At 37.3% G+C, this 71603-nt stretch overlaps 4 protein-coding genes, 2 long non-coding RNA genes and 1 other non-coding gene across 11 annotated transcripts in view; 2 read left to right on the forward strand and 5 right to left on the reverse strand.

Moving 5' to 3' along the window:
• Nucleotides 1-14832: 14832 nt before the first annotated feature.
• Nucleotides 14833-16595, reverse strand: LOC148923172 (uncharacterized). The gene is made up of 3 exons (XR_016132616.1): nt 15340-16595; nt 15162-15229; nt 14833-15085 (listed from the first exon to the last, which is right to left on the reverse strand). It is a non-coding gene; the product is annotated as an uncharacterized LOC148923172 (long non-coding RNA).
• An 8339-nt stretch (nt 16596-24934) lies between these two features.
• On the reverse strand, nt 24935-26697 carry LOC148923173 (uncharacterized). Its single transcript, XR_016132617.1, has 3 exons — nt 25442-26697; nt 25264-25331; nt 24935-25187 (listed from the first exon to the last, which is right to left on the reverse strand). It is a non-coding gene; the product is annotated as an uncharacterized LOC148923173 (long non-coding RNA).
• Nucleotides 26698-45278: 18581 nt separating this feature from the next.
• On the reverse strand, nt 45279-53493 carry LOC125205328 (ubiquitin carboxyl-terminal hydrolase 8-like). Of its 4 annotated transcripts, none has more exons than XM_048104191.2 (14): nt 53107-53493; nt 52780-53016; nt 51662-51791; nt 51504-51560; nt 51341-51430; nt 50754-51209; nt 50160-50300; nt 49899-50069; nt 49487-49744; nt 47936-48084; nt 47018-47554; nt 46652-46925; nt 46338-46465; nt 45279-45429 (listed from the first exon to the last, which is right to left on the reverse strand). In XM_048104191.2, the coding sequence occupies exons 1-13, from the start codon at nt 53367-53369 to the stop codon at nt 46358-46360; spliced, it is 2871 nt and encodes a 956-aa protein (XP_047960148.1). In that variant the 5' UTR covers nt 53370-53493; the 3' UTR covers nt 45279-45429; nt 46338-46357. The 4 variants fall into 4 exon arrangements, with proteins under 4 accessions (XP_047960148.1, XP_047960150.1, XP_047960146.1 ...); XM_048104193.2 differs by lacking the exon at nt 45279-45429 and adding an exon at nt 45651-46024 and having other exon boundaries at nt 50754-51171; nt 51341-51408; XM_048104189.2 differs by lacking the exon at nt 45279-45429 and adding an exon at nt 45651-46024.
• A 4168-nt stretch (nt 53494-57661) lies between these two features.
• LOC125204194 (Sterile alpha motif (SAM) domain-containing protein) lies at nt 57662-60162 on the forward strand. Its single transcript, XM_048102768.2, has 2 exons — nt 57662-57813; nt 59136-60162. The coding sequence occupies exon 2, from the start codon at nt 59147-59149 to the stop codon at nt 59945-59947; it is 801 nt and encodes a 266-aa protein (XP_047958725.1). The 5' UTR covers nt 57662-57813; nt 59136-59146; the 3' UTR covers nt 59948-60162.
• Nucleotides 60163-60805: 643 nt separating this feature from the next.
• Nucleotides 60806-60878, reverse strand: TRNAR-CCU (transfer RNA arginine (anticodon CCU)). The gene has a single exon. It is a non-coding gene; the product is annotated as a tRNA-Arg (tRNA).
• An 83-nt stretch (nt 60879-60961) lies between these two features.
• Nucleotides 60962-63195, forward strand: LOC125204669 (uncharacterized). Its single transcript, XM_048103377.2, has 8 exons — nt 60962-61124; nt 61204-61410; nt 61494-61587; nt 61679-61749; nt 61832-61876; nt 61983-62095; nt 62552-62642; nt 62733-63195. The coding sequence occupies exons 1-8, from the start codon at nt 61013-61015 to the stop codon at nt 62825-62827; spliced, it is 828 nt and encodes a 275-aa protein (XP_047959334.1). The 5' UTR covers nt 60962-61012; the 3' UTR covers nt 62828-63195.
• Nucleotides 63196-66314: 3119 nt separating this feature from the next.
• Nucleotides 66315-71603, reverse strand: part of LOC125207385 (ubiquitin C-terminal hydrolase 12-like) — a 10144-nt gene continuing 4855 nt past the window's right edge. Inside the window, exons 12-33 of one of the 2 annotated variants that reach the window (XM_048106698.2) lie at nt 71570-71603; nt 71351-71497; nt 71186-71266; nt 71001-71120; nt 70610-70732; nt 70206-70283; nt 70022-70110; nt 69842-69950; nt 69688-69756; nt 69479-69589; nt 69176-69231; nt 68878-69055; nt 68639-68740; nt 68478-68549; nt 68277-68342; nt 67935-68000; nt 67585-67671; nt 67377-67493; nt 67201-67275; nt 67021-67110; nt 66671-66800; nt 66315-66596 (exon numbers count right to left, since the gene is read on the reverse strand). The exon at nt 71570-71603 is cut by the window's right edge and continues 45 nt beyond it. In XM_048106698.2, the coding sequence (XP_047962655.1) occupies nt 66756-66800; nt 67021-67110; nt 67201-67275; nt 67377-67493; nt 67585-67671; nt 67935-68000; nt 68277-68342; nt 68478-68549; nt 68639-68740; nt 68878-69055; nt 69176-69231; nt 69479-69589; nt 69688-69756; nt 69842-69950; nt 70022-70110; nt 70206-70283; nt 70610-70732; nt 71001-71120; nt 71186-71266; nt 71351-71497; nt 71570-71603 (1915 nt within the window). In that variant the 3' untranslated portion in view covers nt 66315-66596; nt 66671-66755. Of the gene's footprint in view, nt 66597-66670; nt 66801-67020; nt 67111-67194; nt 67276-67376; nt 67494-67584; nt 67672-67934; nt 68001-68276; nt 68343-68477; nt 68550-68638; nt 68741-68877; nt 69056-69175; nt 69232-69478; nt 69590-69687; nt 69757-69841; nt 69951-70021; nt 70111-70205; nt 70284-70609; nt 70733-71000; nt 71121-71185; nt 71267-71350; nt 71498-71569 lie in introns of both variants that reach the window. The other variant, XM_048106697.2, reaches the window with a different exon arrangement.

Below are 71603 nucleotides of genomic sequence, written 5' to 3' on the forward strand. Positions count from 1 at the left end.
ATTAAGTTGCGAATGAGAAATTTAAATTAAGAACTACCAGATCTACGCTACTTGGTCAACCAGACGACGAACGAACAGAAGCAAACCATGATCATGCAGATCTACAAAATCAAAACATAAGCTAGCATGGATCTACAAAATCAAACATTAACAAGCTAGATCTTAGCATCCTAACTAACAACTACCAATTGCGAAAAGCATCCAACAAAACATAAATAAAGCTCAATATAACCAAATCTAACAAGAACTCAAAACATAAACTTCCATAACTTCAGAAATAAAAGCAGATCCAAATTTTAAAACGATAATATCCAAACCAACATCAAAATGACTACGAAATTCTTAAACTAAGATGTTCAAGGTACCAAACACTTGCGAAATGAAAATAAAAATGTTGCAAGACAGAAATAAGATTGTATCTTCGCTCCTCGGAGCGGTGGAACCACGATTACAAACTAAGAACACCCGGAACTAGGATTTCCCCCCTCCAAGTGTGGAGGTAGAGAGCTTGAAACAGGGGTTAGAGTGGATCTTGTGAGCTACGAGAGCTCAAAAGAGGCTGGAATTGGGAGGGCTTGTAAACTCCAAAGAAGGCTGCTTCATTCTTCAATATTGATCCCTTTATATAGGGAGGCTTGAGGCCCAATTCCTAGGGTATGTCTCCCATGATTTGACAATTGTGCCCTTAAAGTAAGAATGTCTTCGAGTTCTGCTCTTTTTTTCCTACTCCTTGCTTCTGCTTTCTTTCTGTTTTCTTCTACTTTTATTCTCCTAGGTCAGTTTGGAGGCTTTCTATTTTTACTCCAATTCTGCTCACTCTGGAACTACTTGGCTAGCTAGCACGATCTACTGGACCTAGCAGTTGTCTGCACACCTAAACTCAAATTTTGCACGTTAACTACCCGAAAATATATAAATGTATACAATAACCATCGCATGAAACGAGCATTATCAAGCATCAACAGTGCGGGCATTGATCGGTCCCCGTGCGACCTGTGGCCTCCCCCAAAAGCGCCCAACTCATAACCGCGGTGATTTTCGATGGGCGATGATTTCGGTGGATGGACGATTATTATCAATGTGGATAGCGGTGGATGGAGGTGGGGTTGGCCGGCCCCACCGCTGTCCACGGAGAACAGCCAAAAGACTCCTCCCAACTACGCCATAACCCCACTGCTTCTGGAACTCTGCCCCATGATTCACCCTCAAGCAGCTTGCGTAGCTTTCCCGACAACCTCCATTGTTATTTCTTTTCCTCTACTTTTTCATTTGATAAGAGAAAAAAATGCTCAAACTGCTCTATGATCGGTGAGCAAATGAACCAAAGTTCAGAACATACAAAATAGTCCAAGAAAAACAAGAAAAAACACCTCAAACCAAAACAAGCAAGCTAAAGAAAGGGTAACCAAGAGAGGACTAAGAAATGCATCCTCCAAGCAAAACAAGGAAACCAAAAACTAAACAAACATAACCCAAATCCACCAAGCAAAAACTGACCAGGAAGTAGGGCGAGCTACATTGCGCCTTTATGTTTACCAGAGTTGCTTTTGTGATTATGCTCCGTCCATCCTCTATCTTTAAGTAAGTCCTCACACATTTGGCGCGGTGAAAAGAAAATTCTGGCCACGACCCTTTAGTCCATGCTCCAAGCCCATCAATACAGTTTCCCATCAAAATCACATTATTCAACATTGTAAATATTGATATACAATTTTTAAAAAATAGATAATATTTGAAACGACACAAATTTTAATGCACAATTAGTAAAGTAAGAGAAATATAGAAAGAAAAAGTGATTGAAGTATTGTTAGTGAAGAATTAGATCCGCCTCATTAGAGAGAAAAAGTTCATTTAATAGAGTTAGTCTGTTTTTAAGAGATATCCGAAAATGATAAATATGGTCTATTTTTAAAAGACGGATAGATTATAATATAAATAGTACTCCAATATAGATACAATCTAACATAATTAAACATCAATATTAACGTATCTATGACAATATAAAAATGAGTAAAGGCCAAAACTGGTCCTGAACATATGTTCATTTTACGATTTTGGTCCTAGACATTATATTTGAATTTTTGGATCCCTAACATTTCAACTTGGATCACAATCGGTTCAAAGTTAACTGTTCCATCAAATTTTAACGATCAACGTTTTTAATCCCTATTTTGATCAAATTAAGTTGTTAAATAAGACAACAAAATTTAGCGACGGAACAAATCCGTCACTAATTGGGAGATCGGGAGATTCCTGGCTGTGGCGGCCGGGGATTCCCTCACTATCCCCGTCGTGGACCTGTCCCAAACCGGAACAAAAGCTCTCTCCACCTCTCTACCAAGATGCCTCTATTTCCACCGCCACTTTCGCTTCTCCCTCCCAGTACACGTTCACCGCCCTCCTCTCCACAAATTCCGCCCCCTTTACACCGCTGCCGTTGAAGAGGCCAAATCACTACAGCCTTTGAAGCATTCCATTTTCCTTGAAAGAATTAGGCAACACCACCTCAGGACTCCCCCAGCCTCCTAAACCCTCACCGCAGAAATTGAGGCATGTTGTTGTCGAAATTGAGAGTTCGAGGAGGAAAAAGGGCATTGCGCCGGAGACGGCATCGACTTTTCAAGAGCTCGGTTTGAGCGACGAAATTGAGGGTTCGAGGAGGAAGAAGGGCGTTGCGCCGGAGACGGCATCGACTTTTCAAGAGCTCGGTTTGAGCGAGGAAGTGATGGGGGCGTTGGGGGAAATGGGGATTACAGACCCTACAGAGATTCAGCGTATTAGGATTCCGTCGGTAAATTTTGTGGTGTTATTTAACAGCTTAATTTGGTCAAAATCGGGATTAAAAACATTGACCGCTAAAATTTGACGGAACAGTTAACTTTGAACCGATTGAGATTCGAGTTGAAATGTTTGGGATCTAAAAATTCAAAAGCTAGGACCAAAATCGTAAAATGGGCATATGTTCAGGACCAGTTTTGGTCTTTGCTCTATAAAAATATAGTGCCTGCAAACCTGTGGGCCCTATTTGTTTGTCAGGATTCTAATAGGGAAAGTAATCTGATTCCTGGAATTCTAGAATCCTTTGTTTGTTTCAATAATAAGAAAATAAGGAAAGTAATCTGATTCCTAAAATTGGGGGAAGTTAGTGAAAATTCTGGGATTCTGATTTCTAAGCTTAAACGTTATTCTTTTTTCCTGATTTGAGAATTTTTAATGATACGATAAAAATATGTTATCTCTATCTTCTACATATTTAATTGGGGTAACTGCTTTTAAAGTCACCAACTTTCCATGAATTCCGGTTTTTCCCACGAACTTTAAAAAGTTCGTGTAATGTCACGAACTTTATTGTTGGTTGCCATTTTCCCATGTCAGATTTTCCGATCCGATTCAAACTGTTCGTTTCCTATTAAGACAATGTCCAAATTCTTTTATCTTACTATCGTTATCTTCGTCTTTGAAATAGCTACGCGTGGATGCCTTGTACGCCTCAATCGGAACTCGGATGAAGAAGTTATGGTCATTTGATGAAGGCTGCGAACTTTGTGCGACCTTGTACTATCATAATGGTCATAACTTCTTCATCCAAGTGCGAATTGAGGCGTACAAGGTACCCACGCGAAGCTATTTCAAAGGCGAAGATAACAATAGTAAGATAAAAGAATTTGGACATTGTCTTAATAGGAAACGAATAGTTTGAATCAGATCGGGAGACCTGACATGGGAAAATGGCAACCGACAATAAAGTTCGTGACATTACACGAACTTTTTAAAGTTCGTGGGAAAAACCTGAATTCATGGAAAGTTGGTGACTTTAAAAACAGTTACCCCTATTTAATTCTACCGATTTCTCTCCTCCAAATCTCTTCTGGCGATTATTTTCCTTCATATTTTTGCTTAATTCACTTCATATATCTCATCTTTGTTTCTTTTCTCATATCCCACTATCTAGTTCTCTTCCTTTCTATCTTTCATTTTCATTATTATCTCCATGTACGAGTAAGATGATTGATTCAAATCAACAAATTTATGATTTGTTTATTAATGAAGTTTATGTTATCTTTCTTCAACAAAAGTATTTCATGTATTTTTTTTTTTCTATTTTTCAATTCATAAACAAGTTTATAAAATTATGCAGTTTTGTATTTGAAGTAATTTTTTTGCTTTCTAACTTTGATGTATGTGATCTGTTTGTGTAATTGTCAATAGTTCTTGTAATTGATATGTTTGTGTAATTCTAATAAAACAGAGGCAGCAAAATCAATTAGAAAAAATGATGTGTAATTCTCCAATGAAAAGTAGGAGAAATTCAGATGGTTTGAAATCAAATTTGGAGCGCACGCCTAATCGAATTAATAGGATGAAATTAGTTCTTTTTTTCCTGCAATTCTTAACTTTTAAGAATCACTAGTATCACCCACGTGCGTTGCACGACTTATTTTATTTTTTTCATGGTAACTAAAATGAGAAACAATACAATTATATGCAATTTAAGATGAATAAATAAATAAATTATTAAAATAAAATTGCTATATTGGAAAATAAAAAAGAAAATACTAAAATAAAATTAAACTTAACAGTAAATAAATTAAAAGAAAAAGAGGGGGGATGGAGAGAGCAAAACAGACTCAGTAGATTAATTACAATATTAATTTTAGAAGCATAAATAATTATACAAAATATGGCCCTATAATCACTCAATTTTAACCCTATTCTGAACAATACAATAAAAATTGAAAATGGGGTTCATACTTCATACTCTGCGGCGGCTCATGTTCAAGTCTCATCATATCTCTCTTCTCCTTCCAATTTGAAAACAGATGTATTGTGATGCTCCTTCACTTCTCACTCTTGGCCCTTGGAAAAAATCTCGTTAGTTGTCGTTAAATTGTCGCCCAATCTTCGCCTCCGTACCTCGTCTGCTCTCTGAAGCCTAACCAAAAGCAGATTAAGTTTGAATAAAGCATTTATGTTTCATAGTATAGAAACTAATCAGATATCAATAACGCATAAAAGATACGGTATTTGCCTCAATCCTTGGCAGCTGCAATTACACCGGGAGTTATAAACTTGTTTCTGTTAAGAACACCCTCATTGTTCTAAATCGGAATTCAAATATATGAGATTAGAAATGGAAATTTATTAAATGTAGAAGCAGAGAAAGGATATTGCTTCAGCCTCAGGAAGATTCGGGACATCAAACACCTTGCAGACATGTTGCTCGCCTTTGCCTTTCCTGATCATCAATCTTATGGTGGCTTCATGAGCCAAAACATGGCCACCTGTGGGCTTCTTCGGATTTGAGTAGTAAGTATACATAAATTATTATAGATAATAATGATGAATATAACCACCCATTAACTCCATATTAACTTTAAATAACTTCCCACTAACTAATAAAAATTTTAATCAATAAATAGCTTTTAATTAAAATGGCATTTATGTGAATATCTCAAAACTCCCCTTTTATATATTTATAGATTCATTGCTTGGTTTTATATCTATTCTAAATCAATACAATCAGTAGGTTTTTTTAATAATATTTGATATTATATTTTATATGTTTATTAATTTATTAGATTTTATAAATTCACATTAATAAAATATATTGAAGTGTTCATGATAAAAATGGCAATAATACTCCTTTTTTAGCAAATACTTATAATAACTTGATTATTACATTTCTTAATTGAATATTTAAACTAAATATAAAATCTCAAATCTTGACACGTTCGAAAGTAAAATTATTAGGAATCATATTCCTATTGATCATTTTCCCAATAATTATTTTCCATGTCTAACTTTATTTTTTCTAGCAAGCGGCAAAGAACAGGGCATGGGGTTGAATGGTGTTGTTTGCCGTCAATTTATCTGTATAGTTATACTGATTTCAGTGTATGCACAAATCTCATATTGATGCCACAACTTAAACAACAAATATCAATACATTTCATGATTAAATATCAAATATAGTATTTCAATTCAGTTCGAGTACGTAACCATGTCAATGCAATTCAAGAGAGTAAACCAAGAACACATAATTACAGAATCAAATACCAATATCTCGACCTATTCTTGCAATTACATGAACAAAACAAGCATGTTTCTAGTAGAATTTATCAAACCAGAATTAGAAAATTTCTTTATATATCTTCCAATGATTCCATGTTAACTACTTCATCCGTCCGCCATTAGGAGTCTCATTTATGACTGACACGAGTTTTAAAAAATGTTAAGAAAAAGTGAGTGAAAAAAGTTAGTGGAATAGTGGTCTCACTTGTATATATTAGTTTTAAATGAAATGTGAGTGGAATGAGTTAGTGGAAGGTGGAACCCTATTACCATTTATGGTAAAACTGAACCGAGACTCCTATTCACGGACGGACTAAAATGGAATAACGGGACTCCTATTCGCGGACAGAGTGAGTATCATTTTCTTCCTCTTCCCGGTCGACATTTCCACGGCAAAGATGCGAAAATCAAATTGACAAAGAAAATGGAAGTCAAGAGTTCACGGGTTTGAATGAAAGCTAAATCGCAGAAAATGGGGAAGAGAAGAAGATCATACAATACAAATCAAGAATTCCTAAAAACATGCACGCGGCGTAGCGCAGTTGACAAGGGAGGGGAAGATCTTGCTGCAATGAGCATGAGTTCAAATCTCACTGTTGTCGTGTAGTTGCTTCCATCTCTCAGGCACAAGTGTGAGGCCTTGGGAGATGGGCTTCTGGCAGTCAGTGGGTGAAGGTCTCCCCCTTAACGGGCTACCGCGTACCTAATTTAACCTCCTCACATGATATCGGACTTGAGTGTGGGGGCCGCCAAGGCAACGGAATCACCTTTTTTTTGCTGCAAGAATTCCTAAAAACCTGAATATTTTTTTATGTTTGCCCAAATTGCCCTATATTAACCGCATTGATGCAGAGGGATTAAATTTGGAACGTCTATTTTCGGATCGGATGGTTATTATATGGTAGACATATAGCTGATAGGATATGATCAAATAATAACTTCATATTGATGTAAATAATCATTTATGGATTATTGGATTTCCAATTTTAAAGGGTGTAATTAATCTATGTGGAAATTATTAATTATATAAATTTGAAAAAGAAAAAAAAAATTATTCATTTCATGCGGTTTATAGCTAGGTCCCTATTTTTTTGCCCACATAATGATTCATTAATTATACCCAAATCATAATTTTGTCTTATTAATTTGAATTAGTCAAACATTATACTTACCTTAATTATGTTATTCACGGAATTATAATTTCTCCATTATAACTATAACACTATTTAATTGCATAATAGCCAATGTTACATTATAAACATGTATCGTCATATCGTATTTACTCAATTTAAAATCATTATATTACCTTTATTAAAAGGATTTTGACAATTACATGTTGACAAATTAGTCCTTTTTGGATTCTATATTTACTCATCTATTCTTTTTTCTTCATCCATTAAATTGATTTATCATTTATCAATATCTTGTTCGAGATATCACTCTTGTTCATAATTGAATGTATAATTAATCCATTAAAATTAAAGCATTGTTTATTTATGTTAGTTATAATTCTCTAATATAGTTATAACAAAATGTTTCATAATGTAATGGCCAGATCTCTATTATGTAGTTCACATTTTATTCACGAATAATGTGTAGTGATAACAATGTTTCGCGAATGATTTTATTCACGAATATAGTTATAACAATGTTTCATAATGTAGTGATATATGTTTATAAATATACATAGTAATTTTTAAATTACAACCATATCGCTATTTTATTACTATATAGGAAAAGACCATAACGAGATGATGAGGGAAAATGTCTAATTTGTTTGCTTTGGATTACAATAAAAACAAAGCAAAAAATCTGCACAATGTTTAATAGTTGAAAAAATACATACAATTAAAGCTTGAAGCAAATCCTTCTCGAAACTAATTATTGGACAACAATAACATGTTACATGTAAATCAAAACTCAAATCTGCAAAATACTACTAATATATGCAAATTCTTCATTGTCACTATTATACATTAAAATGTTTAACGATGGCATATTTTAGACTTGTTACAATTGAGTCAGAAAACGCAGTCGCTGAAGTTGGAGGGTTGAACCAGGAATTATTGTTAGGTTTTGCTTAGTGGATGCACCATTTTTAATGAGAATAACGAGCTCTGCACAAATGATTTGTAAGAAAGTGAATCGACGCATAAAATGGTATCCCTATTCAGTGACTAAAATCTCGTGAATCGATTTTCAAATGGAATTTCATCTGAGAAGGAACACAAAAATACCTGTATGATGGAGATTCGATAGTTGAGTAATGGAACGCGCAGTGGCAGATACAGAAATTTTACTCTGGGGGTACAAAATTGTACGGTAAATAATCACATCACCTATTAAAAATAAAATACTAGTATACTTACTATAAAACAATTTGCCCATCCAATTTAGTTGAGTCGTGTTCCTTTTTGAGATGTCCCGACTTAGTAAAGTCGTTTTTTAGTAATAAAAAAATAAAATATCTAGTCACCCTTACTTTATTATATATCATACTATAATATCTCTTAACTCTCTAACTTTATTCTCCTTTTATTTTATTTTATCTTCATTTATTTTGTATAACACAAATTTTTAATTTATATGCCCAAAAGAGACACTTTAATTAAGTTGGGACGGAGAGAGTAGTAGCGTCTAGTGGAGTGCCTAACCACTGGGCCACTAATACAGTAATACTTTTTTTTATTCCTACTACAATTATATAGTAAGACAACAAAATTTTGGGGTACAGTCGTACCCCCTTGCTCCCATGTGGCTCCGCCACTGGGAACGCGTGATATTTGATCTTGACCATTCAAACAATATTAATTAGTGTTGTATTAGTAGAGGTGTTTGATTTGCAAGATTGTATCCCGAGATTAAATATGTAGTGTGTATGGTTCATGAGATTCAATCTCATAACACAATCCTAGATGAATAAGTATGGGGTAATTAGTCATAGTTAACCCCCTATAACTAAAATAATCTCACAACTCAATTTTAAATTAAATTTTACCATTATTTTATCTAGGAAACCAAATATTAAAAGGGTGATTGTGAAGGGACTGAAAGCGTAAGCGCACACATAAATCAATTACATAATAATTCAGATCTATTTAGCAGATTATTTAGACAAATTCTATTCGCGTAATTATCACATGTATCATGCTCATAACTCAAATAAAACATGCTTTAAATTAATTGAAACCTAAACATGTTTTTTTATGGTTTAGCCATTATACCTTGATGATTCTCCAAAGAATCGAAGATAGCTAGCGCCTTCTCCATGTGAAGATCTTTAGTACAAAACCATGATTGTAAACTGATATCAGGGTGGGCTGATCTCACCAGTGTACTAGGACTTAAATAAAGAAGACAGAAAACCAATCCCTCGAAGAAGAGGAAAAATCGTCCCTTATCTAAGTAGAGAGGGGTTTGAAATTTTGGAAGAAAATAATGTCTATTTTCTATCTCTTTTATTCTCCTATTTATAATAAGTCACATATTGGGCCCATACAGGGATCTATGGAAGGCTTTAGATATGAGCTCCTCCAATTAGCTTTTTACTAATTAAATTAAACACAATTTAATATAAGCTTATAATTGGAATATTACGAGCAGCCACTACAGAAGTAATATTGCACTTCCCATCCAAATATGAAATTATAAGTACTTCGGGTTTCCATTTCTTGATATTTATTTTCCGCGCTTAAGATAGAAACATCCATTAATTAATTATTGTCTGCTATGGACTTAATTAATTAATATCTTATTTATTCCAAGAGAGGACTCGGCAAGAAAATCTTATTTATTATTCATAGAGTTATTAAACTCCAACTAGCTAGGTTCCGAATTATAAAATCTTATTTCAAGCTTCTCTTGAGGATGTTATCAAACGAGACTCACCTCGCGCACGATTCAACATAATAGCAATCCTAGCTCCGCTAGATATTAATCACCACTACCCAATATACCAGGCTTATTGGGTTGCGAAAAACCCGCACCATTTGGTAAGTCAAAGTAGTGCATAATCAATACCGTATGCTCAATGCTAACGTACATTGATTAAGAAATAATAATTTACGAGACCTCGTCTTTCAGTACATAGCATAAAGACTGTCTCGCTGTTAGATCCATTCAGTGTTATACCACACCAACGTCATCTTATTTCAGTAAGGCTTAGAAATAATCGGACTGACATTGCAACCTTTCACGATAGGTAGTCTAAGCCTATCTAGGTTGTGAAATTCTTCTTTTTCTTTGTTCAGAACTGACCGTGTTACCTTAAAGTGAACGACGTCCACAACCGGTCTACTAAAACAAAGACTTAGACTTTGTTAAGTTACTTATACATTTAAACATGTAATAAACATCCATTAAATGTAAAACATAACAACATTATGACAAAAATAATCTGTTTATTCCTTTGGAAAATGAAATAAGAGTTTCAACAGTATTCAATCACTCGAAAAGTGATTTCTAGTATACAAACTCTAACAATCTCCCACTTATACTCAAAACAGCTTTCGAGTATACAAAAAAAATGTGCACTACGTCTAATTCTCACACTTATACTGAAAGCGAGTTGGGGTCTCGAGCGAGTCGAACTCTTATTCCTTCCACATAGCGCTCGAACGATTTGACCGCCAATGCTTTTGTAAAAGGATCTGCCAGGTTGTTCTCTGACGCAATCTTGACCACTTGTATGTCTCCTCTCTGCACTATATCTCTAATGATATGATACTTCATCTCTATGTGTTTGCTCGCTTTGTGAGCTCTTGGTTCGTTCGAATTTGCCACAGCACCAGAATTGTCACAATAAATGGTGATGCTCTTGGGCAGATTCCTAAGTCCATAAGAAAGTTCTTGAGCCATACAGCCTCTTTTGCAGCCTCCGAAGCGGCCACATATTCGGCTTCCATGGTAGAGTATGCAATAAATTTCTGCTTTACACTCTTCCAAATTACGGCTCCACCTCCTATGGTAAACACATAACCAGAAGTAGATTTCCTCGAGTCTTGATCAGCTTGAAAGTCTGAATCAGTATATCCCAGAGGACAGAGCTCGCCTTCTTTGTAAACTAGAACATAGTCCTTAGTCCGTTTAAGGTACTTGAGTATGTTCTTTACTGCAGTCCAATGTCCTTGGCCCAAATTTGATTGATATCTTGCTACCATGCCAACAGCAAAGCAAATATCAGGCCTTGTACAAAGCATAGCATACATGAGACTACCAACTGCCGAAGCGTATGGTATCCTTCTCATCTCTGCTATCTCAGATACTGTCTTAGGACACATCTCTTTGTTAGAGTTTGTATACTAGAAATCACGTTTCGAGTGATTGAATACTGTAAAACTCTTATTTTATTTTCCAATGAATAAAACAGATTATTTTTGTCATAATGTTGTTATGTTTTACATTTAATGGATGTTAATGCATGTTTAAATGTATAAGTTAACTTAACGAAGTCTAAGTCTTTGTTTCAGTAGACCGGTTGTGGGCGTCGTCCACTTTAAGGTAATACGGTCAGTTCTAAACAAAGAAAAATATGAATTTCACAACCTAGATGGAATTGGACTATCCATCGAGAAAGGTTGCAATGTCAGTCCGCATATTTCTAAGCCTTACTGAAATAAGATGACATTGGTGTGGTATAGCACTGAACGGATCTAACAGCAAGACTTGCCTTAGGCTATCTACTGAAAGGTGAGGTCTTGATAAATATTTGTTTCTTAATCAATGTAGGTTAGCATTGAGCATACGGTATTGATTATGCACTACTTTGACTTATCAAATGGTGCGGGTTTTTCGTAACCCAATTATCCTGATATATTGGGTAGTGGTGATCGATACCTAGCGGTGCTAGGATTGCTATTATATTGAATCGTGCACGAGCTGAGTCTCGTTTGATAATGTCCTCAAGAGGAGCGCAAAACAAGGTTTTATTATTCGGAACCTAGCTAGTTGGAGTGTGATTACTCTATGAATAATAAATAAGCGTTTCATGCTAAGTCCACTCTTGGAATTAATAAGAAGTTAATTAATTAAGTCAATAGCAGACATTAATTAATTAATGGACATTTTAATCTTAAGCACGGGAAATGAAAGTTAAACGGAAACCCGGATTACTTATAATTTCGGATTTGGATGGGGAGAGTTCAATATTACTTCTGTAGTGGCTGCTCGTAATATTCCAATTATAACTTATATTAAATTGTGGGTTCAATTTAATTAGTGAAAAGTAAATTGGATGAGCCCATATCCAAAGCCTTCCATAGATCCCTGTCTGGGCCCAAAAGGAACTTAATATAAATAGGAGAATAAAGGAGACAGAAATAACACAATTTAGATTAGTGTAATTCCTCTCCTAAGCTGAGGAGATTTTCGAAATCTTCTCCTATTCCAAAAAGGATTTCTTCTGTCTTCTTTATTTAAGTCCTAGTATTCTAGTAAGATCAGCCCACACTGATATTGGGATACAGTTCGGGAACCAGAGAGAAGATTTGTGGTTTAGTACTCAAAGCATCACGTGGAGAAGAAGCTAGCCATCTTCAATTCTTTGGAGAATTAATTAGGTATTTTTCTGCTCCGTAGAAAAGCATGTTTTAGGTTTCAATATTCTTAAAGCATGATTAATTCAAGTTATGAGCATGATACATGTGATAATTACGCGAATAGGTTTTGTCTAAATAATCTGCTAAATAGATCTGATTATTATGTGATTTATTTTGCATGCGCTTCCGCTGCCAGCACCTGCAATTGGTATCAGAGCCAGTCTTTGGCTCTGATTATTTGGATTTAAATTTCGCGAAATTCATGTATGCATGTATTAATTGATTACGAAGCATGTTCTTGCGTTTTTGTTATTTTTGTTTATGCATGTTGAACTCAAGAACATTCGAATCATAGAACTTGAATTATTCGAACGAACGAGACGTGCGATTCGTCGGCGCTTGCGCCGAGACGAATCGCACTACGTGCGATCGGAGTGGGTTATCGAACTAAATGATGAGCCGAGGGCGACGGGCATGAGGCGACGCGCCGGCGAGGAAGGTCTCGCGCGCGCCACCAGCCAAGCCCGATGAAACCCTAACCGGCCCAGACGGAGTTCGACGTTTCGCCGGCGTCAGACAAGGTTGCGAGGGCCGTCGATCACGCGGCGTCGCGCTGGCGAGCATGGGCTCGTGCGCGCCGCCGGTGGAGACCGTGGCCCTTCGCCGGAATCTGCTGTCGCGCGAACAACCGGCGCGGTGGCTCGTCCGAGAGTTGCCGAGGCGCCACCTAACCCTAACCCTAACCCTAGAACCCTAGTCGCCAAGCCCTGACGTCGCCGGACCAAGAGCAGCCATGCCTCTCGAGGCGGCTGCTGGTTCTCGCGAGGATCGCCGGAGCAGTGGGAGATCGCCGGAAAAGCCGCGGCATCGGCCGCGTTTCTTGATGACAAGCGACGGAGGGATATCGCGGCGAACTCGCCGCGGAGGGAGGAGGAAGCAAGACGCGCAATCGCGTGACTTTCCGGCGGCTGTCGGGCGGCATTTTCGCCGCTCCGGCGAGAGTCTCCGGAGGATGCGTTCAAATCTTCGTCGTGTAGATTCGTGCCAACCTCGAATCGCAAGATATTGACGAAAGATTATTTTAATGATTATTTAATTCTTTAATTAATAGATATCATTAAAAATAATATTATTTAATGAAATAAAATATTTTGGGAAGATTTCCCTAGATTTTAGGAATATTTGGATTATTTTCTATATCTATGAATATTTTATATCCTAGATGATATAGATGAGAATAATTTAATAGTTTCCTAAATATAATATATCTAGAATCTATAATAAGATAGATATATATATATAAGATTACATTAAATAATATAATTAATATTCTTCCTAATCTTGAACTTGGAAATTATATGAATTTAATTTTTCATGTCTAATTAAGATTATAAATAATGTACTTTATTTTAGAAACATCTTATAGTATGACATGAATAAGAATTAAATCCTAGATTAATAATTTCTATACTAAGACTTTAAAGATTATAAAAGATTTAATTATCCAGTCAATTAAATACCAACAAAATTTAATTAGTCTTAATCTGCCTTAAGGCTAAAGGATAATTAATGAAAAACCATAACTAAAATGTCTAAGCGATAATTATGAACTTAAGGTTTATATATGGTCTCCATCGGTTGGACTGCCAAATTTTGTGAAGCTGATTTTCTAATATTATCGCCACCTACAAAGTAGGGACAATAATCCTACGAAAACGGTAAGTTCATAAGGGCGGACTTCTCACATAATAAATAGAATGGACTAGAAAGTGGTTCCCAATATTATTGCCACCTGCAAAGTGGGGACAATAATCCTAAGGAACTGCAATTTTCAGGGTTCAATCAGAATTTATGAGATAGTTTGGTTTTGTTATCAGCGCACGAACATTGTTATGGGAGTGTGTTGTAGAAATAAAATTCTGTAATGCTAAATCTGATGGTCATGCTTAGGCAGCATTTGGCGTGTTGACCTCCAAAGGAGGAAGATATTGATGCGTCGGTGTTGTGACCAGTAAAATTGTAAAGTTTTGATGCGTACTAACCTCCAAAGGAGGATACAATATGTAATACCCGCTCTTTGTTACCTTTTCTTTAAGACTAATGTCAACCTAGAGAAATGTTTGTTGTTTTCAAATCAGAAATATTAGTCGATGGTCTTGCTTGGTTGCTAATTTGAAGAGTGTCGATCAAACTAAAACAGATTTTCGTATATACGTGTGAAATACAATAAACGTCAAGAAATAAAAATGATTTACACATGTGTTGACAAAAAAAAAAAAAAAGAATTTAAGAATACAAATATACAAAGAGTTGGGCCTCGACTCTCGAACACGAGATTTCTTTCGGCCCAAAGACTTAGAGGGCAGCCCGAAGGCCCGTGCAGCCAGCCCGACTGCCTCGTCTCGATCCCAGGCCACATCCCCAATTTTTTTTTAAAAAAACCCTTTTCCTTTATCTGCCATTAAACCTGCAAGAACCTACAAAACTAATAAATATTTTAGATTACTTTTCCCAACATCAAACCAAACAAGGAAGGAGGCATCCTTTCTTTACCAAAGGAGGTCTAAATGATCCCAAAATGGGAGGTACACTCCTACACAGCCAATGCACCAAACCGAGAGCTGTATGTGAAAACAAAAATTCTTAAAACTTAGGAGTACAAGGCTGCAAACCTGTGTACTAAGTAATAAATGAATGAAGGGACAACTGAGATAAAACATTTAGAATTTACCTCTCATTGCTGCCAAGAATTTGAGACTTGCCTCTTTTGGAGTGGCAACCTATCCTTTGACCGATACCTTGCTGATCAGCTAGCCCAAAACGTGTCCCTCCAGCTGCGCCAAATCAGCCCAAACCGAACAGCCACCTGCTTCCCCTGCACATCAAACAAAGTAACCTAATGAAGGTAGTACTTATGTTTCAAGAAAGAGACAAAGGAAGTAAACTAAAGGTGCCATCTGCAGCATGAAAACAAAGAGCTTTGACAGCCATTTAAGGCCTCACGAGTACACCACACTTCGCCTATATAAACCACCATAAACCGCCCCTGACTCCCTCCCCAGAAACCACAAATTCACTCACAATCAAGGAGTGCAGCAAGGAATCGGGAGGAGCAAGAAGGCGAGGAGGGGCAGCGGCAACACGGAGAAGCAGCCGTAAAACGAGAATCGCAAAGGAGAGGTATTCCATAGCCCACCCTCACCAATGCATCATGATAGCCAATCATAGATAATCAAGAACTTAGAACTATAGGTGCTCAAAAATCCAATGTGAACTTAGCAATATCGACTGATAGAACCCATACTTTGAGTAAGAATACAAACCAACACAGTAGGCCTCATGTACAAGTTTTGATATCAAAGTTTTCCCCAATTAAATTACTACCCAAGATGGTTTCAACATCACACAGTAAGATACACTAAGACTTCATCTTTGAAACATAGTATTGTTACAAGGAAATAAATGAGAGGAAAAAAAACTTAGCTTTGGAGCAAGGAGTGATGGGAGAGCTGCCGGACGGCGAGCTGCGATGACGGCGGTAGAGAATTCGCCGGAGGGAGCCAGGAGAACGCCGGAGGCAGGGAGAAAGAGAGGCGATGCCTCCTTCCTGTCGGCGACTCCGCTAATAAAGATGAGGCGACGGCGGGCTGGTCTTCAAGGCGGGCCAAGCCGCGTCTACCTCAGCCGGAGACGTCGGCGACGGCGCTGAATCGCCGAGAACGAGCAAAGGATGAGCGGAGAGGGGAATTTCAGAGGCGCGGCGTAGCAGCCGAAGGAGGGAGAGATTAGAAGGGAAGAAGGAGAGAGAGAGTTGGAGCAGCGGCGACGGCGGAGCTCGCCGCGCGATAACGGCGACACAGGCGCGCCGTCGATCCAGAGCTGGAGCCGGCGACGAAGGGGGGGGAGATGCGCCGTCGTTCCTCTCCAAAGCAAGGATTAGGAATTGGGGTTTTTGATTTTGATTTTGGGGATTTTGTGTTTTGAGAGAGAGAGGCCGATAGTTTTGAGGGAGGAAGAAATTGGGCCTCTTTCATTTGGGCCTCTCCTTTTCTTCTTTTGGGCCTCTATAAATTAAATGCATGGGCTAAGGTTTTGTTAATTAATGGACCAATTCTTTAAATAATCTAAGGAGTTGGGCTAATAATTAAAATAAAATGGGAGTTTGCTCTAGCCTAATTAAATCATGAGCCCACCTATGTTGCTAAATCAAATAATTGAGGTTAAGTAATGGTCCGCTAAATTTTTTTCACGATGATAAATTTAATTCCCAGACTTTAGTATTAGCGCTCGAGTAATTTATGGTGCGAAATGATGAAAAGACCTCGAGTCTATTTTAGTACTCAGGGACTCTTTTTTATGAATTAAGGAAAAGGAATAAAATGATCACGCACTTAGGATGCATCCACGTTTAAGCTTAATTGATTTATCAAAGTCTAATTAAATATTATGCTATTTCCTAAAGGGGCGTCTACGAACGTCATCTAAGGCCAAGTTAAGGAAATTACGGAAAGAGCTTTAGCTTTTGAGGTGGGCATTTCTTTCAAAATGTGATTTCAGTATGAAAATGTGAATCTTTGCTCAAGTATGTTGTCATGCCATGTTTTGTTTTATGATTACCTATCTGCTTGGCTATGCCAAATCAAGTTAAATCGAATTCGGGTCCCAGTAGGGCCGCAAACCCTACTCGGACTAGTGTACACATAAGGGGACCGTGAGCTAACAAAAGGGGTTGGCCGGTCCAGTGACCGTCGTGGAATGTGGCCACATTCCCGGTTCACATCAGTTTCAGATATGGTATATCTATGTTATGTGATTGCGCAATCAAATCTTTACTAAAGGAAAAGTATTTTAGTGACTCGGGTCTTTTTAAGTAAAACCCCGTGATCACTCAACTCTGGCATTGACAATTAAAGATAAAACCATTTTTGGCAATGTGCCCACTGAGTATATCAAATACTCAGCCCTGCATGTTTTTTTTTTTTTAATGTGCAGGTTGAACGTGTACGAGGAGGCGAAGGTGTTGGGACAAGACTTTTAAATAAGTAGTTAGGTAACCCAAAGTAGCATGTCTTCATACGTGCTATTTTGTCTTGGACTCTTCCGCTGCAAATCTAGAATTATGTGCTAGAAAGCTATGAACTTAGTCTTGATACTCTGAACACGTTTTGACTATGAACCCATATGCCTTTGATACTATTGATTTAAGTGATTTCATCCTTTTATTGTTGTCCCTTGATTATTGAGAATTTTTAGTCGCGAAATAGCTACGCTCACTAGCACTAGGGAGTTGTGGTCGTGACAGAGTGGTATCAGAGCACCGTTCTTTCGCTCTGGACCCAAGAACCTTCTTTTCAAGCCTTAGTCGAGAATGATAGTACTAGACTAGGATAGTACTAAAATGGAAAGCTTAAAAGGACCCAACACCTCGACTCGTCACGTTCAACTGCAGCAATGAGGTAAGAAAGAAGTTTTTACCAGAAAAATTTTCAGTTATTCATGAAAGAACTTGAAAAAAAAAAAAAAAATGATTTCTTTTTGAAGATATTGTGAAAATATTCAGGGTTTTCAAGGAAAAGCATGTAAATTCCATTTTTCCTATGAATCATGGAATTTCAAGTTTAAATTGTTAAGCATAAGGATGTCTTTGAGACAAATGCTAAAGTATTATCAGTTACACATGCTCGATTATGTGAAGTATGATGATAGATTAAGGAACTTTTTAGGAAGTTACGGAATGACTAACGCATGCGAACATAGAATGCCTAAGAAGTACGTTAGACTAAACGCTCTTGAACAGAGTTGTAAGTTGATGACTTCCTTACCGCTTTTCTAAGCGATAAAATGAACGAGTATATGCAAGTTAGGGCAAACCCCTAATTTTGTTTTAAGAATGAGGAAATATAGATGAATGTGTCTAAAAGTGGACCCCACACCTTTTCCTCTACCCTATCTCTTGACGAGACCACGATCCATGATGTTGTAATTGGAACAATTCCAAATGTACAAGAATGAACCTAACAATTTATAAATAACCCATCTATTCTTAGATGGTAACGATCAGACGAGATACGAGAAACTACCTACGGCACATGGGCGTCTGTTGAACGTTTTAAATGATGGGAACAACATGAAGTTCCCTTTGTCTTCATGAACTCAATCATAATCAAAATGAGCGTACCCTTGATCTAGTAAAGGAGGTGTATCCTTACACGAAAAGATATCGTACTTACGATCAAATTAAGTGATCCAGTCTTGCGTAGCAAGTCAAGGAGGCTACGTGATCTAGAAACAATGCTTATAGCACGCTGTGAAGCACGATGGAGAGTGCAATGTTTTACGAGAATGAACGTCCTGACTTATCGAGATCATTATGAAAATATGACCTTCAACGACAGCTATTAGTTGTAACACCAGGAATCCTAGCTTGGAATCTATGGTTTCCTGGAACGCTCTGATCATGTACAAGCTCCGAAAGAACAAACAAGAAAGTGTCACATAAGTGGAACAGATGATTATGATCAACAGTACTTACTTGGATTCCCATCGATTTCTTTCTATGAACCTCCTTAATGAAAATGCCCTCGTCTACTTTAGACCTTAGATTGACTTGGATTTATGCAACTAATGCCTCATTTTTTTTTTCTCCTACGAAAGTTGTGACTCTCTTTCAATTTGTTGGCTATAGTAGTTGAGCTCATTGTTCAGAAAATGTAAGGTGTTGACTTCATAAGCTCCGGTCATAAACCTTCGACTCTAAAGTTGCTTACGGCCATGCCCTCCAGAATAATCTCATTTTGAACATCCTGAACAAGGGTGTCCTGCCGTCTTTTTAAGACTTTTGATTGACTCACGTTTTTGCAAGTAATAAGTCACTATCATTTTATTTATTTATTTTTTTTTTACGAAAATGGTGACTTACTTTCAAATCTTAAATTCGAAAGACTTATATGTTCTCAAGCATCTTTGTTGTTTGTTGTCCCCCGTATGACCCACCATTGATAAAATCAATATCCCAGATTCTTTAACTCTCACGGTATAACTTCACCCTTAAGTTGCTGATTTTTTCAGACATTTCTTCTCAGAGAATGGCACAATAAGTGGAACTTTTGTTCACCTCCTTATTTGGCAACCATATTGTGACTATTTCGTTCTTATATGAGTGAATTTTTCTTGTCCAGTTCCACTACATGCATTATTTCTAGCTCAAGATTTCTTTCTGAAACACTAAGTTAAGGCTAATGTATTGCATTTTCCTTGATGGTAGTTGACTTTTCCAAAAATATTTCTTTCACTTTGGTCGCTACCTGTGAATCCATTGATGTATTTCCATGATTTCCACATTATAATGTTGGTGAACCATGATCAACGTTAATCAATGGCAATTGTTTACATTTCTAAACCCTCTTGCGACTAATCATCTGAGATCTTGACATGTTGAAATCATCATCCTTGATGTCCGGATCTAGTCAATTTGAACGGACAATTTAACCATCTTATTTGACAAGCCTACTATGGAAATTGAGAGTTCATACAGTATCATCTTATTCTCATGACCTACCTCATGTTCTTTCAAGTTCCCATAAGAATTGAATTCACAAATTCGATGGGTTTAAGTATTTGAAACCATTTGAACCTTGAAGTTCTTTGAATGGATACGATAAGTTCAATTGAACTTAGTACTTGCCTTCAAAATCAATTGTCACGATTTGAGGTCGAAAATTCACAACAGTCGAGCAAGAGATGTTATTCTTATCCCTTTGGATATTCTATAGTCCTTTCAATAAAAGAAATTTGCAGTCATGCTTCTTCTAGGTGACATCAGTACCTATCCAAGTTAAGACTGTTTGATTAATCATCGAGTTCTTAGTACAAGGCAATCACGAAGGGCATAGTTGTTTGGACTTTTCGCACTTGTGTGCCGCCGGTCACGAGCTGCTATGGGATGGATCGTTACGCTATATACATAGAATGTAGGCCACAAAAAGAGAAATGTAAAGGAATCTTATATACGTACAGACCTAATGACTTTTCGTTGTGCAAGACTTATTTATCTAAGTGATTAATCGTTTGGGGCACAAATAACAAAGTGAACTAGGAGAGCCACGAGGAAATGGAGATCAAGATCATCGTTAGGTAACGAAATCTAGTGAAAATATGAACACTCTCATAGATTACGTTTTAATGAACGGATGTCTTCGACAAGAGGAAAATCATCTGAGATATGGCGCAATAAAACCAACGAATGAAGGAACGATCGGGAAAACGAAAACGTACTTCAAATGAGAATAAGAAGCAACAACTTGCCCCAAAACCATCGCAGAATGGCGGTAGAGAAGCCGATCTCAATAAGAAGGTTGAGTACCGACCTAAGGCCCATCCCCGCGCTAAGTGGTCAAGAAACCACCGTGGAAAGTGCATAGTTAGGACACATAGGTGCCTTAATTGTGGCAGAAGCGGACATTTCTCCAGGGAATGCTGTACAAGAATACTAGGACAGGAGGGAGGCAGGACTATTAAGGGCAGCGTCCGTAGTTGCGGGCACTTCAAGCTGAGCCAAGAAGAAAGACAGTCCTAATCACCATATCACCAGCGGCAGCTACGCCAGAGGTTTCCCACTCAGACTATAGTTACTGCACCGAGGCAGAAACAGCCTAAGATTGAGCAGGGAACCAAGAGCAAGACAATTTAGCAAGTATGGGAACTCTCCTCAACATACCTATTGTCATTCTTTCATGTCAGCACCTTGCGTGGATACTTTAGAATTGCCTACTGATGAAATCGAACATAAGATGAGGGTGTTCTCACCCATAGGAGGCCTTAAAGATACCTCACGAACTTGCTCGAACGTAGAATTCACTATGGGAAACCTTAAGTTAGTGGCTCACAATTTACATGTAACGTTGATGTGGAACGTCGACATCATATTGGGAATGGATTGGTTAGCCGAGAACTACGCTACCATTCTTTGTAAGGAAAGGCAGATCTCTGTGCAATACCCAGGGAAAGAACCCACAATCTTTCACGGAATATCCGTGAGGCGACGAAAGTCCATAGATTCTGCGCTACAAGCGGCCACTATGATAAGGAAAGGATGCTCTGCATACCTCGTTTATCTGAATGGAGAAGAGAAAGAGGACCGTAAGATTGAGGATGTAGAAGTGGTACGAGAATTCCCAGATGTCTTTTCGGACGCACTACCAGGATTGCCGCCAGACAGGCAATTAGAATTCACAATCGATCTCGAACCAGGATCGGCCTCGGTATCGAAGGCACCATACAGAATGGCGCCTAAAGAGTTAGAAGAACTCAAGATACAGCTACAGGAATTACTAGACCTCGGTTTCATCCGACCCAGTGTGTCACCATGGGGCGCACCAGTGCTCTTCGTGAAGAAGAAGGACGGAACACTGAGAATGTGTATCGACTACCGAGAGTTGAACAAGCTGACGCTCAAGAACAAGTATCCTCTACCAAGGATTGATGACCTTTTGACCAACTTCGAGGGGCGGGTGTATTCTCGAAGATGGACTTGAGATCAGGCTATTACCAACTGAAAGTCCGACATGATGATGTACCCAAGACGGCGTTCCGCACTAGATGCGGCCATTACGAATTCACTGTAATGCCTTTTGGACTTACAAATGCCCTGGCAGTGTTCATGGACTTAATGAACCGCGTGTTCCATCCATACTTGGACAAGTTCGTCCTAGTCCTTATAGATGATGTACTAGTCTATTCGAAGAACGAGAAGGAACACGAGAAACGTCTGAGAACCACCTTAGAGACGTTGAGAGCCGAGAAACTCTATGCTAAGTTTGGAAAATGTGAGTTCTGGCTTAACAAGGTGAACTTCCTTGGACACATAGTAACGGCAGAAAGGACCCGAGTGGACCCTGCAAAGGTGGAAACAGTACAACGTTGGCAGTCACCAACAACGCCTAATGAGATTCGAAGTTCTTAGGTTTGGCTGGATATTATCGAAGGTTTATTGAAGGATTTTCTAAAATAGCCAGACCACTGACTCAACAGCTCAAGAAAGGAGCTAAGGTCAATTGGACGCCGGAGTGCGAAGCAAGCTTCCAACTATTAAAAGAAAAGTTGACCACCGCACCAGTCCTAGCCGTGCCAGCACCAGGAGCAGGCTATGTAGCGTACACCGATGCATCAAAGATTGGACTTGGATGCGTACTGATGCAGAATGGCAAGGTGATTGCGTACGCGTCACGCCAACTCAGGCCACATGAGCTAAATTACCCCACTCATGACCTTGAACTAGCAGCAGTGGTACATGCCTTAAAGATTTGGAGACATCACCTCTACGGAGTTCGATGTGAGATCTTCACGGACCACAAGGGCCTTAAGTACTTCTTCGAGCAGAAGGATTTAAACATGCGACAACGCAGATGGCTCGAATTAGTCAAGGATTATGACTGTGGTATAAATTACCACCCAGGCAAGGCCAATGTAGTGGCAGATGCCTTGAGCAGGAAGACTATGCCCCAAGTGGCCACCTTCCTCACACAGAATGAGGAGCTCATACGGGAATTTGCTAAGATGCGGCTGGAGGTAGTAAGAGCACCAGAGACGGTGGAAGGTAGGATCGCCCCTTTAGTGATTGAACCAGACTTAAGGGCCATAATTGTTGAGGCTCAAAGGAGTGATGAAGCATTAGAGAAAGTTCGTCTTAAAGTGAGGTCGGGAAAAGAGGTGAGTTATCATGAAGAAGCGGATGACGCCCTCACTTTTGAAGGGAGATTATGTGTACCCGATGACGAGGTTCTCAGAAATGAGATCATGAGCGAAGCGCATGAAACACCCTATACTGCCCACCCAGGAAGTACGAAAATGTATCAAGATATGAAGAAGCAGTTTCGGTGGGATGGCATGAAGAGGAGCATAGCGTCGTTTGTAGAAAGGTGCCTAGTATGTCAACAAGTGAAGGCTCTACATCAACGACCCTATGGGAAATTGCAACCCCTAGAAATCCCCGAGTGGGAATGGGAACACATTGCTATGGACTTCATGACAGGGTTGCCAAGGTCACAAAAGCGCGCACTTCGTGACAGGATTGTTATTTGGGTGATTATAGATCGCCTCACCAAAAGCGCGCACTTCGTGACAGGATTGTTATTTGGGTGATTATAGATCGCCTCACCAAAAGCGCGCACTTCGTACCAGTTCGTATTACTTACGAATCGAACAAGTTAGCTCAAATCTACGTGCAAGAGATCATACGATTACATGGAATACCGGTGACGATCACATCAGACCGTGATACGAAATTTACTTCTAGATTTGGATAAGCCTGCAGCAAGAGCTAGGCACCAGATTGAATTCAGTACGGCATTCCATCCACAGACTGATGGGCAGTCTGAGAGGACAATCCAGACCTTGGAAGATATGCTGAGAGCCGTAGTGCTCAACCGTGGAGGAAACTTGGAGCTAGTACTACCATTTATAGAGTTTGCTTACAACAACAGTTGTCAGCATCTATAAACATGGCCCCAAATGAAGCATTGTATGGAAAGAAATGTAGACCACCGCTTTACAGGAATGAAGTCGGAGAGAGAAAGATACTCGGACCGGATTCTGTAAAGGAAATGATAGAGATTGTCCGTCAGATCCGTGAGAGAATCAAGGAAGCTCAAGATAGGCAGAAGTCTTACGCGGATGCTCGCCGAACCAATCTGCAGTTCAAGGCGGGAGACAAAGTTTTTCTGAAAGTATCTCCGTCTAAAGGGATTACGAGATTCGGCGTCAAGGGCAAGCTAAGGCCACGTTTCATCGGACCCTACGAGATTCTAGAAGAAGTGGGTCCTGTGGCGTACGGATTGGCACTCCCACCGAGTTTCGGGAATGTACACAATGTCTTTCACGTATCACAATTGAGGAAATACGTGTTCGACCCGAAACACATAGTCCACCAAGAGGAAATGGTTTTGGAACCAGACTTAAGCTATGAAGAGAAGCCAGAGGAAATATTGGATAGGAAGGTCAAGGAACTGAGGAACAAATCTATTGTAACGGTGAAAGTTTTATGGAAACACCATGGTCACGAGGAAGCTACGTGGGAATTTGAAGACAAGATGAAGGAAAGGTACCCAGAGCTGTTTGAGTAACATAAGCAAAATTTCGGGACGAAATTTTTGCTAAGGTGGGTAGAATGTAATACCCGCTCTTTGTTACCTTTTCTTTAAGACTAATGTCAACCTAGAGAAATGTTTGTTGTTTTCAAATCAGAAATATTAGTCGATGGTCTTGCTTGGTTGCTAATTTGAAGAGTGTCGATCAAACTAAAACAGATTTTCGTATATACGTGTGAAATACAATAAACGTCAAGAAATAAAAATGATTTACACATGTGTTGACAAAAAAAAAAAAAAAGAATTTAAGAATACAAATATACAAAGAGTTGGGCCTCGACTCTCGAACACGAGATTTCTTTCGGCCCAAAGACTTAGAGGGCAGCCCGAAGGCCCGTGCAGCCAGCCCGACTGCCTCGTCTCGATCCCAGGCCACATCCCCAATTTTTTTTTAAAAAAACCCTTTTCCTTTATCTGCCATTAAACCTGCAAGAACCTACAAAACTAATAAATATTTTAGATTACTTTTCCCAACATCAAACCAAACAAGGAAGGAGGCATCCTTTCTTTACCAAAGGAGGTCTAAATGATCCCAAAATGGGAGGTACACTCCTACACAGCCAATGCACCAAACCGAGAGCTGTATGTGAAAACAAAAATTCTTAAAACTTAGGAGTACAAGGCTGCAAACCTGTGTACTAAGTAATAAATGAATGAAGGGACAACTGAGATAAAACATTTAGAATTTACCTCTCATTGCTGCCAAGAATTTGAGACTTGCCTCTTTTGGAGTGGCAACCTATCCTTTGACCGATACCTTGCTGATCAGCTAGCCCAAAACGTGTCCCTCCAGCTGCGCCAAATCAGCCCAAACCGAACAGCCACCTGCTTCCCCTGCACATCAAACAAAGTAACCTAATGAAGGTAGTACTTATGTTTCAAGAAAGAGACAAAGGAAGTAAACTAAAGGTGCCATCTGCAGCATGAAAACAAAGAGCTTTGACAGCCATTTAAGGCCTCACGAGTACACCACACTTCGCCTATATAAACCACCATAAACCGCCCCTGACTCCCTCCCCAGAAACCACAAATTCACTCACAATCAAGGAGTGCAGCAAGGAATCGGGAGGAGCAAGAAGGCGAGGAGGGGCAGCGGCAACACGGAGAAGCAGCCGTAAAACGAGAATCGCAAAGGAGAGGTATTCCATAGCCCACCCTCACCAATGCATCATGATAGCCAATCATAGATAATCAAGAACTTAGAACTATAGGTGCTCAAAAATCCAATGTGAACTTAGCAATATCGACTGATAGAACCCATACTTTGAGTAAGAATACAAACCAACACAGTAGGCCTCATGTACAAGTTTTGATATCAAAGTTTTCCCCAATTAAATTACTACCCAAGATGGTTTCAACATCACACAGTAAGATACACTAAGACTTCATCTTTGAAACATAGTATTGTTACAAGGAAATAAATGAGAGGAAAAAAAACTTAGCTTTGGAGCAAGGAGTGATGGGAGAGCTGCCGGACGGCGAGCTGCGATGACGGCGGTAGAGAATTCGCCGGAGGGAGCCAGGAGAACGCCGGAGGCAGGGAGAAAGAGAGGCGATGCCTCCTTCCTGTCGGCGACTCCGCTAATAAAGATGAGGCGACGGCGGGCTGGTCTTCAAGGCGGGCCAAGCCGCGTCTACCTCAGCCGGAGACGTCGGCGACGGCGCTGAATCGCCGAGAACGAGCAAAGGATGAGCGGAGAGGGGAATTTCAGAGGCGCGGCGTAGCAGCCGAAGGAGGGAGAGATTAGAAGGGAAGAAGGAGAGAGAGAGTTGGAGCAGCGGCGACGGCGGAGCTCGCCGCGCGATAACGGCGACACAGGCGCGCCGTCGATCCAGAGCTGGAGCCGGCGACGAAGGGGGGGGAGATGCGCCGTCGTTCCTCTCCAAAGCAAGGATTAGGAATTGGGGTTTTTGATTTTGATTTTGGGGATTTTGTGTTTTGAGAGAGAGAGGCCGATAGTTTTGAGGGAGGAAGAAATTGGGCCTCTTTCATTTGGGCCTCTCCTTTTCTTCTTTTGGGCCTCTATAAATTAAATGCATGGGCTAAGGTTTTGTTAATTAATGGACCAATTCTTTAAATAATCTAAGGAGTTGGGCTAATAATTAAAATAAAATGGGAGTTTGCTCTAGCCTAATTAAATCATGAGCCCACCTATGTTGCTAAATCAAATAATTGAGGTTAAGTAATGGTCCGCTAAATTTTTTTCACGATGATAAATTTAATTCCCAGACTTTAGTATTAGCGCTCGAGTAATTTATGGTGCGAAATGATGAAAAGACCTCGAGTCTATTTTAGTACTCAGGGACTCTTTTTTATGAATTAAGGAAAAGGAATAAAATGATCACGCACTTAGGATGCATCCACGTTTAAGCTTAATTGATTTATCAAAGTCTAATTAAATATTATGCTATTTCCTAAAGGGGCGTCTACGAACGTCATCTAAGGCCAAGTTAAGGAAATTACGGAAAGAGCTTTAGCTTTTGAGGTGGGCATTTCTTTCAAAATGTGATTTCAGTATGAAAATGTGAATCTTTGCTCAAGTATGTTGTCATGCCATGTTTTGTTTTATGATTACCTATCTGCTTGGCTATGCCAAATCAAGTTAAATCGAATTCGGGTCCCAGTAGGGCCGCAAACCCTACTCGGACTAGTGTACACATAAGGGGACCGTGAGCTAACAAAAGGGGTTGGCCGGTCCAGTGACCGTCGTGGAATGTGGCCACATTCCCGGTTCACATCAGTTTCAGATATGGTATATCTATGTTATGTGATTGCGCAATCAAATCTTTACTAAAGGAAAAGTATTTTAGTGACTCGGGTCTTTTTAAGTAAAACCCCGTGATCACTCAACTCTGGCATTGACAATTAAAGATAAAACCATTTTTGGCAATGTGCCCACTGAGTATATCAAATACTCAGCCCTGCATGTTTTTTTTTTTTTAATGTGCAGGTTGAACGTGTACGAGGAGGCGAAGGTGTTGGGACAAGACTTTTAAATAAGTAGTTAGGTAACCCAAAGTAGCATGTCTTCATACGTGCTATTTTGTCTTGGACTCTTCCGCTGCAAATCTAGAATTATGTGCTAGAAAGCTATGAACTTAGTCTTGATACTCTGAACACGTTTTGACTATGAACCCATATGCCTTTGATACTATTGATTTAAGTGATTTCATCCTTTTATTGTTGTCCCTTGATTATTGAGAATTTTTAGTCGCGAAATAGCTACGCTCACTAGCACTAGGGAGTTGTGGTCGTGACACAATTTATTAATTTTGCTGTTGTAAGATTTTGAAAAGTTTTATGGTTAATCTACTCAATTTCCTTACATAAGTTTATGACAAATAGTAAAATCTTCTGTTTGCAGTGCAATAAAATCCGTCAAGATGTCTTTTAATCCTCTTTCTGCCATTCTCAAAGAAAACAAACTCGAAGGCCAAAATTACATCGAATGGAAACAAAACTTGGATATCGTTCTCACAGCCGAAGAGTACAAGTTCGTGCTCACTACTCCACGCCCAGCTGTGCCGGCTGCTAATGCCAGCCAAGCATTGCGAGATGCGCATAGACGGTGGCATAAGGCGAATGAGATGGCTAAGTGCTATATGTTGGCTTCTATGTCATTAGTACTCAAGCATCAGCATTCTGCCATGGAAACTGCCGCCGAGATCATGACAAATCTCGCAAATCTTTTTGGTACTCAGAATCGAACGGCTAAGTCTCAAGCTTTTCGGAGTATCATGACGAAGTCTATGAAGGAAGGCTCGTCTGTGAGGCAACACGTCCTCGAGATGATGAGTCACCTCAACCAAATTGAGGTATTGGGAGGGACGATCGATCCCGAGTCCCAGGTTACTATTATCCTTCAGAGTCTTCCCCCTAGCTTCCAACAGTTCAAGCTCAACTTCGAGATGAACAAGCGGAATTACACTTTGGCAGAGCTGCTGACTGAACTTCAGTCGGCGGAGGACCTCATGGTTCAAGCTAAGGTAGCTATGATGAGTTTGGCACCTAATTCCTCTGGCTCTAAGCCTAGAAAAGGAAAGAAAAAGGCACCGAACCCAGTGGCAGCTAAGAATGCTAAGGGAAAGAAGAAACAGCGGGGTGACAAGAAGCAAACAGGAAAGTGCTTCAAATGTGGAGAGAAAGGTCATTGGAAGCCAGATTGTCCTAAAAAGGGCAAGGCTACAGGTATGCACCATGCTCTAGTAGTCGAGTCATGTTTGGCTTCGACATCTACTCATACTTGGGTTATTGATACTGGAGCAACTGATCATATATGTTTTGATCCTGACTTAATGCAGGTGACAAGACGGCTACATGATCGTGAGATCGAAGTCCAGCTGGGCGACGCTACGAAAGTGGCGGTCGTTGCAGTGGGAGACGTTTATTTACGTTTTTCTAGTGATAGATTTTTTATTTTGAAGAATGTTTTGTTGATACCCTCTTTTAGAAGAAATTTAATTTCAGTTTCTAAATTGTCTTTTGATGGATATTCGATTTCTTTTAATGACAATTGCGTTATTAAGAAAGATGGTTCTTATATCTGTCGTGGTATCATGGAAAATAATCTGTACACGATCACTTCTACACAATTTAATCAACGCAAATCTGAACTCAATGCTACATCGAAAATTTCTAAGAAAAGAAAAGAACCTTCAAGTTCAATGAATGATACGTACTTATGGCACCTACGACTTGGTCATGCCAACGAAAGAAGGATTCATACGATGGTTGATCAAGATCTTATTAAAGGTCTTGAGAAGGAACCGTTTTCGAAGTGTGAATCCTGTCTCGAAGGCAAGATGACTAAGAGACCTTTTAGGTCAAAGGGGAATAGGGCCAAGGAAGTACTTGAGCTCATTCATACTGATGTGTGTGGACCAATGTCAACCGAGGCAAGGGGCGGCTATCGATACTTTGTCACCTTTATAGATGACTTCTCGAAAGTTGGATATGTCTATTTGATGCGCTACAAGTCTGAAACTTTTGACAAGTTCAAGGAGTTTAAGGCTAAAGTAGAGACGCGTCATGGCAAGACTATCAAATGCCTGCGATCTGATCGCGGAGGCGCGTACCTAAGTGCCGAGTTTTTGGAGTACTTATCAGTGGCGGGAATTCAATCCCAAACGACTGCGCCGGGCACACCCCAGCAGAATGGCGTAGCTGAAAGAAGGAATAGGACCTTATTAAATATGGTCCGCTCGATGATGAGTTATGCACGGTTACCTGTTTCGTTTTGGGGGCATGCGTTGCTTTCCGCAACTGATCTCTTAGACCACTTACCTTCTAAATCAGTTCCTACTACCCCATATGAGTTGTGGAATGGGCGAAAACCCAATCTAGAACATCTCAGAGTATGGGGGTGTCCGGCTCATGTATTGGAAAAGGATCCAACTAAGCTGGAGTCTAGGACTGAGGTTTGTGTGTTTATAGGATACCCTAGAGGAACGAAAGCTTATGAATTCTATAGTCTCAGAGATCAGAAAGTGATTGTGAGCACTCATGCCACATTCTTAGAGGAAGACTATGTAATGAATCATAAGTCCAGCAGTGAGATGGCTCTTGAAGAGCTAACTCAAGTCACAACTTCCATTAACCAAGAACAATCACCTAGTGTAACAACAATTCCAGAAATTTCAACTAATACTCCAGATATTGTAGTGCCGCGCCGCAGTGGGAGGGTCTCTCATGAGCCCGATAGATACATTGGTTTGGGTGAGTGCATGGATCACTCCTCGGACAGCAATGTACTTGATCCCTGGAATTTTGCAGAGGCGCAGGCAGATGTCGATCATTGCGAATGGGTGAAAGCAATGGATTCGGAACTACAATCAATGGTAGACAAAGACGTCTACGATTTATCTGTCCTACCCGAAGGCTGTACTGCCATTGGGAGCAAGTGGATATATAAACGTAAACGTGGACCCGATGGACGAGTTAAAGTCTTCAAGGCAAGACTAGTGGCTAAGGGGTATACCCAAAAGGAAGGCATCGATTACGATGAGACCTTCTCCCCAGTGGCCATGCTCAAATCGATCCGTATACTTTTGTCTATAGCAGCTTACATGGATTGGGAAGTATGGCAGATGGACGTTAAGACTGCGTTTTTAAACGGGAGTCTTGAGGAGACCATCTACATGGAACAACCCGAAGGCTATGTGATAAAGGGCAAGGAACATATGGTTTGGAAGCTTAAGAAGGCCATTTATGGCCTCAAGCAAGCGTCTAGATCATGGAACCAGTGTTTCGATCAAACCGTTCAAAAGTTTGGATTCGAAAAATGCCCTAATGAAAGCTGTGTGTATAAGAAGATTGAAAAAGGAAATGTTGTGTTCTTAGTTTTGTATGTAGATGACATTCTTCTAATTGGAAACAATAAAAAGATGTTGTCATCAGTGCGAACTTGGTTGTCCCGCCAGTTCGAGATGAAAGATATGGGAGATGCGGGACACATTCTCGGTATCAAGGTTCTTAGGAACCGAGGTAAGAGAATGTTGTTCTTGGTTCGTTCGAATTTGCCACAGCACCAGAATTGTCACAATAAATGGTGATGCTCTTGGGCAGATTCCTAAGTCCATAAGAAAGTTCTTGAGCCATACAGCCTCTTTTGCAGCCTCCGAAGCGGCCACATATTCGGCTTCCATGGTAGAGTATGCAATAAATTTCTGCTTTACACTCTTCCAAATTACGGCTCCACCTCCTATGGTAAACACATAACCAGAAGTAGATTTCCTCGAGTCTTGATCAGCTTGAAAGTCTGAATCAGTATATCCCAGATGACAGAGCTCGCCTTCTTTGTAAACTAGAACATAGTCCTTAGTCCGTTTAAGGTACTTGAGTATGTTCTTTACTGCAGTCCAATGTCCTTGGCCCAAATTTGATTGATATCTTGCTACCATGCCAACAGCAAAGCAAATATCAGGCCTTGTACAAAGCATAGCATACATGAGACTACCAACTGCCGAAGCGTATGGTATCCTTCTCATCTCTGCTATCTCAGATACTGTCTTAGGACACATCTCTTTGTTAGAGTTTGTATACTAGAAATCACGTTTCGAGTGATTGAATACTGTAAAACTCTTATTTTATTTTCCAATGAATAAAACAGATTATTTTTGTCATAATGTTGTTATGTTTTACATTTAATGGATGTTAATGCATGTTTAAATGTATAAGTTAACTTAACGAAGTCTAAGTCTTTGTTTCAGTAGACCGGTTGTGGGCGTCGTCCACTTTAAGGTAATACGGTCAGTTCTAAACAAAGAAAAATATGAATTTCACAACCTAGATGGAATTGGACTATCCATCGAGAAAGGTTGCAATGTCAGTCCGCATATTTCTAAGCCTTACTGAAATAAGATGACATTGGTGTGGTATAGCACTGAACGGATCTAACAGCAAGACTTGCCTTAGGCTATCTACTGAAAGGTGAGGTCTTGATAAATATTTGTTTCTTAATCAATGTAGGTTAGCATTGAGCATACGGTATTGATTATGCACTACTTTGACTTATCAAATGGTGCGGGTTTTTCGTAACCCAATTATCCTGATATATTGGGTAGTGGTGATCGATACCTAGCGGTGCTAGGATTGCTATTATATTGAATCGTGCACGAGCTGAGTCTCGTTTGATAATGTCCTCAAGAGGAGCGCAAAACAAGGTTTTATTATTCGGAACCTAGCTAGTTGGAGTGTGATTACTCTATGAATAATAAATAAGCGTTTCATGCTAAGTCCACTCTTGGAATTAATAAGAAGTTAATTAATTAAGTCAATAGCAGACATTAATTAATTAATGGACATTTTAATCTTAAGCACGGGAAATGAAAGTTAAACGGAAACCCGGATTACTTATAATTTCGGATTTGGATGGGGAGAGTTCAATATTACTTCTGTAGTGGCTGCTCGTAATATTCCAATTATAACTTATATTAAATTGTGGGTTCAATTTAATTAGTGAAAAGTAAATTGGATGAGCCCATATCCAAAGCCTTCCATAGATCCCTGTCTGGGCCCAAAAGGAACTTAATATAAATAGGAGAATAAAGGAGACAGAAATAACACAATTCAGATTAGTGTAATTTTCGAAATTCCTCTCCTAAGCTGAGGAGATTTTCGAAATCTTCTCCTATTCCAAAAAGGATTTCTTCTGTCTTCTTTATTTAAGTCCTAGTATTGTAGTAAGATCAGCCCACACTGATATTGGGATACAGTTCGGGAACCAGAGAGAAGATTTGTGGTTTAGTACTCAAAGCATCACGTGGAGAAGAAGCTAGCCATCTTCAATTCTTTGGAGAATTAATTAGGTATTTTTCTGCTCCGTAGAAAAGCATGTTTTAGGTTTCAATATTCTTAAAGCATGATTAATTCAAGTTATGAGCATGATACATGTGATAATTACGCGAATAGGTTTTGTCTAAATAATCTGCTAAATAGATCTGATTATTATGTGATTTATATTGCATGCGCTTCCACTGCCAGCACCTGCATCTCTTGAGATAAATGGATGCCATGTCTAAAAGGTAAGAAACCTTTCTTGGCATCTTGCATGCTAAAACGACTAAGTACAATGTCGATGTAAGGCTCTTGAGATAAGCACAACATCCTTTTCTCACGGTCCCGTAGGACCTTGATACCTAGAATGTGTCCCGCGTCTCCCATATCCTTCATCTCGAACTGGTTTGACAACCACGTTCGTACTGATGACAACATCTTTTTATTGTTTCCAATTAGAAGAATGTCATCTACATATAAAACTAAGAATGCCACATTCCCCTTCTCAACCTTCTTGTACACGCAGTTCTCGTTAGGGCATTTTTCGAATCCAAACTTGTGAACAGTCTGATCGAAACACTGATTCCATGATCTAGATGCTTGCTTGAGGCCATAAATGGCCTTCTTAAGCTTCCAAACCATGTGCTCTTTGCCCTTGACGGCATAACCCTCGGGTTGTTCCATGTAGATGGTCTCCTCAAGACTACCGTTCAAGAACGCGGTCTTAACGTCCATCTGCCACACATCCCAATCCATGTAAGTTGCTATAGACAATAGTATCCGGATCGGTTTGAGCATGGCCACTGGGGAGAATGTCTCGTCGTAATCGACACCTTCCTTTTGGGTGTACCCCTTAGCCACTACTCTTGCTTTAAAGACTTTAATTCGTCCATCGGGTCCACGTTTACGTTTGTATATCCACTTGCTCCCAATGACAGTACAGCCTTCGGGTAGGACAGATAAATCATAGACATCTTTGTCTATCATAGATTGTAGTTCTGAATCCATTGCACTTACCCATTGGCAATGATCGACATCCGCCTGCGCCTCTGCAAAAATTTCAGCGATCTAGTACATTGTTGTCCGAGGAGTGATCCATGGATTCTCCCAAACCAATGTACCTTTCGGGTTCATGAGAGACCCTCCCACTGCGGCGCGGCACTACACAATTAGGTGTAGAAGTTGAAGGTTCAGGAATTGGTTGTACAATAGGTACTTGTTCTTGGTTAATGGAACTTGTGACTGAAGTGAGCTCATCAAGAGCCACCTCACTGCTGGGTTTATGATTCATAACAAAGTCTTCCTCTAAGAATGTCGCGTGAGTACTCACAATGATTTTCTTGTCTCGGAGACTATAGAATTCATAAGCTTTCGATCCTTTTGGGTATCCTATAAACAAACATACCTCTGTCCTTGAGTCCAGCTTAGTTGGATCATTTTCCAAAACATGAGTTGGACACTCCCATATCTTGAGATGCTCTAGATTGGGCTTGCGCCCATTCCACAACTCATATGGAGTGGCAGGAACAGATTTTGACGGTAAATTGTCTAAAATATGGCTCGCGGAAAGCAAGGCATGTCCCCAAAACGAAATAGGCAGTCGTGCATAACTCATCATCGATCGGACCATGTTTAACAAGGTCATGTTCCTTCTTTCAGCTACGCCATTCTGCTGCCCAGCGCAGTCAGTTAGGATTCAATTCCCTCTACCAATAAGTAGTCCAAAACTCGGCACTGAGGTATTCGCCTCCGCGATCAGATTGCAGGCTTTTGATACGTTTTCCATGATGCGTCTCAGCATAAGCCTTAAACTCCTTGAACTTGTCAAAAGCTTCAGACTTAAAGCGAATCAAATAAACATATCCAACTTTCGAGTAATCATCAATAAAGGTGATGAAGTAGCGAAAGCCGCCTCTTGCCTCGGTTGACATTGGTCCACACACATCAGTATGAACGAGTTCTAGTACTTCCTTGCCCTATTACCTTTCGCCCTAAAAGGTCTCTTAGTCATCTTGCCTTCCAAGCAGGATTCACACATGGAAAATGATTCAGTATCTAGTCCTTTAAGAAGGTCTTGATCCACGAGAGTTTGAATCCTCCTTTGGTTGGCATGACCAAGTCTAAGGTGCTATAAGTACGTTTCGTTCATTGAAATTGAAGGTTCTTTTCTTTTCTTTGAAATTTCCGATGCATTATTGAGTTCTAATTTGCGATTATTAAATTGTGTAGATATGATTGTGTACAGATTGTTTTCCATGATACCACGACAGATATAAGAACCATCTTTCTTAATAACACAACTGTCATTAAAAGAAATCGAATATCCATCAAAAACCAATTTAGAAACTGAAATTAAATTACTTCTAAAAGAAGGTATCAACAAAATATTCTTCATAACCAAAAATCTATCACTACTAAAACGCAAATATACGTCTCCCACTGCTACGGCCACCACTTTAGTAGCGTCGCCCAGCTGGATTTCGATCTCTCCATCATATAGCCGTCTTATCACCTGCATTAAGTCAGGATCAAAACAAATATGATCAATCGCTCCAGTGTCTATAACCCAAGTATGAGATGAAGTTAAAGCCAAACATGACTCGACAACTAGAGCTTGGTGCATACCTGAAGCCTTACCCTTTTTAGGGCAGTCTGGCTTCCAATGCCCCTTTTCTCCACACCTGAAACACTTTCCTATTTGCTTCTTTTCCGGCCTCCTCTTTTTCTTTCCCTTAGCTTCCTTAGGTGCGACCTGGTTCGTCACTTTCCTCTTTCCTGCGCCAGGCCTAGGGCCAGAGGAACGATGTGACGAACTAACCATCGCAGCCTTAGCTTGGTTCATGAGATCCTCTGTCGACTGAAGTTCAATCAACAACTCAGCCAAGGTGTAATTTCTCTTGTTCATCTCAAAGTTGAGCTTGAACTGCTGAAAGCTAGGGGCAGACTTTGAAGGATGATAGTAACTTGGGACTCAGCATCAATGACGCCCCCCAAAACCTCAATTTGATTGGGGTGGCTCATCATCTCGAGGACATGGTCCCGCACAGACGAGCCTTCCTTCATAATCTTGCAAATGACACTCCGAAAGGCTTGAGACTTAGTCGTTTGATTCCGAGTACCAAAGAGATTTGTGAGATTTTGCATGATATCGGCGGCAGTCGCCATGGTGGCACGCTGATGTCTAAGCACTGTTGACACGGAGGCCAACATATAACACTTAGCCATCTCATTCGCCTTGTGCCACTGTCTATAGCATCTTGCACTGCCTGTGCGGCGTTAGCCGCCGGAACTGGGGGCCGTGGAGTAGTGAGCACAAATTTATACTCATCAGCCGTGAGAACAATGTCCAAATTTTGTTTCCATTCTATGTAATTTTGGCCCTCGAGTTTGTTTTCTTTAAGAATTGCAGAAAGAGGATTGAGTGACATGTTGACAATTTAGTTTGCACTGCAAAACAGAATATTTACTATTTGTCATAAACTTATGTGATGAAATTGAGGAGATTAACCATAAAACTTTTCAAATTCTCACAACTGTAAAATTAAAATTTTGTACCCTCAAGCAGAGGTCAATACGCATTAAAATTTTAACATTTTTACTGGACACAACACCGACGAATAGTCCAGAGACCGCAGCATGACATGGCCGCCAAATGTTGCCTAAGCACGACCATCAGATTTAGCATTACAGAATCTCGTTTCTACAACACACTCCCATAACAATGCTCATGCGTTGATAACAAGAACAAGCTATCTCGTAAATTCTGTTTGAACTTCTGAAACTTGTAATTTCTTAGGATTATTGTCCCCACAACATGGGTGGCGATAATATTGGAAACTACCTTCTAGTCCATACTATTTACATTTGAGAAGTCCACTTATATGAACTCGCTATTTCTTAGGATTATCGTCCCCATAGCATGGGTAGCGATAAGATTCAGAAATTAGCTTCATAAGTTGTGGACCAATCGATGGAGACCATATACAAACTTAGTTCGTAATTATCGCTTAGATATTTAAGTTATGGTTTTTCATTAATTATCCTTAGCCTTAGTGCAGATTAAAGGCTTAACTAAATTTTGTTGGTATTTAATTGACTGGATAATTAAATCTTTTATAATCTTTTAAACATCTTATTAAAGGATAATATATTAATTACTAAAGTTTAATCCATATTCACGTCTTCTATAAGATTTATCTAAAATAATTAATTATTTATATCTTTGACAGACATGAATAAATAAACTTTAAATTAATTCCTTATTAAGATTGGGAAGAGAATAAGATATTTTTATTATTTAATGAAATCCTACATATCTATCCTTATAAGGATTCTAGATATATAATATAATTAGGAAACTATTAAATTATTCTTGTCCATATCATCTAAGAATAAAATATATCCATAGATATGGTCAATAATCTAAATATTCCTAAAATCTAGGGAAATCTTCCCAAAATATTTTATTTCTATTAAATAGTAATATTTTAATGATATCTTTTAATTATGGAATCAAATAATCATTAAAATAATATTTTATCGTGATCGAGGTTCGCACGATCAACGACGATGAGATTTCCGACGAAGGTCTAGCCGGAACGGCGGTTGGCCGTCCAGCCCTCGCCGGAAAACGCTTCCGCCCTACTTCTCCGGCATGAATACGCCATGCATCGCGACGGTGCAAGCTGCATCGTCGCGCTCCCTCCGTCGACGTCAGCCAGCGCGCGGCTGTTGCCACGATTCTCCGGCGAACTTCATCTGCTGCCGTTCGTCTTCCAGCGACGATCGGCCAAGGCTCGACTAGGGTTAGGGTTCGGTTAGGGTTAGGGTTTCTTGGCGGTGGAACCGCCGCTGCTCTCGGACGAGCAGCAGTTTCCGGCGACCACCACCATTGTCATTCGTCGTCGAGTCCGGGGAGTGCAGGGCCCGCGGTCTTGCCGGCGACGTGGACGAGCCCTCGCTCGTTTTCACGTCGCCGCATGATCACTCCTTGCTCCCACTCGATTGGCGTGATTTCCGAGGCCTCTCCGGATCCGGCGGTCTCGCCGGCGGCGTGCACGAGTCCATCCTCGTCTGCGCGTCGCCGGTTGATCACCTCCGAAGCTCCCACTCGCTCGACAACCCTAATTGGATCGCATGTCGCGCGATTCGTCTCAGCGCAAGCGCCGACGAATCGCACTTCTCGTGCGTTCCAAATATTTGAGTTCTTTGTTTCGATTGTTCTTAAGTTCATCATGCATAAAATTATAACAATTAAAAACAAGAACATGCTTCGAAAAAAAATAGGCATGCATACATGAATCTCGCGAAATTTAGATCCAAATAATTAGAGCCAAAGACTGGCTCTGATACCAATTGAAGGGACTGGCAGCGGAAGCGCACACATAAATCAATTACATAATAATTCAGATCTATTTAGCAGATTATTTAGACAAATTCTATTCGCGTAATTATCACATGTATCATGCTCATAACTCAAATAAAACATGCTTTAAATTAATTGAAACCTAAACATGTTTTTTTATGGTTTAGCCATTATACCTTGATGATTCTCCAAAGAATCAAAGATAGCTAGCGCCTTCTCCACGTGAAGATCTATAGTACAAAACCATGGATCTTCTGTCAGGTTCCCGGACTGTAAACTGATATCAGGGTGGGCTGATCTCACCAGTGTACTAGGACTTAAATAAAGAAGGCAGAAAACCAATCCCTCAAAGAAGAGGAAAAAATCGTCCCTTATCTAAGTAGAGAGGGGTTTGAGATTTTGGAAGAAAATAATGTCTATTTTCTATCTCCTTTATTCTCCTATTTATAATAAGTCACATATTGGGCCCATACAGGGATCTATGGAAGGCTTTGGATATGAGCTCCTCCAATTAGCTTTTTACTAATTAAACTAAACACAATTTAATATAAGCTTATAATTGGAATATTACAAGCAGCCACTACAGAAGTAATATTGCACTCCCCATCCAAATCTGAAATTATAAGTACTTCGGGTTTCCATTTCTTGATATTTATTTCCCGCGCTTAAGATAGAAACATCCATTAATTAATTATTGTCTGCTATGGACTTAATTAATTAATATCTTATTTATTCCAAGAGAGGACTCGGCAAGAAAATCTTATTTATTATTCATAGAGTAATTAAACTCCAACTAGCTAGGTTCCGAATTATAAAATCTTATTTCAAGCTTCTCTTGAGGATGTTATCAAACGAGACTCACCTCGCGCACGATTCAACATAATAGCAATCCTAGCACCGCTAGATATTAATCACCACTACCCAATATACCAGGCTTATTGGGTTGCGAAAAACCCGCACTATTTGGTAAGTCAAAGTAGTGCATAATCAATGTCGTATGCTCAATGCTAACGTACATTGATTAAGAAATAATAATTTACGAGACCTCGTCTTTCAGTAGATAGCATAAAGACTGTCTCGCTGTTAGATCCATTCAGTGTTATACCACACCAACGTCATCTTATTTCAGTAAGGCTTAGAAATAATCGAACTGATATTGCAACCTTTCACGATAGGTAGTCTAAGCCTATCTAGGTTGTGAAATTCTTCTTTTTCTTTGTTCAGAACTGACCGTATTACCTTAAAGTAAACGATGCCCACAACCGGTCTACTAAAACAAAGACTTAGACTTTGTTAAGTTACTTATACATTTAAACATGTAATAAACATCCATTAAATGTTAAACATAACAACATTATGACAAAAATAATCTGTTTATTCCTTTGGAAAATGAAATAAGAGTTTCAACACTATTCAATCACTCGAAAAGTGATTTCTAGTATACAAACTCTAACAGATTGCACCCCAATGTACTCGATATAAGCAAAAATGATCAATCTCTTTACATGCTAACAAATAACCAATATGGGCTGCACACTTTTCAAATCGGGCGGTTTGAACGTGTCCACGAATTTAACTTAAAACATGTGATGGAAGGTATATGGTGCTGGGGATTGGAGCCCCTTGCACAGCGGAAGTCATGCATTCACAAATAAATCATGCATACAGATCTATTTAACTGATTATGGGATCAATTAATCACATGTTAAACAATCAATTGCATGCTAGAACACATAAAATTCATGTAAAAGGAATTTAAACCCTAATTCATGAATTCCTACGGTTTAGAATTACCGATCTGATTCTCCAAAGAATCGCCGATTGTTTGCGCCTTCTCCACGTGATGTTTTTTCGTACTCAACCACGAACCTTCTAATCTGTATCCCAAACTCAGATTGTGACCTTTGGGTGGGCAAAGCTTGTCAGAATCAAAAGGGCTTGATTAGAAAGAAGACCAAAACTTCAGTTCCATGAGAACTGATAAATGTCGTTCAATCTCTAAGAGAGAGGAACGAAATTTTAATAAAAATTAGTTAATTGGTCTTCTCCCTAATCTCCTTTATATATAGAGTTATGATGGGCCAAATTAGGGATCCATGGAGGTCGGACTTGGGCCAAACCTGTTGGACTTTTACTAATTAAATTGAGCCCCGATTTAATACAAGTCCAACAGAATATTATTATCAGCCACTACAGTAAAATAATATTAACTGCCCGTCCAATCCTAAATTACGAGTAATCCGGGCTTTACCTCTTTAATTTATTATTTCTCGTGTTTAAGAAATAAATATCCATTAATTAATTTAAGTCTGCTATTTGACTTTAATTAATTATTATCTTTTTCCAAGAGTCGTCTAGTTCAAAATCTTAATTTATTATTCTGGAATAAATTCCAACTGGCTGGGTTTCTGAATAATAAAACATTTTTCGAACACCTCTTGAGGATATTATCAAACTGGACTCACCCAACACACGATTCATTGCAATAACAATACTAGCATATGGATCACTTTGTATATTAAATTTCCCTATCCTAAAAATCTAAAAATATTACTCCACATTTCTCATAACTAGTTCGATTTAAATTATATTCTCATATATATATCAAATTAAAAATTCTTTGTATAAGGATTCTAACAATGTCCTAATTGTATCTCTTAATGTTTGTATGTCTTGAATCTGAAACCGCTATCATAATACATTCTATTCTATGTTCTTGCCTGTGGACATAGCCAACACAACGTTGGTGAACCACATAAATTTGTGCTCTTTATATTTCTGGTTGTTTCAATTACTCAGTTGTCCTATTCTGTTACAATACTTAAGACTATTTTCTTTATTGTTGTAATATTATATTTATAGATAGAAATGAACTATTAAATCTTGATTTTATGATGTTGTTATATTATTTTTATAGTTAGAAAATAAATCCAATTTTTTTATTAAAAGAAATTGTATTGCGACCCCTCTCCAAATGGTCCGGATCCCATTTTTTTATATATTATGAATGCCTTTACTACAAGTGTATGAAATCTTAGGGGCACCACCAATTATATTTCGGTTAATGGTGGTCCATGCTCCTCTCTCGCCGCAGCCTTCTTATCTATTGTCATTATCACATTAATTAGTAGTTTTAGATTTAGATTGTGTGGAAATGGGTTTTATACAATAACTACACAATGTGATGTCAAGGATAGTAGTAGTAGAAAATGGGTTGCTTGATGTGGAAATGAACGGCCGAAGGTGGGCATATTAAAGTATTAGACCATTAATCACAATCACCATCCCTTAATCATCCCTAATGGGTTAGGTATGGGTTTGAATCTAAAATATTTATATATATATATATATATAGGGAGATGATCAAAATAAGTATGTGTTTAAATCTAGAAATGCAGTCCAAATCTTGGCCCTAGAATTAGATGATCTAATTGTCAATAATTAACCAAAAACACGGAAGGTCATAATTAAGTAGTTTTAGGTCATATTATAAGATTTGGATTTATGTTATGTTAAGATCATTTTAGGTCATGCCTTGTTAGCATGACCCCTACGTATGACTTTGTTCTGCGTTTCTGTATTTAAATCTGGTCTTCATAGATCAAAACCATATATATATATAGGGGCATGTTAGGGTGCCACCACCCCTTAAAATAACACCATACCATCATTTCTAGCCAATCATTTGTACACGTGGACGAATAATAAGCTGCCACGTGGAAAAAAAAAATCTGGAAAAAGACGGGCAGCAATGTGCTGGTCTTTATATAGCAATTTTTCTTGAACAGCAATATCCGACACACTATACAGCAATCTATTGATTGTTGTGTAGTGTTTGTAATATTGTTGTGTAACGTTTATAATATTGCTATATATATATATATATATAGAGAGAGAGAGTTTTGTGTTAAAATGATAACCCCTCTTAAAATGACACCATGACACCGCACAACAATATTACAAACACTACACAATATTATAAACGTTACACAACAATATTACAAACACTACACAACAATCAATAGATTGTTGTATAGTGTGTCGGATATTGCTGTTCAAGAAAAATTGTTGTATAAAGACCAGTACATTGCTGCGACCAGATTTAAATACAGAAACGCAGAACAAAGTCATACGTAGGGGTCATACTAACAAGGCATGACCTAAAATGATTTTAACATAACATAAATCCAAATCTTATAATATGATCTAAAACTCGTAATTATAAAAAGAAAATTTTTGCTTAGCAAAGTGACGTCTGTCCCTTATCACCGGTGAGTGGGTAATGATTAGCATCGCATCGATGTGTATATATTTGGAACTTGGTTAACACTTAGGTGTGTTTGTCTAAACTTATTTTAGTTTATACAACATATTTCAAGAGCTTACTAAGTTATGAAAGTTTCGATGGTTATTTCTCTCTTTTTAATATTTCAAGAGCTTACTAAGTTATGAAAGTTTCGATGGTTATTTCTCTCTTTTTAATATAAGATTAAATAGTTAAAACACACGCTATCCTTCATTGTATTTTCATACATTATTTTCCATCTTTCCAGTTTCTCTTACTTTTCCTCCCTTCGTCCCATAAAAATAATAATAATTTTTTTTCATTATCCTATAAAAATATCTAAATTTCTATTTATAGAACGTTCTCATAAACTTATGGGGTAACTGCTTTTAAAGTCACCAACTTTCCATGAATTCCGGTTTTTCCCACGAACTTTAAAAAGTTCGTGTAATGTCACAAACTTTATTGTCGGTTGCCATTTTCCCATGTCAGGTTTTCCGGTCTGATTCAAACAGTTCGTTTCCTATTAAGACAATGTCCAAATTCTTTTATCTTACTATCGTTATCTTTGTCTTTGAAATAGCTTCGCGTGGGTACCTTGTACGCCTCAATCGGAACTCGGATGAAGAAGTTATGGTCATTATGATAGTACAAGGTCGCACAAAGGTCGCAGCCTTCATCAAATGGCCCTAACTTCTTCATCCGAGTTCCGATTGAGGCGTACAAGGTACCCACGCGAAGCTATTTCAAAGACGAAGATAACGATAGTAAGATAAAAGAATTTGGACATTGTATTAATAGAAAACGAACAGTTTGAATCAGACTGGAAAACTTGACATGGGAAAATGGCAACCGACAATAAAGTTCGTGACATTATATGAACTTTTTAAAGTTCGTGGGAAAAACCGGAATTCATGGAAAGTTGGTGACTTTAAAAGCAGTTACCCCTAAACTTATTATTTATATACATCAATTTTTTAACAACTTATATCATTATGGTCTATTATTAAATATTAATAATAATGTGGATCTCACTGTCAACTTATACTATTATAAAAACCATTTTCTCCATCCTCTAACTTTACCACTTTATGCATTAATTCTTATGTCGCCCCAAATATCCTTATTTTTTAGGAAGGATGGAGTATTATTTAGGAATTAAATATCTCACATTGTTAGTCATCTTGAGGTGTACACTATTTAATGTCTTTCTCTTGTATATGCACGTGGACATTAAATTTTACCAACTTATTTTATTCACTATTATTAATGTACTCCTTTTGATAGTGATTAGGAGTTTGGTTTGTCATTTCGATATGTCCACTATATATTAAGATACTCAGTTCACTTTTATTATAAATAATACAATTATTTAGCACATTTTGCTAAATTTTTATTATAGAACATATATAAAAATGAGATTTACATTTTGCAGACTGTGATCAATACCAAATCAGTCTTAAACGCTAAACGCCCAACAATATTATTATAAGATCACTCGGAGGTCATTATAATGAACTAATAACAAACTTATAATGAACTCTGGATTTTTAATTTAAGTTAGATGATCATTGTTTTTAAATCACTGAATTCCCTATCATGAATTGCAAATAAAGTTGTATTGAACTCCACTTTATTTTATAATGATGTGTTTGGTATTTAGCGTTTAAAACTAGTGTTATATACTTATACATAATACAACCCCACATTTCACTATCTTTATATACCCACTTTTCATCATATTTCTTAAAATCTGCGACGAACTCAACCGATACTTTTAGTCTCGGGTGGAGAGAGTACTACACAGAAGTTGAACTCACATTCCTCTTTTTTTTTATATATTTTTATATCCAAACAATCTGCCATATATGATATGATCCCTTATCCGGAAATCAATGATCTCTTGCTCTCAAATTCATTATCCGTGAGTGATTTTTCTTGGGAAAGTTAGTCCTTAATATCATGAACTTTGTCCGATTTTGGTTTTTTCCATGAACTTTCAAATTAGTATCATAAATCATGAACTTTTAGATTAGTTTGATATTTCTCCAATAATTCAAGGTTTTTTTAAGAAATTCACTAAAATGTCTTCCTAGCGTTTGTGAAAGAGAGAAACAAGGTTTTGTGTTTTAATTTTTGTAGCGTAGCGTCACAAGTGTGTGTTTCTAATTGAATTCTTTATGTTTTATTAAATTTATTTTGTTTTCTTTATTTTTAGAGTTTTATTTTGTTAAATAAAAGTAGTATTGTGTTTAATAATCAAATAGATATACCAACATGACATGTCACTTATAAGAATTCTGCTAAATAGGATTCAAAACGTCATATAAGCTAACCGGATTTTACTCTTGATCTGTCGTGAGAAATATCAAACTGATATGAAAGTTCATGATTTATAGTACTAACATAAAAGTTCACGGAAAAAATCAAAATTTGGACAAAGTTCATGATATATGGGACCAATTTCCCTTTTTCTTGTGATATGTTTTGGTTTATTTTTATTTTTTAGCGCATATTTATTTGATTAGTCGAACTGACGAAATTGAAAATTGTATCAAAGCTTTGATTTGTCTTCTAAGTACAAGATTCACCTAAATGTATATCTATAAAAATCTGAGAAGCATATATTAGTCAAAAGGGGAAATGTACATCTGTATTTAATTCTAAGCTCTGAATCAGGGTACATTCATTTGCATCACTAGAAAAGAAAAAGAATGTCCTATTTCCACAAGCTTTGCTCCATATCAATGTCCCTGCAATTAAAACAAGGTAGAAAAAGAGGAGAGATAGTTTGTGTGTGTGTGTGTGTGTGTGTGAAAAACAAGGTAGAAAAATGAGGATTTTGTTATCCTTAAACAAAAGTACCGGAAATATATTACTACTCCATAAAGATAATTACCTTTCATGTGAATTTTGAAGTATGAGGAACCAACAAGTGAAATTAAAACTTGCGTGTATTTTGAAATTAAACCCATAGCCCAAAACATATCAGCTCACATTGAATAAAATTAATCAAGTTCAGAAGTAGTAAAATATTAACACTAATAATCAAAAGAAATCCATTGAAACACATCCCAGATTTCTATTTGATTGGCAGATTTCTCCCCCAAGCTTCCACCCACTATATTTCTATTCTTTTGAACTGCAGAAACACAAATATGTGATTCCAATGCTCAAAAACTTAAGGGAAAAAAAATGTAAAATGGAATCAATTTGCAGTACCACATGATTAAAATCACTACTACGTTTTCATTTCTACAATGCCATCTTGTTTTGTAGTATCCTTGTAGATGATCTTAATATCCCTAGATTTTCTTGTGTGTGAATACTCCAGTAAGCAAAAATATCCTGAAAACGATGAAAATATAGTTGTATTGGATAGTGATAGTTAGCAGAACTATGGACAAATTTTGAATTGCAAAAGTTGATTGCTTAATAAAATCACTTACAAAAAGTTTAAATCATTTCAGTATTAAATTGAACACAGATTCTGAAATACAGTATAGTTTCGGGAAGGGCTAACAGGGAGGAGTAAATTAAAATATGTTTTTGTAATTAGGAAAACTAAGATGACAACTTTGTTTCAGTGTGTTAGTATAGATTTGGGGTGTAGGGAGCAATTAAACCAGACAAGAAAATCTCAAACAAAGATAGATTTTACCTGAGTTGAGTGTCAGCAAATTATACTCTCTTGTAGAATAGAACATAAGCAGCTTGAGTCTTTATCTGCTCCTCAGTGACAGGATAGACGTGGCTATCATCAAATTCATACCAACTATCGACCCTATGCTGCAGAAGCAAGAACAAACTCATAAAATCAGGAACATCGTAAAAATGATCAAGCAGAGGGAGGGTGAGTTTATTGAATGTAAACAAACGATCCAAACTACAAGTTTGGAACGAGTCAGATACAAAATCAATAAAAGAGCACCACTTAATAAGTTAATAATTTTATTACTCCGAATTAACACTTACTTTAGCAAATGCAGTATAATGACCGCCACCCATGCCGCCGTAATGATTGCTTATCGCATATAACATATAACGATGGCAATCCTTGTTATTTTTCTTAAGAATGTAATTGGAGAGATCAAAGTTCTCAACAGGGAAATCCACAAAAGTCTCCAGCTTGTTTTTCGAAAATCTAGTGTAAGAAAACCTTTTTAAATGAATGACTAGAATCTCTGGTAATCTCCACAGATCCAACTTTTTGCCAGCCTGTCTGTGCTCCTTGCAATTAGGACAGTACCTACAGCAAAATATATAATGGTTTATGTTTCCAATACTAATGAATACTATAGGAAAAAACAATGTCAGCTTCAATATTAAGGGGGCAGATACCACATGTCTTCTGGTCCAAGAGGCTCCTCTTTCAAGAAGGCTTCTACACATTTATAAAGTGAAATAGAATCTTGGGTCCCCTTTGACATGGACGCAGTCTTACATACTTCCGGTAAATGGCTTAGCATTGAGGTATCATAATCTCGAAACATTTTCTGAGACCAAGTAACGCACACTCTAATGCGCTGACCATAGTTAAATGTAGGCACTGGTTCGTCCATCTGTATCCTAAGGCCACTTGAGTAAGCACCATTTTCCATGTGGAACTCGAAGTCACTCTGAGAATCCAAATCATTTTCAGTTTCATCTTTTGAATTTTCAGCTTCATCTGAAACTGTATCCTCGATTTCTGCATCTTCTTGGGCATTATCCCTTGTATCTAAATCAGTTAAGGACTCTTCTTCACGAGGAAGTAAGAAGGGACTGATGATTTTAAGAAACGCTTTATATATCTCGGATCCTTTGGAGAAGTCAGAAATTCTTGCCACAAGAGGAATGCCAAACTTTCTGAAAGACGGGAAAGAATGTAGATATGACCTGCATAATGTTATACAGATAGAATAAGGGCTACATGTGGCAAAAGAAAGCAGTTTAACCTCCTCTCAACCATGGGTGTAGGCGAAGTTGTTGGTTGGGGATAGACTTGAATTTGAGATTTCAAGAAGCACGATTTCCTATGATTCAGAACTGATGATGGGAACTTTCACACAACAATTCACATATAATACCAATAATTTCACAATTTTACAAGAATGAGAAAGCCAGGAAAAAAAAACAGTTTGTGGGATTCAAAATGGCGGATTACATACTAGCCCCATGATACGTTGTACCTTTTGCAGGGATTGGATTAGAATATAGTAAAAGGTAGTTTGAGTTAGTAATTTTCATGGGACATATCATATGGAAATTTAAACTTACTTCTCCTCCACCTGATGTGTAAACTCGACCAAAGGACAGCCATCCATATCTTTTGGCAATCTATAAGCAACGAGTTTATCATAGTCTCTGATTAGCTCTATGGAACCAATGGGATTGTCCAAAGCCTGGAGGATTGAATTATTGTATATCTGCATACCATTTTACAAGTCAAGGGATAATAACACCAAAAACACAAATTAAGGCTCCATTTTAGTTTGTAATAATTTCACTACCAAACAAATTAACAGATGCAAAGAGATTAGGGTAACAGCATGCTTCACTCAAGGACAGTTGCACTACCAAAACCAATGGGAAAGGGAAAAGCATGGTGATGCATGCATTAAGAAAGATAGGGATCTATGAGATTGATTTTAGACTCATGTAGACAATATCCGATAGACGTGATTTGAAATAATAAAATAAAATGGCTTAATGCTTATAAATATGCCCTTAAGTCAGTTACCAACTGATTTGTAATGCCCTTACGTACTCTGTAGTGTATGATATCTTAGCAGGAAAACCTCACAAGGTGGAAAATCCAAAACCATCTGAAAACCTATTATGTAACTGCTTCAATCGTTTTCTACATCTGAAATTACTTTGTAACAACTTCAAAACCATCACAGAAAGATCTGTCCCAGGTTGTTCAAGTATCTGACTGCTAAGAATAACTATATTTCATATATCACTATGTAAAACCATTTTTTCCAGGATAGAGAGAAAAATCTTCTACAAGTGAAACTCTCAATATTTTACAGTAATTGACAGAAGCGGCAAGGAAATAGGAGGAACTAACGAAGAAAAACAGAATTTGACTGAGGCAAACATGCTCATAACTCTTAGCCCTTGTTTGGTAGCCGAGTTGAGTTTTACCATGTTAGTTAATAAGTTATTTAGTTTTGTGTGGATAAGTTTGACATGTATGGTATGTTTAATAAATAAAGCAGATAAATTAATTATATATTTGGTATATTGTTTTGTATTTATGTTTAGATTGTAATCGTACAAAAGTACCCCTACTAAATCTCAATCAAAATAAGAGGGTGAAAAGTTTGAGGCCAATAAGATAATTTGAATTAGTTATCATGATTGGATTTTTTAATGTAGATGTATTAAACCACCTATTTGGTGGGTTTATTTAACACACCTAAACATTGAAAAGAATGTGGGTCGGAAAAATGACATGGGCCTAGAGATAATTTAACTCACATACAAGAGCTAGGACAAATGCCATTATCTTAGCAAAACATAGCTACAAATACATGCTCATAACTCTTAGAATTATAGTTTACATAACCACCAAAAACTATTACTCCCTTTATCTTTGAAAAATAGAAACTTCTAAAACGGCACGGGAAGTATTGTTAGTGGAGAAAAAAGTTTCCTAAATCAGAAAGCTTCTAAGTTTAAGGGATGGATAAAAATGGAAATAGTTTCTATTTTTAGAGGACGGAGGGAGTATAATGTATTGACAAATATTTGAGTGGAAAATGGAAGAAACCACAATGATGAAGGCAAAACTCATGATTGAGATGAATTTAAAGAGTATACCTCAGAAATATACAATGTTTCATCATCTCTTAATGAACAAGCGGTACCAAGGGCATCAACAAGATCTTTGCGTGTACCACTGTGAGGGACTGTAACTGTAACTGGGTGTGGCAAATTACTCCCATCAGTGCTCAAGATTGTCAAAGTCATCTTTCGCATAGTTGAAGAAGGAAGTGGTAATGACAGGTACATAAACGGATCAAATGTAACAGACAACTTTTTGCAAACGGGGCAAACCAATGATGATCGATATTGACCCTGCAATTAAAGTTGGGCACTTATGAGAATTGAGAAAAACACATCAGCATCCACTTCTAATAAAAGTGCATTGGGAATGAATACAAAACCAAACTAGGAGCTGAAACATTATATTTGTCCATGACAATCTAGAAGCAAGGAGAAAGAAAAATACTTGACACAAATCTACTATGACCGAATCATTGCGCGATAAATGGTTCTCCCAGTATTCATCGGCAACTTCTTCATCAGATCGACCATCTTCTTCTTTTGCTTGTACATAAGGTTTTCTTTTTACGCGGTTGAGATCTTCGTGGAGGCCATCCAACAAAAAAGAAAGAAATTCCTACAATAAAACTTGTAAATACCCGAAAATTATCCGTCTCACTGAAGTTATGAAAACAACTGCTTTGAAAGCTACAAGAATGTTACTTACTTGGGAATCATGTTGGTTGTATCCACCAAATTGAGGAGCAAAACTGGAGATAGTTGACTTAAACATCCTTGGAGCCACTGGTTTTGCCTCAGGTGCCCACAACTTTCGAAGTAGGTCCCCAAATGCTATAGCAAGCTTGCCCTGGGACAATCACAATGTTTCAACATTAGACATACAGTAGAGATAGTCATGATAAAGAGGAAGGAAGCACGTCATACTACTTAGACTTGTAAAAAAGAATCAAGAGAAATTGGATAAGGTGTAACTTGTTCCAATTAACAAATCTCTGATAAAAAAAACACATACTCCCTCCATCCCGCAATAGAAGTCCTTTTAGTTATGGCACGGGTTTTAAGAAATGTAAAGAAAAGTGAGTTGAATAAGTAAGTGAAATATGGGTCCCACTTATATATATTAGTTTATAATAAAATGTGAGTGGAATAAGTTGGTGGAATGTGGGGCCTACTTACCAATTATGGTAAAAGTGAAATAGGACTCTTATTTTGGGATGGACAAAAATAGCAAAATAGGACTCTCATTGTGGACGGAGGGAGTATCAAATAAACAAGATCAGAACATGGTAGAAAGGCATACATTCATGCCCAATGGATTTTCATAATTCAGATCCTTCCTGAAGTTTCCAAGAAAATAATCAACTAGCTTGGGTGTATGAACCAAGCACTGGACAGCACTGTTCATGAAACAAGTATTTCCAAGGTTGTACAGTCCGGTCAAGCCCAAAGAACCACTGCCATTCACGGCACTACAAGCTGCAGCTGACTGAGGAACTTTAGAAAAAAAGTTCAGTTTATCCGCACTGCCATCCATTGTAAGTGCATAACTCGTGGAAGGGCCATTCATTGTCAGTGCAGATCTCGGAGGAGAGCTATTCATTGTCAGTGCAGATCTCGGAGGAGAGCCATTCATTGTAAGTGCAGAGCGCGAGGAAGAGCGATTCATTGTAGGCTGTGTCAGTGCAACATTCTCATCACTGCTTTCCTTCTCATTGATGCTACAAGGCAAGCCATAAACATGCAACTCTAAGAGAATCTGCAAGGGCAATTATCAACAAGACAGGAAGCATAAACAATTACAAAAATAAGTAGTGATTAGTCGATTAATCAAACTTCATCAGAAAATTAGTTCCTCGCCTCTAAGTAAAGTGAAAAAAAATTAATTACCTCCTCATGAGATCGGACCATATCCACAGATGACAGGTTGTCATTGAGAAAAAGTTGGTTTGTCTGTCCTGAGAAATCCCATACTTGCAACTGTAAATTGGAATTGAGCAATTATGCACATATCTCCACTCCAAATGAAATTCTAATTATAAATATTGCTCACCATGCCAAACTTGGTAAAAATACTGTGTGCTTTGTTGAAAGAACTGTGTCCATTATCCTGCAATTCTCAAAACATGTCCATTTGCAAAATGGACTAATAGGATTAAGAATAAGAAGTGTGGAACAGAAAGAAATGGAGGCTAGTTGTTATAAACACACCTGTTGGTTAATCTTTATGATCAATTGCCTTGTTTCTCTCACAAACATAAGTCTGATCTGCAAAGAGAATAAGTCATGTCCACTATCTTCTCCAGGTAATGAATTTTCCATACCCTTCTTATCATAATGCCTACAATGGAGGAAACGAAAATTAAGCAAATGCCGTATAATAGGCTCTGATAAATGGTTCATTCAGCACCCTCAACAGTGAAGGAGCATAAGCTCATATTCTAGCTTCATACTCTCTTGGTGAGACCTAAAGAATGCCACAGCCTACCATGGCAATGCTATGATCACAACATTCACATGGACCTTTGCCAGGAACTCTACAATTGAACTTTTCAAAACAGTAGCTATTCCATGAACTTAGTAACAAAATTTAGATCGTCAGGTCAGCTGAATGCTGATATAACATGGACAAGAACTATATTCACGCATATAATAGGAAAGCACTATATATACGCACAATCAACAGTACCCAAATTCGGCAGAGTGGGATATTATCTTTCTAGTCGCATCCTAGAGCACACTAGATCCAAAATATAACTTGTGTATCTATGTTTAATAGTGTACTTTGAGGAGAAAATTGGTAGCTTCCTGTGTGTTTCGAGTCTTGTATGAAAATATTCCAAGCATATCTTATCTGTCCAAGAGAATTACTTGTAATTCATTTTAACCTTGTTTCACAGATACACAGACTATGGACTGACCATATGTTGATAACTAGTCCCGAGATCCATCATGAAAGCACAGTATTAACAATCACCCATATTTTTCATCAAAGTAAAAATTTTGATTAACAATAAAACAGAGAGAACTACGAAACAATATCCTTCCATGTTTGTGAACATAAATAGATCAGAAATTTACAAATTCATAGATTCTTAAGATTCTACATATATAGACACATAGTGCAACATAGATTTTAACTATAGATAGAACCTGCAAATTAGAACAATTACAGTGTTGCCCCAACATAATTATGGTTCTCAACTTCAGAAGCAAGTGATAAGAAATTTTTTCTATACCGAGTTACCAACAAAAATTGCATAATACTAACTAGTTAGAAAAAAATGATGTAAACAAGCCGATAAATCAAAATCAATGCATAGCCTTACCATTTAAGAGAAGTAAAGAACATCCACTCAGAGAGCAATGCCAAATCCCCCTCACCGCCATGGTTGCCTTCATCGCCGCTAATTCCAGCCTCGTCTTCTCTCCTCAATCCGACCAAAATCTCGGTACCCCCAACGCTCTGATCAGCAACACCACCATTCAATTGCGAAGTGGCGCCATACAAAACGGCGGTCGTATCTTCCACCACGGCGCCGCCACACACGGCTTCGTTCCACCACCTGAAGGAAAAAGAAAAAGCGAAATTGCTGAGACCAACACCAACAAAAATAGTGAGTAAAGACTAATTGTCAAAGTTAAAAAAGCAAAACCTAAAGGAGACTAGGTAGAGAGAGTCGCCGGGGTCGGTAAAGGAAGGCGGCAAAAAGGATTGATCGAAGGAGTTGGAGAAAAGGTCGTCGTCGTCGTTGTTGTTGGAGAAGAAAAGGGAGTCCATGGATTTAAAGAGAGTGCGGCGGAGGAGAGAGAAGAGGAAGTTGGCTGATTGGTTGAAGAGGTGGAAAAGGGGTGGAAATTGGAATCCAAATCCAAACTCGAGGGCTTTGTTGGTGAGTCGCTTCAGGCAACGGCTCATCTAGCATCTACAAACCCAAATTGAAATCAAATTGAAAACCAAAGAGAGAGAGAGAGAGTCCTGATTTGAAGGGGATAGTCATAAAACCGATACAGCACAGATTTAGTTGTTATTTTGAACTAAATCTCTCCCTATAATCATGTTTTACAAAGATTCCTACTTTTAGATTTATATATATATGGTCCTTCAATTTTAAAACTATCATACTTCATCCCTCAACTCGTCAAAAAAAAAAAAATTTAAATATAAATACCTTCCATTGCATGGATGACAATATTTTACTTTTCAAAATCCACTATAAATCTTTATTTGCATTGAAAATAGTGTTTTGTCAATTTTGTCATCATTAAACTTGATGGCTTTAGTTTTTAAATATTTTTTAGTTTAAAGTTAAGTAATAAAGTACTTTACCCTAGTTAAGTGATTCATATATCTTTTTTGAACGTTTCAAGTTAAATAAATCATTTCTCCTTTTTAATATTTCATCTCTTTTTTTTTCTATTTTTTATTTACTTTATTTCATTCTTTCAACTTAACTAACAAAATTTTATTTTATTATATTTTGTGCAGAAAATAAAATATCTCACTTAGTGAGAGTCAGAGAAAGTACTAAATTGATAATATCTATTTATAACTCTACTGATATTTTAAGAATATTTCCATAAGTTTGAGTAAACAAAATAAAACCATGATTCAAATTTCTTCAATAATTAAAATATTACAAAATAATTATGTCAATAAAATAAAGAAACAAAATCACAATTATGAACCGACTGATAAGAATATTCAATCAACTAACTAATTTCCAGATTTTAAAATTTGTACAGTATTATTTAATTAATTAAGTAATTTAGTTACATTGAAACTTTGACAATAATTGTAATTCTAATAAATTCTTATTTTATTGACACAATTATGTTTTACTATACCATTTTAACAATAGAAGAAATATGAATCAAAGTTTATTTTATTTAATCAAATTTATAGAAATATTCTTAAAATATTACTACTAAAGTGAAATTGTTTACACAGATATCAGTTTAGTATATTACCTCACTTAAAAGCTATTAAAATATTTACTCCCTGTGATTAATTATCACAAATTAAATCAGCCCAAATTTTAAGAAATGTAGAGAAAAATAAGTGAAAAAAATAATAGAAAATGGATCCTACTATTATATAATAAGTTTTATAATAATGTGTAAAAATGAGCTAATAGAATATAAAGTTTATTACTAAAAGTAAAAAAAAGCAAGTATAATATAGTACTCCCTCTGTTCCATAATAATAGAGTCATTTTGTCATTTTGGTACGTTCCATAGTAATAGAGTCATTTCCCTTTTTAGTAAAAGTCAACATATTTTTCCACATCTACTTTACCATCTCTTACTTTTTTCTCTCTTAATCTCTCTACCTTTTTCATTTTCAACTTTATTCTCTCTTTACTTAACTCACGTAACACAATTTTTTTTAATCTCCGTATTGAAAAGAAATGTCTTCATTATTATGGAACAGAGGAAGTAATATGTTAGCGGATGGACTGAAAATGAAACTAGTGACAATAGTAGATGGAGAAAGTGATAACTAAGCTATTTAATTTTAATGACGACAAAACATATATTCAAATCCAAAATGAAAGTTGCTTGTGGATTGTGAAAAGGTACAAAACTGTCATTAATATATTGGAGAAATTCCCTAATTTATATATACACTCCACTCTCTTGTTTTAAATGAATTTTTTTTATTTTCTTTTTTAGTATGTCTCACTTTTGATACAGTTTTAAATATAGAAATATCACTCTCTCTATTTTTTCACTCTCTTTCTTTGTTAAAAAAAACACTATATAAAATATCATATCGATTTAGAAATATTCCACTTAGAATGAGATGGAGGGAATATATATAGTGAGATTTCGGAATATGAGGCTCAATTCGCTAACCTTTCGAAATGAGGGATTAAATTTGCTGACCTTTCAGAATATGGGTCGGGGCATGCAAATTTTTCAGAATAAGGGTTTTTTACTTTTTTATATTTGCTCTCTTCTTTTTTCTTATTTTTCATTCCTAAATAATTATAATAACCAAACCACCCTCTTACCTAATTTATCAAAATTTTCTGCGCTCCACTGTCTATCTCAATTCACGAGTTAGTCGAAGCAGCAATGAACAACATATGAAGATTATTTGGAGAAACAGAAATGTTGTAATGGCTGAATAATTCACTCTTAATTTTTCCAAATTTTTAATTCTTTTTAAAAGTGTGTGATGGTTTTCTATGCATATTTATATATAGTTTTAAAAGCAGCAAGGGGTGAGTGGTTCACTATTCTTTCAGTCTCCATCTTAATTAACGCGTGTAATGCTTGATTAGATATTTCAAAAATGGATTGGGATTCAGAAGGATATGGATTGGGATTCAGAAGGATGATACATAATTAAATATCAATTTAATAGTAATATATTATAGAACTTCCAAGGTGACTGATTTTTCAAATTTGAAAAGGAAAATGATTTGTGATGTGAGAATTCCGGTTGAATTTTTAGGGTGGAATGGATAATTTGGTTTGGAGTGGAGAAGATTGTATTTTTTGATAAATTAGATCAGATGATAGTTTGGTCAATTATGATTATTTAGGAATGAAAAATAAGAAAAAAGAAGAGAACGGATATAAAAAAAAAAAAAAAGTAAAAAATCCCTATTCTGAAAAATTCGCATGTCCAAGCACATATTCTGAAAGGTCAGCGAATTTAATCTTTTATTTCGAAAGGTCAGCGAATTGAGCCTCATATTCCGAAATCTCTCATATATAAAAGAGTTGCATCCTCTTTAGATTTGGCTTAGTCTATGTTATCTTCACTTCCAGAGCACTAAATAAAGGCACTTCAGATGCATCATCGCCAAATCTCAAGTGAAATTCTATATTGTGTGTCTAAGTGTACTCAGAAACATTGCCGTAAAGTAGAATTGCCATGGGTTATGTGGGGAAATTCTTGATTTGGCCGTGTTTGTAAAATCATGTCCCAAAATGGGATACTTTTTCTTTTATTCAGCAAAGGGGTGTTCTGTGGTCTCAGAATGCGTAAAAACCCTTAAATCACAAAACGGGTCAAGAACTTCATTTTTTACCCATTTGTGAATTCATTTTCAAATTCGTTCTTTTTTGGCCAATTGCTCTGGTAATCCCAAGGCATCTCCAAACCAAGGTACATTATATGTTTATTGATAATTTATACTACTACTTCCATCGTCCACCACGAATAGGCCAAATTATAAATGACACGAATGCGTAACTGGTAAAATGAGAGAGAGATGAGAAATTGTGATAAAAGTAGTGTTAATGGATTGTGGGATGCACGTTATTAGTTGTTAAAACTTTCCGTATTTGAAATTGGTCTAATTTTGGTGGATGACTCAAAAGTGCAAAATTGTTCTATTTCTTGTGGACAGAGAGATTACTAACTTTAGTGGTTAGTAAACACGCAATCGATATGTTTTCGATATTATAATGGCAACGTCTTTCATCATATGAGGAGACTCCATTGTTTTGTGGTTCAGAAGATCTCAATTTAGTGTACTTGCAACCACATCATATATATCCGGAAGCATCGTGATTGGACATGAGCACGAGCCCATCCAATGCCACATTTTTGTGCAAAACACAAAGATCATCTCCATTTTTTTAGTTCACTCTTTTAAAAAAATATTTTCCAATAGCCATACACAAAGTCCACTCACAGAGAGGCGAGTGTGCTTCACGAACCACTACAGAAGACGCCTCGTGGGGGGCGTGGAGAAACAACCTGTGCTACCTCCCCGGCTCCCCCTTCACGTGAGTCTCGCTAGGATGAGGTGCATGCATCACGTCCCCACATCTCATCCCAGAACGCTAGCTTGTGTTGTAGATGTTTTTCAATATTATATAATCTCCCTATCCCATTAAAAATGAATTATCTTTAGGTTGTCCCATTAGAAATAAAAAATTTTAAAATGAAAACAACATTATCCATAACTTTTTTTTCATCTCTCTTACTTTATTCACATTACTTAACTCATAAACAAAACTTTATAAAATTTCATACTAAAAAATATATTTTATTATATAAATAGTACTAATAGAATCCCGTTGTACTAACTTATTTCACTCATATTTAATTTAAAATCAATATATATAAGTAATTAAGTTTTCTTCGATGACTTTTAAATATTTTTTATAACCAAGTACTTAAAAGAGAGATGAGATTCCAATTTGTGAATGCAAAATTAAATTGATTAACTATTTCAACATTAAAATAAACAAACAAGTTAATCGCACGACTCAGAGGGGGAGAGAGAAAATTAGTCGATTGAACGGCACGGGACATATCCAGGCGGCGATTTCGTCGGTGCTCGTCGATTTTCACTCTTCTCTTTTAACTCCAAATACCTTCCATGTCAAGACTACAGGTTTTCAGTTTCCTCCTTCGATCACAATGTCTTCATTTTCTTGCTTGTTTCTCTTTTTCATTTTTGTCGGAATGTTTGTAATCCTTGAGTTTAGATTGATTTAGGATTTTGTTCATCGTTGAGTGGGCTTCAACTAGCAGAGAACTGGTGACGGATTACAAATTTTAAACCTTCAAGTTATTTCCCCCAATTGCTATTTATATATCTTTGAGGACTATGGTGTTGAATTGTGGTAGCTATATTCCACAAATCTTTGCGAGAAAAGCTCTTAGTTGTTAGTTGATAAATTGATCACGTAATTCAAAAACTCCTTTTCATGATTCATGTCATTACAGAATGTTTTGAAAGTGGATATGTAGATAGTTGGCTGTTGGATCATTTGATTTAGATAACTAATTGAACTTAAAGATAATAAAGTAAATCTCGTATTTCAAATGATTCTAGTTTCTGGTAATATTTAAATGTGTTAAGTGATTTCGAGATGAAAAGAAAGTTGATTCAAGTTTCTGATAATGGATTGGCTTTGAAAATGTTAAATGAGTATGTTAGATATCAGGTACACTTAATTCTCCAACATGTGATAGAAGGAATGAGCATATAATTTAACACTGTGTCAAATGGTTAGTGATGGCCTGAATCTGTCAAGGATCTAACATATATGAAAGATTCAAGGTGGTGAAAATCCCAATTATGATTGTGTAGACTTGGCTGTAAGAGTGCTATATTTGTCAACTTTTCCACCAACATTTGACAAAAAAATCTAAGGGCATCTTTCTGTTGTTATAATCTTCGTTTGTAGCAAAAGCAGCCACCAAAAAGAAAATTAACAGTCTCTGTAATGTATTTTTTGTTGAGTAAAATGGAAAATGCTGATACGATTATCCCTTTTTCCTTTATTGTGGTGTATGTCTGCTTGCTTATGGAGTCCACTGAGGTTGCGACAGTATAAGCTATGCAATTCTATGTTGGGAACATGAATCTTGTATGTGCTGATTGTAATGGTCCAAATGTTTTCCCTCACCATTGTGCTTTCTGCTCTCCCTTTTCTTCCCTTCTCATCTCTTGGATGAATTCATTTCACTCGTCTTTCATTCAGATGACAAAATAGAGATGCTTACTTGTCTCTTTTCTGTTCAGTCCACTGCTGTTGCGGTCAATCTCCCTTTACTTACAATAGTTTTTAGTTTAAGTTATCAACTTTGTGGTATCTTGTATTCCTCTTATATCGAATACCATGCATAGTCTGATTGTGTTGATGTTGCAAATTGCTAAGTCCTCTTTCTTAAAAGTTAGATTTTGTTTTCTGACAATGATTTATGCAGATATTCAACTAATGGTAAAGCCAAAACAAAGACAGATCCATCGTTCCACTGGAAAGAAGCATCAAAATCAATGTTTCCCCCATGCTGATCCACCTGATGACGGAGATTGGATGGTGGTCAAGAAGCAGAGAATAACAATTATAATCCCTCCTATGCCTAATAAGAAGCGCTCAGAAATGCCTACTGTAGAAGATGGTCAGCTACAAGAAAAGCCAAGAAGCATCACTAACTCCAAGTCACCAAGAAACACCACCAACTCCCAGTCACCTAATAGAAAAACTAACTCCCAGTTGCACTGCTCGTCAGCAAACACTGTGGAGCGATCAGTCCATGAAATGGATAAATCCAGGTCATCTGAAGAACAGGCTGCTGTTCAACCTCAACCTCCTCTAGAAGTGCCCAATGTAAATTTCGAAAAGCCCCCAAGTTCATCCCATCAGAGGACCACCTTAGACCATTCTCCACTTTGTGGTCATAGAGAGGGGAATGACATTGGTCCATGGAGCATCCCGAGATCTAGGCAGGGAATGAAGCTATTTGCTGATAGCACCTCATTTCTAAATCAAAGGATGAGAGCGTTGCATCTAGAGAAAAAGCTCAGGAAGGCAGGGGGATTGGAGAATTGGCTTGATTCTCTTGGCCTTGCACGATTCATCAAGGTTTTCCAGATGAGAAGGGTCGGCAAATTTCAACTGGCAAATCTTACTATGCAGAAGCTCAAAGACATGGGCACGGATGCCATTGGTCCGAGGAGAAAGCTGATGCATGCCATTGATTGCCTCTGTGAACCCCATTGTTTCCAGCACATCTGAATGTTGTATCATCTTCTTTGAATTTTACTGGGTTAAATGTTGGGGGAATTTTGTAAAAACATGACCCTTTTTTTAGCTTTACATCGGTCTATAGCTTGGTGTCGCCTAGTTTAACTTTACACGGCGCCCCATTTACCAGTAGATTACTATGTAAAAGTCTTATACTTCCTGTTAACCTATAAATGTTATACTATGATTCTCCTATTTTTTCCAAATCCAACTTTTTATTTGTTTGTGTTTAATTGTTAAAGAATATCAACGTTGGTTTCATGTCTAATCTTATTATAACTCGAATCCCTTGTCTAAGGAAAAACGTCACATCAATTAAGTTGCACTTCATCGTCTTATCCAAATCTAAGTCTATCCTATGATATGACAAATCCTCAATTTATTGGTTGGAGATTGAGGTAAAACGCAAGTAGAAAATCGAAGGCAAAGCAAAAATGACAAATAGAAAATGCAGCAAATTGAAAAGAAAAGGTAAAACAAATTGAAATAGAAATTAGAAAATACTACAAATCGAAGTATAAATTGGAAAAAGTCAGAAAACTGACATAAAATGAGCAAAACAGGTGATTAAGTTGCACTTCATCGTCTTATCCAAATCTAAGTCTATCCTATGATATGACAAATCCTCAATTTATTGGTTGGAGATTGAGGTAAACCGCAAGTAGAAAATCGAAGGCAAAGCAAAAATGACAAATAGAAAATGCAGCAAATTGAAAAGAAAAGGTAAAACAAATTGAAATAGAAATTAGAAAATACTACAAATCGAAGTATAAATTGGAAAAAGTCAGAAAACTGACATAAAATGAGCAAAACAGGTGAATGAAGATAAAATAAAAATTATATCAATATCGCGCCAGGTAGGGGTCGAACCTACGACTTTCTGCTTAGGAAACAGACGCTCTATCCACTGAGCTACAGGCGCTATTAATACAATGCTATAACGTGAAAGATTTCGCTAAATTCAAATACGTATGTACTACTATACTAATAAAAGCTTAAGCGAAAGAAGAAAAAATGAGTGAGTGAGAGCGAGGAAAAAATTCGAAAGGAAAGAAGATGGAAGAATCAGTCGGAAAATTGTGCACAACAATGGCGAAATTCTGCAACCATCTCCAAACTAGCTGCGCCGCCCTCAAAGAGTCCGTCGACCGCCGCCCGATCCCTCTCGGTACTCACCAACTAGCTAATCACTCACTGCACTATCTGCTCCGATCCAATTTATCACTAATTCATCCTTTAATTCTTAGATTCCGCTTCAACAACCTTCATCCAAAGCGTTAATCGGAGAGTTTCCGCCGCTGGAGACGACCTCAACATTCTGGAATCCATGTCATTCGCAACGGTGTCGTTTGAGGAGCTCTTAGGGCACTGCAATGAGGTCTTGAAGAAGAATCGAAATGGCATTTCTGACCTCCAGGATCATCTCTATTCCTCCTCCAACTACATTGCCCCACGTTTGTCTCCATCACTATTCAGATTCGTCTGGTGTTTTTTTACTCTTTTTTCTAAATAAATTAAATTTCAATTGGTGTATTAGTTGATTTTGATGAAGAAGCTGTGGTGGATGACACGTTTTCCCCTGGAAGCGGCGATGAATTGAAGAGGAGCAATGATGTGGAAGACGACCCCTTGTATCCTCTGAATTTGATTGTACAATTTCACCAGCATTCTGTGGTAGTTTGAGGTTGTATTTGCTTTTTTCTTCCTTAACATATGATGTAGGCTTGATGATTCATTGAGTTTGAAGAAATTTGGGATCTCAGATAGTAGTCTTGCAGCCATAGCATCTCAAGGTGAGTTGATTGTGCTTGAGAAATATCATGGCCACTATTACACTTTCTAAGCACTAATTTTTGTTTTGTGTATGTGGTGAAGCTCACACTAAAGTTGAGATGTATGAATCTGAATTTGAGATAGAAGGTTAGCAAGTTTACTATCTACCAATTTTATTCTTTTCTTTCTTTCCATGTAGTACATCTAGTTGAAGCTTTGATACAAATGATATACTTGTTTATAATGAGTTTAGAAGAAAGGACAGATGAGCTGAAGAAATTTGAAGATTCTAAGCTTTCCCTGAATGTGTCTAGAGATGATTATGAAAGCCTTCCTAAAATCATGAAAGGCTTGGCATCATGGGAGGTACAATATTCATCTTTTGTTCAGTCTTTAACATTTCATACAAGAATCTTGCAGAGTCTTGTTAGGACAGTGAGCGTTAGAGAATGGTTTATTAGATGTATCATAGCACTCGGATCCTTTGTGCCACTCCACCTGAAGTAATTCTAGACACTGTTTAACATATATTTTCACTTCACCATACATCTTCACTTTGACTGAAGCTACTTAGCAGTATATAGAGCATTCTCTTACAAGAACAAGATCAAGCAGTCATGCATATTATGATTTGTAACGTGATAGTATTGGTTGGCGAGACTGCATTAGATCTCTGTCAAATTCCATTCGTCATTTTAAGGAATTATAGAATCGGATGCATATGTCCTTGGACTTGACTTTGTAGTTGCCATATGTTACTTGTCTTTCCCCTTCATTCCATAAAGTAGAGAGAGACTGAAGTGTGAAGTGTAAGTTATGCAGGATCTCCAAATTGCGGTTGATAAAATGAAATCATGGTTGGGATCAAAGGCAGAAAGTTTTCAGCAAGATGAAATTGAATTGATGGGACTAGGTATGCGGTTCAATATCTTCTAGTTTTAAAATTTGCTTCTCCTCGCACCAAAAACTATGGGTGGCTCTTACATTATATATTTATGGGCAGGCTACAAAGCAAGATCTTATGTGCTGCTGCTCTTAAAAATGAATAGGGTGCGCATTGACACCAATGAAGGTGTAATCTCATACAGGATCTTGTAACTAAGCCGCTTGCAATTGCTCTTTCCTAGCTCGGGAATGCTGTTTCATTTCATTATTTTGAAGGGGAAGTAATTGCAATCCCAAGGGCATTGTCATTCCAAACTTGTAGCACGGACCCAAGGTCGTTTTGGTAAATTTCCCTTCTGAATCTAGTAAACTTGTATCCGCCATATGAATGGGTAAATACGCCAACTCATATAGAATGTTTCACGTTTGTTTTAAATTGGTAGTACAAAACGTTTGAAGTTAACAAAAATCATAGGAATAGTACAAAAAGTTGTATTCATATTTTATTTTAGTACATTCCGTTACTTTTGTTTGGAAGCCGTTGACTCTGTCTATGTGGAGCACAAAATATTTTGCCATTATTTTAGGTTGGTATACAAAGTCCTTTGTTTTATATTGGTAAAAAAAATTGTACTATCATTTTTTAATATTTTGTACTCCTATGTCACATAGGTAAAGAGTTAACAACATTGTATTACCAGAATGTATTAACATGAAATGCAATCAAAACTGTTTGTCATTTATGCAAGCTTCAAATATTTTTATCAATATAAAACAAATGCTAAATATTTTGTATGAATTATATAATTACCCTTGTATAAATGGGCAACACAGCATATCAATAAAATCATTTGATAGATTTGGTGCAATTTGATGTTTATAATTTTGAGGATCAGGTCCGGTTAGAGCCGATTAAAACCCTTTATCTTATACAATTCCATAGTGTTTTATTTATGGTTTTATGTCACCATTGTTTGTGAGACAATACACATAATATGTTCCAATATTAAATTTGAAATTGAAGCTTAAATTTGAATTCCATAATATCAAAGTTTGAGGGGGGTTCGATTTGTATCTGGGATTAAATATGTAGTGTGTTTGATTCATGAGATTTAATCTCACAACTCAGTCCTAAATGAATAATCATGGAATAATTAGTACTACCTCCGCCCCCCAAATTTTTACACACTTTGACCCGGCACGGGTTTTAAGAAATGTAATGAAAAATGAGTTGAAAAAGTTGGTGGGATGTGGGTCTTACTTTTAAAGTATTAGTTTTATAATAAAATGTGAGTAGGAATGAGTTAGTGGAATATGAAGTCCACTTTCAAAAATGGTAAAAAGTGAAATGTGTCAAATTTTCAGGGATGAACCGAAATAGTAAACCGTGTCAAAATTTAGGGGACGGAGGTAGTAATAGCTAACCCTCTATGACTAAAATAAACTTACAACTCAATCATAGATTATATCTTAGTATTATTTTAATAAGAAAACCGAACACCACCTTAGAGCACTCAAACAGTCCTCTTTATAGCTCATCTACAGTTTCCTCATACCACATCATCAGCCTATCTCATAGCCCATCTCAGCCTATCACAACTAATCTTATAGCCAATCACTATCTATATATAATTCATTATAGTTGATTGATGGTGTTTATCAAATATTAAAACAATAGAAACGAAATCAATTCAAGAAAAAAAAGAGAGAAAAAATAAAACATATTTCATTTAAATAAAATTAAAACCTATCATTTAAAAAACACTTTTACACACCGCTCATCTTGAAGCCGCTACCGCCGTCTGGGGAACTGGGACCTGCCGCTGGGATATTGTGATTTACCGGTGTTCGGGAAATCGCTATTGGGATTCATTCTGTTACTAGAGAGAGAAAATTTGTAGTCGAGAGAATGAGAGGGGTGAATAAAATGAAGTGAAGTGAGATTTATATACATAGTTGAATTTTAAAAAATGAAAATCAACCGATCGGCGGTCAACGACGCCCGCCGAACGCCCCCCAATTAAGCACCGATGGGGCGCCGATCGGCGCCGCTATTGTGAGTGCTCTTAGTAAATTTTAAAATTGAAAATGCTACCAACTGGAAGCTTATCACGCATTAATTATTACTACGTCATAAAATTATACTACTACATAGATGAAAATAATAAGTTAATAGCGAAACAAATTATCAATATACGTTCACCACATATGATTTGTATGTTAGGTTAATAGTGAAACAAATTTATAATATAGGTTCACCAAATATCGATTTTTATGTTGATCCATACTTGAAAATTAGCATGTAGGAATGATGATTCAACATATGTTTACAGTTGATTCAGCATAGTCGTACAATAGAGTTAACACGACACATCTATACAATTAAATTAGCACAGTAGTATATTACCATAAGCAATTAAGCATAGTTATATAGAATTTTTTCCTTTCTTAGTCCATTTTAAAAATAAAAAATTTCTATTTTAGAAAATGGACCCCACAATCACTAACATTAATTCCAACACTTTTTCTCTTCCTCTCTCATTTTACTCATTTTTTTCTCTTCATCTCTATTATATTACAATTTTGCATTAAAATCCGTGCTATTTCCAAATTTCTTATTTTTAGAAAACGGAGGGAATATTAAAAGCTCAATCAACATAAATTTAAAACTGAATCAGCGTATATTACAAACTCAATCAACATATGCTAAAAATCAATCAAAATATATTAGAAACACAATTAAAAAATCTACAAAAGTACAATCACTGTATATTACAAGCTCAATAAGTATATATTACATATTGTAATCAGTGTATCGTACAAACTAAATCTAGATATATTAAAATATTTTCTGGAAACTGATCTCCTATGGCCAAATTCCATCTTGTAATATTCAAGTCATTCCGATATCGTTTTCCAATTTCAGCATTTTTGGCGTGAACTAAACTACTAGTATTAAATTATGTGTACACATAATATGTGTATTTAAACTAGAGTAATTAAAAATAATAATGTTAGTAGTTGATAAGCTCAAAAGTGAAATCTCATGTGAACTTCATTATTTTGAGAATCACAATAAAGGTCACAAGGTTCATTGAGCTTTTTGCCTGCATGACCAGTATTAGAAATGACTAGTATTAGAAATGGATCACTCACCCTTTAAAAGGGCTCATAAGGGGGAGGGTTATCCACACTTATATAGAGAAGCTAGGATCATCACCAAGCCGATGTGGGATAAGGATTTGGAGAATTTAACACGCCCCCTCATGTGTGGGCCGGAATGACACATCGGACTTCCATCACGTGAATAGGCAAGAGAACGGCTTGGGATAAGGATTTGGAGAATTTAACACACCCCCTCATGTGTGGGCCGGAATGACACATCGGACTTCCATCACGTGGATAGGCAAGAGAAGAGATAAAGAGATAAACCATCATCGACTTGGGCCCTGCTCTGCTACCATATTAGAAATGAGCCACTCACCCTTAAAAGGCCTCATAAGGGGGAGGGTTATCCACACTTATATAGAGAAGCTAGGATCATCACCAAGCCGATGTCGGACAAGAATTTGGAGAATTTAACAACGAGGCAAATCCATTAACTTATATACATATACACACAAAACATACTGAAAAATCGCATAGCAACATAGAAATATCTATTTTCAAAAGTAATGGCTAGAAATATCTATTTCAAAAATAAGAGAAATGATTATTTTACCACCACATTCCCTTGATATATGGCATTAAGAATGAACAAAACAAATGGATATAAAATTTGAGGATGAACAGAAAAAATGACCTAAGAAACACAAAGAGTACTATCTATACTCACTTTACCGACCCTATCCAGCCAAAGTCCTGTTATGAACGATCTTTCATGCTCAGGCAATGTAATAATTCTCGCCTACTGCAGGGAAATCTGGTGACCGGAACACAAAACGCAATTTCCACTGCCTGAATCCAGAAAATTACCCCGAGCCTACCATTCCAAATCATGTTAAGATGAAAAATTAATAAAAAAAGAAACGATCACCATAACATTCAGAAACGAACCGAGCATATCTCTGCCTCAACTCTCCTCCCAATATCCACACTTCTTGTTTTCTTTTTCATTTTAGTTCAAGGCACCAACCCAACTTCAATTGGATATTCTAACCGCCTGATGATCAATTGTGTGGCGAGTCTGTGATGATCGGACATAAATTTCAGAAAAAGTTCATGAAGAGCATCATGTGGGGTTTAAAATAAACAACTAAAGATTGTAAAAGGTTATTTTTAGAAAAAAAAGGAACTAAAACATCTATTTAGTGAAATTTTGATGTGCATGTACATAAAGAACTAATACAAGCGGTCAGTAGAAGTAGAGTAACACAAGATTAAAAGATGGCAAACTGCTAACTCACCTGGTTCACAATAGTATATGCCCTTTTAGGTGGAGTAACAGAGTGCTCTAGCCCAAGGTACTGCTTCCAAACACCATAAACTTCTCTTCTCTGCGAAAAAGAACCTCACCAGTTTCAACTGGAATTCCAGCAAAAGATTATTTACTAAATTATCACAATGCAGGGTGGGGATACCTGGACCTGGAAACGACTGGAGACAACATTAGAGTCTTCAAGATACTCTGGACATCCCAAGGACAGCAATGCAAGCTTCCACTGTACATTTTTCCAAAAAATGAAAATTAATGAGCAGAAGGGAAGATTATCCACTAAACTTAAACAGAATGTATCAAGGTAATGGCATTCAATTTACATGCCTTTGAAAACTCTTCATCTGGGACCTGCAATTTCTTTTGAATGCGGAGTTTAATATCTGCTACTGTTTCACCTTCATGAATAGCCAACAAAAATGGGTCCCCAAAATTCTGTACTTGCTGTTCAGGGAAAAATGCAAGCATTACATAAGTAGCTATAACTTATCTCGTATCTAGTTGCAAATCTAAAGTTCAGAAAAGGCTGAAATACCACTTGATTCTGGGAAACCTCCTTTGTAAAATGGTAAACATGAATCAAGTGATCGTTGGGCCCAAGATTCTTTTCTTCTTCCGGAATCTAAGATAAAACAAGACAGTATAAATATAGGGCCATAGGCTAAAGAGGTTAAGATTACGATTCCCTCAATTAGGGCCCAAAATGTTGTTCATTAGATTTATCATTATCACACATTAGTTCTACGGGTGAAGAGGGATCAGGTAATATAGCTGAACTGTCAATATTAGATTTATCATTATCACACATTAGTTCTACGGGTGAAGAGGGATCAGGTAATATAGATTTATCCACAATGATGAGGACGAGACAAGGCTAGAATTCACCTCCTCAGAGCGCAAAGTCCAATGCTGGTCATTTATGTTCTCAATTTTCTCAAGGATGGGGAAAATCTGCAAAATCAAGGGAGGTTAGGATTATCCACACCAAACTAGAACGGTATATATTTAGATGAACATGGGATCAGAATTTGTTTTAAACTATTTGTGTGGCATCCACTTCACACCATCTAGTCAAGCAACAATATGCCAGATCATAACAGTTACTAAGTTAATATAGATAGCATCCAAGTACAGCCAGAAATACCCAACATACAATAAATGAATAAATGATCAGAATTTTAGCAAACATATCAGGAACAAAAGACATGTTTGAACCAAGATCATTACCTTGTAAATTTTATGACAGAAAACTTCAAGCAACCTAAGCTCAGCATTTGGTTGAGACAATTCTACCTACGATAAGATGCAAAAGAATTATAAAGGACATAATAAAAAAAGAAGTTCGAAGAATAAATCATTTGAAGATGCAATGAGTTAAACATAAAGACTATGGCCAAGAGCAGAACATGAGTGAAACAGTTAAAGAACCTTTTTCTTGATCTCATTGAGAACATCCCCAACAGTGCTTTGCTTTGGCAATCTAATATTGACAACAGCAGCCTGAGAAAGGAAATGCACGCTTACTATGATGATATCATACGTCTTAAACTAAAAATTTCAATAAAAGTAATGCCCAAAAATATCATCACCTCATCTTTTGTAGCATGATGGAAGGTGACTTTCAGATTCTTTATACACTGCAACTCTGGAAGCGGAATATCCAGCACTTCATAATACAATATATCGGAGATCTATTTCAAGAGGTCCACATAAATCATTAATCAACTACTTACATTAATACTTCCTTCTTTATTCCTTAAAAAGAAAAAAAGGAAACAAACCCAAAGAAACTAAATTAAAAATAGGGACAGATACTTCACAGCACTACCTGGTTGTGGTGCATAAGCATCTCTTGCAGATGATCAACTGATCTATATTTGATCGGATTTGGCTTTGGTTGCTGAGAATAGCAATTGTGAGGAGTAAGCCTAATTTTGGATGGATCCTCCAAGCCAAGTTGCTGGGCAATTTTTTCCACGACATCATCATATGTGTGATTCTTCGCTCTGTAGGTTCAAGCCAGATGCTCACAAACAAATCCTCCAGTATATAGAGAATACAAAATAATGGTACTTGAAATTTAGAGTCCTCAATGGTCAATGTGATGCCCATATAACCGTACTCACAGTTCTAGGCAAAATGCATCTTCCCTGGGCCTCTCCAAGGCTCGAACATGCACAACCTGCAGAGGAACAAGTAAATGGTTGAAGGAATGTTGCTCTTCACATCCAAACAGAAAGAACAAGCTTCATAAAGTAGCATACAGCCAACTATTACTAAAAGAAACAAATAATAACTCTAATATAAACAATGTTCACCCTAAGTGTTTAGAAAGATAACCTCAAGCCAGGCAATAGAATAACTTAAAATTTGCTAATTCACTGCCAGTGCCTAGAAGGCGCATTAAGCAACCTGAAGTAGGAGCTCACCTGGCGATTTTTCACATACTCCAAGTATGAAGGAACATCAGGGAAACGTATTTTGTCTTTCCATTTATCTGAAGGTCGTTTCTGGAAGCAAATAATATCCCCATTTTCGATCTTGGGAGCCAATAGGGGGAGCGGTGAATAAGTACAAAACAGAGTATGAAAATGATTAATACGAACATATACTAAAAAATTAAAATTAAATAGTAAACCTGACTGGACAAAAATGAAGCTCTTTTATGAAGGCATTCGCACATTACAGATGGCTCAAATTTTATTTCCTGTAGATTTAGCAAAAGCATGATAATGTAATGTCAAATTGGCAAAAGAAGTTCTAATTGTTCTGTAAATTTATGGCAGAGAAACCTCAAAAAGTTCAATTTCTTCATCAGGGGAAAATCCAGCCATTTCATTTAACTTTGATAGGATTTCAATGGGCTTTGCTGTGCCCTTGACAAGAAGCCTCCCAGCGTAGCTATAAAATTTTGATTTATATAATGGCAGCTGATTGAAATAAAAGAAAGGACAAAGATGATAAAGAAGTACCGGAGCTCTTCTTTTTCGGGATCATAAAGCTTAAAGAAGAGGAGTATGTCATCCTTAGTTATTTCTGGTAGAGGGATTGATTGTAAATCCTATATATTAAGCACAAAGAGAGTTGAGACAAGAATAACAAAAATTCAGCAATAGCACTTCTATAAAAGATCTAACAAAAATATCACTGAAATACCAGTCCAAACTCTACTTCCAGAAATAATTTCAACTCTGCACCGTACACTTTACTGGATATTTCCCTTAAAGATCCAACCTGCAGAACAAAATTAGGAAATGGGTGCCCAGAAAGCAAACTAGATACTAATAGGCAAAATGAAAAGGGCCATAAACATCTTGTAGACATTGTGAAAGTAAGCTTAGATTAAGATTCAGCAAGTCAAAGCCAAAATCAACCGAGTTAACAAATTATCATGATAATGAAACCAAATGAGACATTGGGTGGTCCTGGTAATGGCTTACGAAAATTTGGTACCATCATTTATGGATCTGGACAGAAACCAGCCAAGAGAAAGGCTCTAATTTTAGTTTTGCCTTGGCCAGTTTTGGTTTAATCCTATCCTATCAGAGCGAAATGCTTACAGTTTGAGCTTCATCCTGGGGTGTCAATGGTCGGTTTGGGCGGTAAGTGTGGTTCTGCCTTTTTGCCCACATCCAGAAGCGCTGAAATTGAACTGGAATACCAAACTCTTTTGCAACTTCTTCCTTCATAAGAAGCCACAAAATCCACTTAACCGATGGAAATAACCAAATAAGACCATTACATGATACAAGTCCCAAAAATACTAGAAGAGTACTGTTTCCTGTATTTTATTCAGACATATACGTAGTTTCCGGAAACATGCATTGCAACAATTTTTACTCACAAGGCATCTTATTGAAATAATAGAGTCTAATAACGAACTTTTAGGAGTAAGATAGAGAGGACTAGTTTTGTGCTTTTTGCCACATTAAGGATGAGGAAATAAGATACCTTGAAGATATTAAAACGCATCTGCCTCTGGATACGGAAGTTACGGACTTTATCATGATCTACAAGATCAAAATAGGCATCCTTTCCTATCTGTTCTTTTAAATCCTCATCTCGAGCAACCTGAAAATATTAATGAATGGCTTCAGCAGCCCATTTTAATTGAGAATGCAGAACGCCCTGAAAACCTTGATGATAGTGTAAAGGTGGGCTTGTGCTTTGTATCTTCTCTTGTCTTCCTTTTCTTCTTGTTCTTTTTTCAGTCTTATCTGGAATGAGTAAGCAAGTGATGGTTGATGAAATCACTCTGTTGATAACAGTAAGGCCAAAACACTACAGCATTGCTTTATTACCCGAAGATGTTCTGCAATATCCTTCTCATCCACATCACATATAATCTTATCCTTGTCGCTCACTCGTATATACACAAGCATGTATGCATTCGAGCATTTTGTAAATTTGAATGGAGTATTGTTGTAGCCAGGATTTGTCTGTGGAAACTGTCAAATATAGGGAACATAAGCACACATTTAAAAGGACGTAAAAGGCACAGAACCATGAGGAAAAATCACCTCTTCTTCACCACCATACTGATCCTCTAGTGCC

This window comes from Salvia hispanica, chromosome 6 (genome assembly GCF_029641045.1).
Source record: "Salvia hispanica isolate PSC_SH4W2 chromosome 6, Shi_PSC_v1, whole genome shotgun sequence".
NCBI classification, from domain to species: domain Eukaryota; kingdom Viridiplantae; phylum Streptophyta; class Magnoliopsida; order Lamiales; family Lamiaceae; genus Salvia; species Salvia hispanica.

Coding starts and splice junctions, on each gene's coding strand:
- LOC125204669 (XM_048103377.2), top strand. CDS start 61,013: ATGGAAGAATCAGTCGGAAAATTGTGCACAACAATGGCGAAATTCTGC. Junction 61,125..61,203: donor CCGCCGCCCGATCCCTCTCG/GTACTCACCAAC, acceptor TTTAATTCTTAG/ATTCCGCTTCAACAACCTTC. Junction 62,643..62,732: donor AATTGAATTGATGGGACTAG/GTATGCGGTTCA, acceptor ATTTATGGGCAG/GCTACAAAGCAAGATCTTAT.
- LOC125204194 (XM_048102768.2), top strand. CDS start 59,147: ATGGTAAAGCCAAAACAAAGACAGATCCATCGTTCCACTGGAAAGAAG.
- LOC125205328 (XM_048104191.2), bottom strand. CDS start 53,369: ATGAGCCGTTGCCTGAAGCGACTCACCAACAAAGCCCTCGAGTTTGGA. Junction 49,745..49,898: donor TCATAGTAGATTTGTGTCAA/GTATTTTTCTTT, acceptor CTTTAATTGCAG/GGTCAATATCGATCATCATT. Junction 48,085..49,486: donor AAACATTGTATATTTCTGAG/GTATACTCTTTA, acceptor AATGGTATGCAG/ATATACAATAATTCAATCCT.